General features: G+C 36.3%; 4 protein-coding genes and 3 long non-coding RNA genes across 16 annotated transcripts; 6 read left to right on the top strand and 1 right to left on the bottom strand.

Moving 5' to 3' along the window:
- The first annotated feature begins 22,080 nt into the window (after positions 1–22,080).
- Positions 22,081–24,355, top strand: LOC128128601 (uncharacterized). The gene is made up of 2 exons (XR_008226601.1): positions 22,081–22,344; positions 24,190–24,355. It is a non-coding gene; the product is annotated as an uncharacterized LOC128128601 (long non-coding RNA).
- A 5,911-nt stretch (positions 24,356–30,266) lies between these two features.
- On the top strand, positions 30,267–32,856 carry LOC111885353 (uncharacterized). The gene is made up of 8 exons (XM_023881613.3): positions 30,267–31,283; positions 31,380–31,456; positions 31,526–31,694; positions 31,791–31,879; positions 31,943–32,107; positions 32,190–32,267; positions 32,354–32,457; positions 32,533–32,856. The coding sequence occupies exons 1-8, from the start codon at positions 30,671–30,673 to the stop codon at positions 32,636–32,638; spliced, it is 1,401 nt and encodes a 466-aa protein (XP_023737381.1). The 5' UTR covers positions 30,267–30,670; the 3' UTR covers positions 32,639–32,856.
- A 525-nt stretch (positions 32,857–33,381) lies between these two features.
- LOC111885410 (uncharacterized) lies at positions 33,382–34,393 on the bottom strand. Its single transcript, XM_023881674.2, has 2 exons — positions 33,836–34,393; positions 33,382–33,390 (listed from the first exon to the last, which is right to left on the bottom strand). The coding sequence occupies exons 1-2, from the start codon at positions 34,391–34,393 to the stop codon at positions 33,382–33,384; spliced, it is 567 nt and encodes a 188-aa protein (XP_023737442.2).
- A 2,939-nt stretch (positions 34,394–37,332) lies between these two features.
- On the top strand, positions 37,333–40,354 carry LOC128128542 (uncharacterized). 10 transcript variants are annotated; one of them, XR_008226524.1, is made up of 7 exons: positions 37,335–37,962; positions 38,147–38,365; positions 38,486–38,822; positions 38,967–39,002; positions 39,100–39,144; positions 39,223–39,274; positions 39,998–40,354. It is a non-coding gene; the product is annotated as an uncharacterized LOC128128542 (long non-coding RNA). The 10 variants fall into 10 exon arrangements; XR_008226528.1 differs by having other exon boundaries at positions 37,334–37,962; positions 38,743–38,822; positions 39,100–39,274; XR_008226522.1 differs by having other exon boundaries at positions 39,100–39,274.
- A 4,215-nt stretch (positions 40,355–44,569) lies between these two features.
- On the top strand, positions 44,570–46,044 carry LOC111885376 (uncharacterized). Its single transcript, XR_008226589.1, has 5 exons — positions 44,570–44,980; positions 45,089–45,198; positions 45,419–45,573; positions 45,647–45,715; positions 45,811–46,044. It is a non-coding gene; the product is annotated as an uncharacterized LOC111885376 (long non-coding RNA).
- A 10,154-nt stretch (positions 46,045–56,198) lies between these two features.
- On the top strand, positions 56,199–56,944 carry LOC111885411 (uncharacterized). The gene is made up of 3 exons (XM_023881675.1): positions 56,199–56,342; positions 56,457–56,637; positions 56,706–56,944. Exons 1-3 carry the CDS (start codon positions 56,199–56,201, stop codon positions 56,942–56,944), a joined length of 564 nt encoding a protein of 187 aa, XP_023737443.1.
- A 1,181-nt stretch (positions 56,945–58,125) lies between these two features.
- LOC111885350 (uncharacterized) lies at positions 58,126–60,289 on the top strand. Its single transcript, XM_023881609.3, has 6 exons — positions 58,126–58,450; positions 58,592–59,078; positions 59,181–59,487; positions 59,586–59,684; positions 59,777–59,897; positions 60,014–60,289. The coding sequence occupies exons 1-6, from the start codon at positions 58,267–58,269 to the stop codon at positions 60,226–60,228; spliced, it is 1,413 nt and encodes a 470-aa protein (XP_023737377.1). The 5' UTR covers positions 58,126–58,266; the 3' UTR covers positions 60,229–60,289.
- The last annotated feature ends 11,800 nt before the right edge of the window (positions 60,290–72,089 follow it).

Here is a 72,089-nt window from a genome sequence, read left to right as displayed (position 1 = left end):
TCTTGACTAATATTAATTAAACAATATGATTTCTCTTTTAATATAATATTCTCATAATATTAATAAATCATAATTAATCCTTTCTCTTCATAATTCATCCTATCAAGTTGCTTTGGTGAAGGCAACCCAAAAGGACCATGCACCATCGGGTCAAGTATATACCAAAATAGTTATGGACTTAGACACTAATCCAACAGTCTCCCACTTGGATAAGTCTAATAACTATTCTTCGTATGACTTCAGATCCTGATCTGCAATCGTAGCTTTCTAGAGCCGCTGTCAACTCTGATCTTATCAGATATGCGTGTCCTTTAGATAAGGGATCATATATTCCTTCATTCTAGATATTATCGTATAGACTGACACATGGATCTAAATCATTCTCTATGTCTATGTGTTGTTTCCCGAATTCAGATTTATGACGACTGACAACAGACCACAATTGAACACATCAATTTAGTCCCGGCTTGGCCAAGCGCTTAGGTGTCATCACTAAATCATCGAGGGGCCCACAGATATCGCTTTTACCCTACTTTGGATAAAAGGAATGGATAAACTTTGACTCAATGCTCTCTTGCACTTACTCACCAAATCACACACAACAATATGTTTTATAACACCATGTTATTGGTGCGTTTACATATTACCAATGTGCAACCGACTCGCAAGATACAACTCACACATCTCGGTTTTAAGAATATAAGATGTTATCGTCTCACCAATCACTCGTGATAAAATCCATGAAGTGATCCAAGTGAGTGTGGGTTTAATCCAATGCTCAAATCATATTCATAAGCACTCATGAACGTTGCAGCAAACATTTGCTTATGTCTAATACACTTTAGACAATCCACACACCAATTCAAGACAATCTTCATTCATACCTACTTCCAATATATGAACGACTGTGGCCCGTTCGAATAATTTGACTGTTCTTAACCAATTAAATTATTCAGAAAGTCAAAACATGCAAAGTGAAACACAAGAATAATACTAATCCTATATGGCCTCAAACCTTTGAGTATAAATAAAACACCTTTTATTTATCACCATATCGATTACTCATTATTTGTCGTTTCGGGTAATCAACTTCTTACTTGAGTTATTACCACACTTGTCCCATGCTCTTAGCATGAACACAATGCTTACCTATTGTCCTTACTTTGTGAAATAGATCAAATTAACACATTTCCAATCGCACTCATTTCACAACTCCCAATCCTTATCACAAGTGTAAGAATATCAAATTCTTGCTACTTATGAAATATGTTAGATTCTAACATTTTATGCAATGATTCTTTTGTAATGTCATTGCACTAAGGTCACAATGACTATTGCCAATTAATTACAAAGCTCTCTATCGGAAATTGTTACAAAACAATTCCATAGATGTGATGTCTCTCACTCAAGGTACATTCCTTTGAACATCCTTTTGCATAAAAGTTTCTAATCTAAACATATATTCTCAATATCCAACTCCCAATATGGAAACCTTTCCATACTTACCATATGATAACTCATTCTTAATAGAATCTTTTCTATTCATAATAATGTCGATATGCTCCATCCAATATCATACTTCCAACTACTCACAAGCGACCAATCCTCAGCAAGCTTTGGATCATCCTTTGATAGTTGTTTAATTATCTTAGTCAAAACCAATTCTAGTCCCTTTTCCCTCTAAATGCGCTAGACATTTGGAAAATTTTAGAATGGTCAAATGTTATAGCATTTGCAATCGATCCTATACCCGAAGCGTATTGGACACGATGCATAATGTCTTACATGAAGATTTAATACTTTATCAATCTTTTACCATAATATTTTATGTGCTACGTTCTTATAATTCGAATTATGAAGAGGGATGCCGTAATCATAATCGATATTTTAAGAACTCACTATGTATCCTTTGACTAAATTTATTAAAATTTCTCAATCTAAGTTTTAGATTTTGAAACGAAGTACAATATTCTCTCCCTTAATTATAGCAAAACAACTTTATATCCTTACTACTTTGCAAAGTATAACTCTTGTTTTCTATAATTAATATTGCTAACTTGCAATACTTGCCTTAATAATCATACAATCATAACATTTATGCTCCCACTATCATGATGATTATTATCAATATAAGCACAACATTTATGCTCCCACTAGCTTTGATATGTATTTAGAAAACAGCTTAACTTACAGAAAAAAAAAAAAAAACAATACCTATTGAATTTCTTAAGTTCGTGTTTCTAATACTTAATGCTTTGATAATCCGTTATCAAGGCTTCTTAATCTCATACACCTTTATCCAAGATAGCTCATATGTGTCTTAAACAATTAAGACTAATTGCCAAATCTCACAATTCGAATCATGGAGAGGGATACTGTAACCATAATAAAATTTGAGAATGCAATTTTACAATCGCTATCTTCTTAAAATCTTTCTTAGTGAAAGCATTTCCTCACAGTCATTTTCATGAAGGAGGGAATCTTATGACACTTAGATTTTAATGGTGTATGTGTTCCTATCCATGTGAATTTGTCAAAGTTTACGATAAATTCAAACTCATATGGACCGAACTTTCTTAATCTTGATTTCTTGCCTTATGGTAACACAGCTGCTCACCATGTCTTCCAAGTAGTTAAGCAGTTCACCTTTTTCTTATCAATGTACTTTTCGTTGATCAAGGTCCTTGCCTTTTATGCATTCAAATGAGAACTCATAGGACTTACATGCATAATTAACTCAATTGGAACGACATAGAAGCAAGATAGTGTCAACACGATAGGTTGTAAACCTCAAGTCGTGTGCTAGTGATGATCGATAAGGTTTATTCTTGATTACTTCTTGAAACTTTTCAAGATCATTAAGACTCCCACTGACTCCTTGAGATATAAGATTCTCTTGTCAATAAACATTTCTTGACAAACGAATATTCAAGAGTTAGTGTATCTTTTATCCAGACAAAACACTTCATAAAATTTGGTCCTAGTTGGTCTTTGTCTTATCAAGACACCACAACTTTCCATATTTGATGAATGTTATAAACCTTCCTAATATTTGTCACTCAATGTCACAATCTTAACTCTAAGGCTTGTTTTGGAACGAAGTATGATTGATGATGTGTGCATAATTAGTTAATTATTTAGTATATATTTTTATTCATTTTTAACCTATTATGTGAATAATATGGACAAAAGGTACTTAATATTGTTTAAATTTTGTTTTCAGTCCAAAAGACATGCTTGGGAGTAAAAGGGAAAAAGGGAAAGCAATTGAAGACCAAAGAATGAAGATTGAGGGACAAAAGCTCATCTACTCAGCGAGTACACGAGCCTACTCGGCGAGTCCATCAGAATATTCCAGAGGATAGCCAAAACTCCTGATTTAAGACGGATAACTACGAGTCTACTCGGCGAGTTGGGTCTGCTACTCGCCGAGTACACCCTGTTTTGAGATATCTATAAAAACCGAGCCTTTATCCGATGGGACTACTTTCTGGTGATTTTTTGAAGATCCATCTGCGATTGAGAACCTTGGAAGACGCTGAGGAGTTCTAATCTTCAACCTTTTGATGAATTGAAGCAACTAGGTTAATCATTCCACTTAGCTTTAGGAATTGAGTATGTTTAATCTAGTTAAACTTGTTTTTGTGTTTGTTTTTACTACAACTATGAGCTAATTATGTTTTTGTTTCTGTTTGGGGAATACCAAGGAACTCCTATGGTTTAATTCTTAGCTTTTGATTAATTGTTTATTGGTGATCTATTAAGTTAAGTTTGTTAAAGAACCTTATGCATTAATCACAATTATTTTCTGTTAATTCGAAGACAATTAAGCTGCATGAACGTCTCTTAGTTGTTAACCTCATATATCTATGTGAACACTAACTCATATGCTTAGGAATAATGATTATGAAACTAAGATTAATGAGACAATAATTAGATTAATGTGTGAGCTTGTTTGAGAAACTATCAAACAAGAGGTTAATTGAACCACTAAATTGATTAACCATTACAAATCTTATTTAATCCAAATTGTTAATCTAGGGAATTAATTAGTTTAAACACTTGATCACTGCTTGAATTAATTGATTATCTAAGGGTTAGGAGTAATGAACATGAACCTAACCACTATAATTGGTAGCCAATAACAATTAATCTATCATAAATACAAAATAACCATAGGAGTGAATTGGTTGAACCTAAATAGAAACATCTTTATCAAATTTGGTGAATTAGTTGTTTGTTTAAGTTATTTAGTTAATTAAGTGTTTTACGGTGTGCTTAAGTTTCTAGTCTTGCAAAACTAGAAGAAAAACCTTTTACTTTCATTAATTGTTTTAGTTAAAATTAGTTATTAGTTTAATTTTCCGTTCCCGGAGTTCGATACCTTACTTACTAAACTATACCACTAAAAGATAGGTTCACTGCCTTTGTGTGCTAAATTTATTAATAAAAAGTAGGGATAAAACTAGTTTGTTTTACACACATCAATTGACTTCTTGATTTAACCATTTCTTCAATTCTTGATTCCTCTTCTTATACATACAATTGCACTAAGACTCACTTAGAGGATCAATTGAGATATGGTTCTTAATCATTAAGACATATCATATAATAAAAGGTACTCTCCCTTCTTCATAGAATAGAGAAACTTTTATCTTTCTGCCTACTTGATTCTTCTTTTTCGTTCTGCTGTTGATTTAAACTTTTTCAATCAACTAAGAATTACACTTAATCTCATAAGTGTAATCATATTTACTTAACCTTAGTAAATCATGACGAATATCTTTGTTACTCTTGCGGTGGACTTGATCAACATACAACCTAGTGTACTTGATCTCCTAGTCATTCACTTGACACTTTGTCAACGAATTAGTCTAATTTCCAAATATGAAACTTCTCATTCATCATGCAACACTTGTTATATGATTCCAAGTCTCTATACAAATGGAACTTGGGCGATGAGAAACTTTCCCTATTTGGTAAATTCTTGACCTTTCCACAAATAACACAATTAAGAATCACATCCATTCGTTGTAGAAATATGCAAACATCAATTTTTTTATAACGATTTGATTGCAAGGAAATAAATAAATAAATGAGTCAAACCAAAATTAATTTTATTCATAAAAGCAGCGGAAATCATTTTTGTCCTTACAATGCAAAATCAATTGAAAAAACTATGTAATTGAATATTCCTAACAAATCTATCATAACTTTCTAAGCTCAAAATCTAATCTTCGAATCCATGCGATCGAGATCCATTTCTTCGTGATTAGACTCATCTTGCTTTTCCATCAAGCTTCCTTAAGCTTCCTTTCTTTTCACTGATCATGCAAAGCATTCAAATGCAATCTTATCACATCATGTATTAAGAATCAATGAATAGGAACTTAATAGAGTTAGATAGTGGATTTTACCTGAAGCACAACCACACTCTTTGACTCTCCCATCTTCTGGACTTTTCAGGCTCTTAGGGCATACTTGTGTCCAATGCCATTTCTTTTGGCAGCAAACGTAGGTCGGTTCTCCTAGAACGTCCTCGGAAGCATGGTCGGTTGACCTTCCCAACAAATATGCTCCATTGCTTTGCCAAATCATTTCTGATTCGGCAACAATGAGCATGTAAGTTAGGTCAATGAGGTTTGCATCATGATCCATCATATAATACTTTCTTTTGAACTCATTATATGATTCAGGGAGTGACTGCAAAACCCAGCCTATAGCCAACTCATCAAGGAATGACACACCCAACATTATCAACCTATCGATGTGTGATTTCATTCCTAGAACGTGGGCATACACGGGTTTACCATCTTCATGTTTCATTTCCAATAGGGCTTTAGTGACATTGAACCTTTCAATTCTTTGATCTTGTGGGTTAGGGAGAACAACGGGAGGAGGAGGAGGAAGTGAAGCATGATTTTCTTGTTCCTCGATCGAATCGTGGAATATCATCTTCATGTGGAATGCTTGTTCCACGGGATTTGGGAAGACCAGGATTGTCGTATTTTGACATCTACAAAATGGGAGAAAACAAAGTTCAAGTTAGTTGATTTATTGAGTCCTTAGTAAATCACCCAAATGATATACTAAGGCTAGGACCCAACACAATATGCTACAACCTAGAAAAGGGATGCCGTGATCTAGTTGCAAAATATTTGAAGGTAAGTGAATGACGATTCACTAATTTCCACCATAAAAAAACGAAAAATAGATTAAGTTTTAAATGTATTGAAAACTCCTAGATCCTATGAGATTCATTGAACTTTTCAATGGCATGTTTAAATCTCGATATGTCCCTCTAGTCTGTGACTGGGATGCCGAGGATCACAAAGCGGGTGTGAATAACCATGCAAATTTACATGGTGCCCTCACATGTTACAGTCACCTATTTGATGTGCCGGTAAACCACACACGCTCCACCGAACTATGATAAACATTGAGTCACCCTTTGCTACCTTTGCTTAGAACCATTTAGTGTGCCGGTTAACCACACACGCTCCACTAACGTCTTCGCAAGGGCACAAAGTGTAATTTCATGGAATTGCATCAATTCACTTTTGCCTAAAGTAACTAAGATTGGGAATTTTTTATGAAAAAATTTAGTTACTTGTATACTTCATTATACTTATAACGGAAGGTTTCTGTCCTATCCTACCCGTTCGGCTAACGACCCTCCACTAGTCAAGAGTGCGGTGGGTAAGAGTGGATGCCCATTCAATCGCCATTTTATAGGCAATTTCCTTAAACACCCCTTATAGACCAGCTTCGTGAATGAGGCCTACTAACGGTAAGACTGACTTTTACTCATACATATATATAATGTTAGGCTTTTAATGTTATATATAGTATAGGGTGTATTTTATACTTTTAAAATACTAGGTGTTCAAATTTAATAATTATACTTTTAATTTAATTAAATTGTAAACCAAAACTTTATGGATTTACTAAATCTCTTTTAATTATACACCTTGATTAATTAATAAAACCATAAGGGGGTGATTTGAACTTTTCAAAACAATACTAGTGTTTTAGAATTTAACATTTCAAAATTAAACTTTTAATCAACTTTTAAATTCCAAAACTTGAGGGCAAGTTTTGAAACATTTCAAAACATTAGGGGTTAGAATTTAAATATTTCAAAATCAACCTTTTAATCAAAAATTTAATTTCCAAAACTTGAGGGCAAGTTTTGAAACTATTCAAAACATTAGGGTTTTAACTATTTAAATTTCAAAACAAAACTTTTGAGTTCAAATTTAAACTATAAAACCTAAAGGGGAAAATTTGAAACTTTTCACAAGATAATTCAAATCTAAATTACAAATAATCAAATTTTATCTAATAAAACAAGTGATTATCTAAATTTTGACAATTATCTTCTATTTAGGTAAGGATAATCACCAAATATTGATAAAATTCGGATTTTATAACAAAAATATGTTAATGGTAATTATCCAAAGCTAAAACAGGAAGAAAATCGCGAAAATTAGTTGTGAAACGTTTCGACTCGTCGAGTCTGGACTTGGACTCGTCGAGTACACCTGACTCGGCGAGTGCACTAAGTGACTCGGCGAGTCAAACACTCAGAACCCAAAAAGTTTCGATTTTCAGTGCTGATTTCGATCAAATATGCATCAATACAATAGAAACCAATCTAGGCTCTGATACCACTGATGGGTTTTAGCCAAAAGACATCCTATGTGCTCATGCAAACCCTAAAGCTCGGATCTAGGTTTCTCTATTGTACATGCTTTTAATCCAAGATTTAAAACCCTAGATCTAATCAATATAAAATATGAATAAGGGTTTAGATCATACCTTGATTGTTATATAGTAATAACAATCTCAATTCCTTCTTGTATTGACTTTAGAAAGCTTAGAGTCACAAATGTCACTCCTCTAATGGCTCACAAACACCAAGAGCAAGAGGATGAAGAAGAGAAGAGAAGGAGGCTGCCCAAAACGTGTGGAAACCCTAACCAATTAGTTCACCACGTTTTTGGGGCTTAAGGGTTCCTTAAATAGTGAGGCTATTAGGGTTATCTAACAAGGAAACCCTAATTTGGATGCTTAGGCCCTAAGCAACCCATGTACTCCTTTCTTAAAGGCCATTGGACGATTTCTAATGGGTTTCCCCATAGAATTCGTCCACCCCTTTAATATGGAGTCCATTAGCCTAATTTTCAACTATCACACAATTGACAGTTCTAGTCCCTTAAGTTTAATTAATGTCTTTTAGCCACAAACTTAATTCTTATTAATTCTTGACTAATATTAATTAAACAATATGATTTCTCATTTAATATATTATTCGCATAATATTAATAAATCATAATTAATCCTTTCTCTCCATAATTCATCCTATCAAGTTGCTTTGGTGAAGGCAACCCAAAAGGACCATGCACCATCGGGTCAAGTACATACCAAAATAGTTATGGATTTAGACACTAATCCAACAGTTGCTTGCTTTGTGCTTATAGGGGTTCTAACTAACTTCAGCTAATTAGTGGACAAATACGCCAAGTTACATGTTATACGAATCAAATAATTTAGAAGGTTAGGTTTGGCTCTACTGCGCAACTCTTGTTTAAGTCCAACCGTTTTAAAGTAAGACCTATAATTCGAATAATTATCTAGTTAATTTTCGTAATATGTAACTGTATTCATGCCCTAGTTAAAGGAAGTTTGTGGAAGACATTTTGGCAGCTGAGGGCAGTAAGTGGGTAGAGTTGTGTCCTAGAGGGTGTCTAGGAAGAGATTAGTGCCAGGAGCCTTATCTGGTTTCAATTGTATGTTTGGATAGGAAGTGACCTAGAAGATTCAAAGGAATCCTCGAGGAAAAAACGAATAGATGTGGAAGGTAATATGGGCCCATACTACTAAAAGCAGAGGATCTGTACTCGATCTGGGGAGTGTCACGAGGAAACCAGGAGAGCTTGAAGACTGTGAAATCTCGCAATTTGTATGCATGATCATGATGGTTGTATGGGTTGTTTGAGAATGGTGATGACACGTCAGGGAGCAGGAGGTTATGACTCTGGGTCTGGTTCGGGTTCCGAGTCGTTTGATGATGGTCTGCAGGAGTTCATTGCATCTGAGATTACTAGAGGCATCCTTGACGTGACCCCGATGATTTTCAGGTCGGTCAAGGAGGGTATTATCGAGTTGATGGAGGATCACCTTAGGGCTTTCAGGAGTGATATGACACATGGCCAGTCTTGGACTCGCACTCTCTCCTTCAAGGATTTCTGGGGGTGTAGAGCACCAGAATTCTCCAGGGTGAAAGACTCCATTGTAGCTAGATGGTGGATAGCAGACATCAAGTCGGCTCAGCTGACCAGCTTCTGCCCGGAGGGGTCGAAGGTCAAATTTTTTGCAGGTTGTTTGAGGGAGCGGGCTAGGGACTGGTGGGAGGAGGTTAGTTATGCTTTGGGAGGTCCGCCCATTGAGGCCATGACCTGACATGATTTTATGACCAGATTCCGAGTAGAGTTCACTCCAATAGTGGAGATACAACACTTGGCCATAGAGTTTTTGGACATGAGACTGATGACAGAGACTATGGAGGAGATTACCGCCAAGTTCAGGAAGAGGGCCTTGTTGATGCCCTAGTATGCAGCTGATGAGGAGATGAAGAAAACTCAATATAATGACATGTTGAGAGCATACATCAGGGAGTTTGTTAGTTATTCGACATACCCAACCCTGGATGATACGATTGCCAGGACGCGGGAGCGAGAGATCGATATGGAGCACATTAGGAAGAGAAATACAGAGCCTGGTTAGACTGTTGGGGTTTCAGCAAAGAAACCCAAGGGATTCGACTAGAGGTCGAAGGGCCAGCAGGGCTAGGGCCGCTGTGGGAAATGCGGCAAGCCACATGAGGGAGCTTGTAGGTCAGGGGGCTCAGGCTGCTACAAGTGCGGAAATACTAGACACTTTAGCAGGGATTATACTACCCCTAGTCCCACCAATCGTACATCAAACCTGATTTGCTTTCATTGTAATCAGAGGGTCCACAAGAAGGGCCACTGCCCGAGTCTAACATCAAGAGCATCAGTGATGGAGCCAGCTCCAACAACTCTGCGGATCACAGATGGCCGTCAGGGCAAGATGGATGCTCCAGTGGCGAGGAGTCGAGCCTTTCAATTCACCACCAAGGAAGCATGGGCCGCACCAGATGTGGTAACGGGTATGTTTCTTTCCCTTATCTTTTATTTTATGTCAATTTCGATACTTATATTTTATGTGTTTTGTTCTAGGATCGTTCCATGTGAATGATATTCCTGTTTTGGTGTTGTGCGTCTTGGGGGCCACCTGATCTTTCGTATCTCTCTCACTCAGCAAGAGGTTTGTCGAATGTCTGAGTATGTTCAACTACCCATTAGAGGTTGAGATTACAGATGAGCGGTCCATCCGAGCATTGAGGGTCCATCAAGGTTGTGTTTTAAGGTTGTGTGGAGAGTGTTACTTTATTGACTTGGTTCCATCCATCTGTGTGGGAACAAGGTCATAGTAAGGATGGATTCGTTAAGCCCTAATGGAGGAGTGATTGATTGTGAGCACCAGCTAGTGCGTGTGCGGACCACAAGTGGGGGAGAGTTGGTGGTCCAGGTAGAGGGAGCTCAGCGCGACCCCGTTTTATGTTCAGTTGCTAGGGCTAGACGCTATCTCCATCATCGTTGCTTTGGATTTGTCGCTTACGTTATGGATACTTGGGAGCAAGATAGAGCGACGATTGATGGGTGCCAGTTATTCGAGAGTACCCGGACGTGTTTTCAGAGGATTTACCCGGAGTGCCTTCGGAGAGGCAAGTGGAGTTTCGGATTGTTCTGGTTCCTGGTGCAGCCCCAATAGCCAAGGCACCATATCGATTAGCCCCATCAGAGATGCAGGAGTTGTCTATACAACTACAAGAGCTGTTAGACAAGGGATTTATCCGGCCGAGTAGCTCGCCTTGGGGTGCACCGATCCTATTTGTGAAGAAGAAGGATGGGTCGCACCGGATCTGTATTGACTATCGGGAGTTGAACAAGCTAACAGTGAAGAACTGTTATCCACTCCTAAGGATTGATGACTTATTTGACGTGCTTCAGGGGCCATCTTGGTTTTCCAAGATTGATATGCGCTCGAGATACCACCAGATGAGGGTCTGGTAGGATGATGTGTAGAAGACAGCCTTTCAGACTCGTTATGGTCGTTACGCGTTTGTGGTGATGCCTTTTGGGCTCACCAATGCTCCAGCCGCATTCATGGACCTCATAAACCGCGTGTGTAGGCCGATGTTGGATCGGTTGATGATAGTATTTATCAATGATATCCTGATCTATTCCAAATGTAACACCGTAAATATTCAAACAAAATTTTCATTTTTAAAAATCACATAATTCTCATAAACATAGTTCACAAATCTCCCAAATTTCAATTTATCAAAAACACATGTTCATAAATTGTTTAAACACAATCCAGGATCCTCAAAACATAACTCCGCCTCATGTGTACAATCAAGCTGACACCTTCCCGTGATCCTGAGAAGTACCTGAAACACATAACACATAACATGATAAGCACGAATCTTAGTGAGTTCCCCAAAATACTACACACATCTCATTAGCCTCTCATGGTCATACTCAAATAAGACCCTCCGGTCAATGTGTCTCAGTGGAACCCTCCGGTCCCACAACTCAGGTGGACCCTCCGGTCCTAACTCAATAAGCTCAGAATAATACACAACATAAATCACAAAGACATAATGCAGGATATCACAATACTCAATATAAGCACATAAGACCCTCCGATCACACAAAGATTACCACTCTAGGTAAGTATAATGAGAAGACTCACCTCGTAAGCAAGCAAATAAACCTTGTACACGAATCACTGATCTAACCTCCGCCTAACACATATGATAATTATCTCTAATTAACACTCCATTCACAACTCTAAATAACCAAAGGCTATTCCATCTCTCTCTTTCTTTCTCTCTCTCTCTCTCTAACTCTTGGAATGGGTAAAAGACCATTCTACCCCTCCATGATCTTCGTACTCCCTATCTTGACCAAACCCTAAAGCTAACTGAAGTCAACAATCCATGTTGACCCAACTCGTCGAGTGCATCTATGTGACTCGTCGAGTCCCCTTGTTCCTTCAGAAAAGTAGCGAAAACCCAACTTAACTCGTTGAGTTGTCTCATCAACTCGCCGAGTTTCTCATGTCCAGACTCATCGGGAAAAACCCTAGCCGACTCGTCGAGTCAGCTCATCGACTCGTCGAGTCCCTCCAGACCCTTTTCTCATTCAGACGTTTTAAGGCAGATTAACAACCCCAAACTCTAGATCTAGCCTCCCAAGGCTGATATATCATGTAAAGCTGCAAGCTTTACGTCCATGCATGGCACATAGGGCTTGAAATGCCAAAACAACTTCCATTAAGGGTCTTAATCATGAAAAATCTTCTATTAGTTGGATAAAGCTGGGAACTTTGCACTCCAGGGACCTCACAAGGTCCAAATCTGAAATCTTAATCACTTGATAAGCTCAACACACTTAAAAGCTCAAGGAAAGATGGAATAACCCCTAAAACTCCATGAAAACGAGATCTAATCATAACAATGAGCAAGGTGAAGAATTTTTACCTTCAACAGAAGCTATATATGAAATAACACCAGATCCAACAACCTCTTGTCGTTCCTTGCCTTGATACTCTCCTCTTCACTTCAAAAGGTGAACTAAAATGCCCAAAGATTAGCTCTGTTTCTCTCTTAGCTCAATATAGGCGATTAAGGTTTCACATAGGGGAGTAAGGTGGCTGGTGAGGCGAAAATGAGGGCTTAAGGTCCTTTAAATATGACCCAACCCCAAAGAATTAGGGTTTCCTCTCATAGCGCCAACTCGCCGAGTTGCTCTCTCCGACTCGTCGAGTTGGTTATAAAACCCACATGGTCAATCCGCCTCTACTTGACGAGTTGGGGCATCCAACTCGTCGATTTTCTCAAACAACTCAAAAATAAATGTATAAATGTTATAACTGGGAGTCGGTATATCACACCAAGACCCAGGAGCAGCATGAGGAGCACTTGCGAGATTTGTTGGATATCCTGAGGAGGAAGAGGCTTTACGCGAAGTTCTCCACGTGTGAGTCTTGAGGTATTTGATGGATGAGCCAAATCTGAACATGAGGTAACGTCGATGGTTGGACATGGTGAAGGACTATGATTGTGAGATCTTTTACTACCCAGGGAAGGCCAATGTGGTGGCTGATGCTCTTAGCCGCAAGGCAATCGCGCCTCTGATCAGGGATATCTGTATGTAGATGATAGTGGTGACTTTGCTTCTGGAGCGGATTCGAGAGGCTCAGCTGGAGGCTATGAAGGAGGAGCACCGGAAGAGTGAGCACATCGTGGGTCAGATTTTCACCTTCGATTATGATAGTCGTAGGTTATTGACACTTCACCGTAGATTGTGGTTTCCATACTCAAGCGGCGTACGCCAAATCCTAATGGAGGAGGCGTACAAATCCAGATTTTCCCTCCATCCAGGGGCGACGAAGATGTAAAGAGATCTTTATCCTGATTACTAGTGGCCCTGCATGAAGCGGGATGTAGCTTGTTACGTCGAGAGGTGCTTAACCTGCAGGAAAGTCAAGGCCGAACACCAGAGACCTCACGACAAGATGCAGCAGTTGGACATCCCCGTGTGGAAGTGGGAGGTGATTACCATGGATTTCATCACTAAGTTGTCGTGGACGGTGCGAGAAGTCGATGAAATATGGGTCTGTTGGATATAGTGTCTAAGTCCATAACTTTATTTGGTATGTACTTGACCCGACCCAGCATGGTCCATTTGGGTTGCATGGCATTGTAATACTTGGATAGACTAAATGAGAGAATAAGGCACTTATGATTATTAATATATTATAAGTTCTAATATATTAATAATAATGTTATTTAATTAGTATTGATCAAGTATTAATTTGGTGATCAAAGTGAGACTAATTAAATATATAGGGTTGATTATGACAATCATTAATTCTTTTATGGTGGATTAATGATCCATGGTTTATGGGTTATGGATGTAACCATTTGGAGCTCCATGGATACTCCATGGGAGTTACAAGAAATGAAGAGTCATGACAATTATGGGTCTTCTTAATGAAACCCTAATTGTGACACCACTATAAAAGGGACCCTTTGGCTAGCAAAATCGGTACTAGTGTTACTAGAGAGGGCATAACCGATTTTTGAGTGTAAGAAATATTCTCTCAAGTTATTCCAAGTTTTGTGGTGTTGTGTGAAGCATTTGAGGCACAACATTTGGGGTGCTAGGCTCATAAAGTCTTGAAGGAATCCAAGCAACAACAAGGTATGTGTTTCTACTAGTTTTTATATTTTATTTATTCCCCATGCCATGCTAGTTAGGAAATAACCTTGAAAAAGAAATTTGCATGTATATAGAGAAAACATAGATTCAAGGTTATTAGGGTTGCATGTACACTTAGGAAGTGTTAGAATGCTCAAAACCCATCAATGGTATCAGAGCCTAGGATTGTTTTCTGTGCAAAACTGCTTGAAAATCGAAAATTCTGCTCACTGTCGACTGGACTCGCCGAGTTCATGGGGAGGACTCGCCGAGTCCATGAACAAATTCATCCTACTCGTCGAGTAGGATAATGAACTCGATGAGTAAGAGCGTGTTGGGCAGCTTTTTCGTGTTTTGTTGCTAGAAATGGATTAAAATCATTATCCCAATCTGTTTTGGACTTGTAAAATCTGTTTTTCAAAATGATAATGATTATGTTAACCCATTTTTGCATGACTTTTATCAATTTTCAAGTATTGTATATGTTAATATGATTCTTGAAATTGCTTGACATGAATTTGTGTTCTTATGAGTTTTTAGAAGATCATAGGAATTATGTGTAACCTCCATGTATGTTTAATTCATGATCTTAATGACATTGATGGTGTCCATAACTTGTCCTCAAGTTATGGATAACCAAAAGTCACTTCTTTAAAAGTTGAAATTAAAGAATAGTAGGTTTCATAAAATGAAGAGTCTTCAACTTTATGAACCATTAAAACTCATAAGTTACAAATTGAAGAGACTTGGAATCGTTTCAATTCGTGCCCTCAAGTTTTGGAATTTGTAAAGTCTTACACTTTAATTCCAAATTATTATTTTTTTTTAAAAAAAAATCAAACTTTATGGACTTCATTAAATTAATTAAAGTGTTTAATTAAAAGAGTTAATAATTCCATAAAGACATGATTTAAGTTTAATTAATAGATTAAACCACCAAGTATTTTAAATGTTTAAAATACACCCTTATACTATTATTATAATTTTATTATATAGATATGTATAAGAATAAGTCATTCTTACCGTTAGTAGGCATCATTCACGAAGCAGGTCTATAAGGGGGGTATAAGGTTGTTGCCTATAAAATGGTGACTTAATGGGTTGTCCACTCTCACCCATCGCTTCCTTGATCGGTGGAGGGTCGTTAGCCGAACGGGTAGGATACGACTTTAAATACTCATTAAAAGTATAATGAATTATAAAGTAACTATACATTATAAATTCCCAATCTTAGTTACTTTAGGAAAATGTGAAATTGGTGCTAGCCCATAAAATTACACTTTGTACCTTACCAAGTCGTTAGTGGAGCATGTGTGGTTAACCGGCACACTAACATGGACTAGTAAGAGTGGCAAAGGGTAACTTGACTTTATTATAGATCGGTGGAGCGTGTGTGGTTAACCGGCACATCGATTAGGTAATATTGTTGAGGGTACCAAGTAAATTTGTATGGTTATTCACACCTTGTTTGTGATCCTCGGCATCCCAGTCACAAACTTGAGAGGGCACAATCGAGATTCAAACATGCCATTGAAAGTTCAATGTATCTCAAAAGATCTAGGAGTTTGAAATCCAATTAAAACTTAATTATATTTCGTTTTTCATGGTGGAAATTGGTAAATCGTCATTTACCTACCTTTAACTATTTTATAATTTGGATTACGTCATCCCTCTTCCAATTATAAATAGGTTATTGGGTCCTAGCCTTAATATTTCATATTGGGTGTTATATTAAGGACTTTAAATCAACTAACTTGAATTTCTCCCATTATAGATGTCTAGTTTAGACAGTTATGGTCTTCCCAAATCCTTAGTAAGAAGCTTCCTAATGAAGATGATATCCCAAATGGCAATCAAGGTGAAAGATCAATCCCTTTGTTGTGCATTAGTGAGACTGAAAATCATACTTCACTTCCTTCAACTACTCCAATAAATATCCCTATCCCACAAGTTTCAAGACATGATAAGTTCTAAGTCACTCAATCCCTATTGGCAAACAAAGTCTATATGTGCTTAGGTCTTGGAGATTAAGTCACATATTGACAAGCCGGGAGAGTCGTGTGTCGAAGTCTCAAGGTAGCTGGCTGTTGACTTGGTCACTCCTTGATGACTGATCACGACATGACCCTTAATGATCTTACCTATTTGCTTGATGATGCTGAATCAGCAATGATTTGGAGCATTGGTAAAGCAAAATTTAATTGGAAGATCAACTTCCCACACTTCCATGGACATTGACAATGGTAACACTGGAAGTCCAGAAAAACTTTCTCTTCCCACTTGAAAGGGATTGGTCATAGTTAACTCGGTTGACCAAATGGTAAAGAGAAAGGCTAAGTCTGTGATAGTCCCGTGTACCGTTTCCAAAGAGTCCATATGTTTCTGTTACCAAAGGAAGGGCATTGGTTGCGAAGCTGCCTAATTTACCTAAAAGTCCATAAGGATAGTAAAGTCAAATGTTTGACTCTACTTCAGGTAAAGTCCATCGTCTAACTCTATTAAGTTTCTACTATGAGATTTTATTGCATGATGTGACTAGGTCACATGTTGATGTTTTAAGTATCAAAGAAGAGTGAAGAAACTTAAAGGAAGTATATGCTGATTTTGGTCGTGAAGATGGATTTCGATCGCATGGTTCGGTGATCAGAATTTTGAGTTGTTACTTAAGAGTTATGATATATTGCTTAGGAATAGATAACAACAAGTTTTCCATATGGATTGTAAGGATAAGTTTTCCGCAAAGTTTTAAAATAAAAGAAAATGGTTTTGATTTTATTTATTTTAAGTATCCTTACAATGGCATTTGTGAAAAAGGTTGTTGCTTATATGTTTCCATTGATAAGCAATATGGGTAAATGGATTTGATTCTTTCATAAGTGGTAGTGTCATAATTTACCAAATAAGGAAAGATTCTCATCACCCAAGTTTCAGTTGGATAGAAACTTGGAATCATGCAACTTGTATTGTATAATGAATGTGAAGTTTTCATCTTTGGTAAATTAAGACTAATTCCTTGTTCACATTCGCATGTGAGTCAAGCGAAGGACTAAGAGATTGGGTACACTTGGTTGTGTGCTGGTCAGGTCCACCACAAAGGTTGATAAGATCATTCATTATGATTTACTAAAGTTTAGTAAATATGGTTATGCTTACGAGTTTAAGTGTATATCTGAAACATTGGAAAAGTTTCAATGTATGGTAGAATGAATAAGAAGAATCAAATATGGCAGAAAGATAAAAGTTTCTCCAATCTAAAGAGATGGGAGAGTACTTGTATATTTTGTTTTATGATTATCTTAGTGATTATGGAACCATATCACAATTGATCCTCTAAGGACATCTTAGTGTGTTTGTTGCCTGAGGAGAGGAATCGTGAATTGTTGAAATGGTTAAAGCAAAAATAATTCATACTTCGTGCCAAAAACAAATCCTGGAGTTATACTCCAAGATTATAACTTGAGTGACATAGTCTTTAGAAAGTTCATAACACTTATCAAATATAGAGTAAGATGTGTCCTACTCTTGTACATTTGAGGTTGGTTAGTTGTGATGTTTTGGATAAAACAAAGACCAACTAAGTCCAATTATGGGAAGTGTTTAACTTGATAAGAATCTGCACTAGCTCTTGAATATTTGTATTGTCAAGGAATGGTTCTTGACAAGAGAAGTCTTATATGTCAAGAGGATAGTGGGAAGGATATAGCCTGATCAACTATATTTGTCCGAGAGCCGACTAACGTGTGCCGAGGAGTGTCTGCAGTGGACAACAAATTTAAAACTTACCAACAAACTATACAAAGAAAACTTTAACATACAAATTTAAAATACTATAGCAGTATTTTGCGTTACAATAGAACCACACACTTAGATTCTTCATATGCTTCTTACCCCTACTCTCGCATAGGCATATCAGCTAGACTTCATCTCCACATAGACCCCTACTAACCTGCCACCGAAGCCAATAGATGGATCAAGAAGGATCCAGAAGAAGATTTCGAAGAGTACCAATAGATGAAATACGAGGAAGAAGATTTCTGAGAAGGGACCAGGTGGAGAAAGAAGTTCGGGAGATACCATCAATAAACCTTACCCTATCAAGAGGAGTGTGAGAACCTCCACCTCTCATTTCAGGAAGCAACCCGCAATTAACAACCTAGCCACACATATAGATTGGAGAGGACAACCGATGATCCATAACCGACATAAACTCACTACACCATACTTCGGGCCATAGCACCCATAGACCGGCAAGCCGATCAAGAGAACATTACGGATCACCTACACTCCTTAGAAAAGGAGATAGTCGTTATAGGACAAAGAACCCTTACAGCTACAACCTGGACAGTCATCACAGAACTGAGAGCAGAGGAGACCACTCGCAAAATAGAATCATGCTGACACATGAAGGTAATCAGCATACTGGTGCAACACTAGTTCTATAAATAGACCCTATAACATTTCAAATTGCGGTAACAGCCGCCGTGACAGCAGTCATGGCACACCTCGGCGCTAACAACACAAACAAAAGCGGGAACAGCGCCGAAAGTTCCAATCGTAATAACAACCAGGGACACCTCGAGTATGTTCCTGCCACGACGCCCCAAATCAAGGACCTACCAAAAGACAACAAATAGTGAAATTCCATACCACCACCATCCCTACTACCTCAGTGCCGACAAGACCATATGTTGGAAACCTGCCAAAATGCACCAAGTGTAGCTTTCATCACAAAGGAAAGTGCAGGGAAATGCACTGCAAGAACTGTAATGAAAAGGGGCATACCACAAATTTATGTAGGGTGCCGGCTCAACAGACCGCCCAGAACACAAAAGCTGGGATGACTCGGACTTGCTACAGATGTGGAGAAGTAGGACATTTCATAAAGGAGTTCCCGAAGACTAAAAACAAAGACGTCAGGAGCGTCGGAAGTGTTTTAGCAACAGAGCGTGGGAAAGAAGTAATAGACCCCGCTGAGATTCCGGTACGTTCATTCCCGATAGCACATATGCATGGATATTATATAATAGCAACGCGGAGAGGAGTATTGTGAGTCGTAGATTTAATCAATTTCTCAACCAAAAACCTCAAAAACTTAAACGAAATATTTATAGCAGAATTGGAATAATCAAAAGCACTAGAGGCGCGTACATAGGGTGCACTCTAACACTAAATCAACCAATTCGTTCAAATCATCCTAACACCGGTCACAATAAAATTTACAACATTTTCATTTTAACAACGTATTAGTTAGTTTCCTCACCATACCGATATCATATATTAAGAAAAGGCCATTTGCCTAAACCCATCGAGTAATAGAACCCTCGTTGTCTATGGCGACAAACCGGACACAAACCCCCGACTCACCTTTTACAACAAGGCTCAGAAGTACTTACACAGGAGGTACCACGCCGTCCTAGCCCGTGCTGTGGATAAGAAACAAGAAGAGAAAAACATCATGGATGTTGAAAAAGCCCGTAACCTTCTCGATATATTCCGAGAAGATCTCCTGGGAATATCATCCGTACGACAACCCGAGTTCAAAAATCAACCTAAGTGCAGTAGTTGTGGAAAAGGGTTGTTGTAAATGCCATCTCACCCAAGTTAATCACCCCACTCAAGTAGAGACTATGGACCCATACTAGTGAATCTATGATTACTAAGTGTATATATTGGAGCCCTATATAATTAAGATTCTACGGACTTAGGGTTGGTAATTTCGCTTTAAATCCTTTTCCTTGTTTGGATGTGGGTTTAGAATAGAATCACCGATTCGACTGTCTTTTCATTCTTAATTATATATGACTTATAAATACAAAGAGATGATAGATGAATCAGTTATGAGTCATACCATGAACTCCATGACAAGTTACCCAAGACAGCGGATGGACACGCTACCACTTGAGCGAGCGTAGACAAATCAAACAAACCCACACACTTTCTACCAACCAAGGCTACAAAGAAAAATAGAAAAGCTGATAGGAGCATATCACAAGAAGATTGCGAGACTGCATAGTATACCACTATCTATCATTTTGGATAAGAGACAGGCGATTCGCATCGTGTTTTCAATAGTCATTAAAGAAGTCCTTAATATCACCCTCAAACTGATAGACAAAACGGAAGAACCATTCATCTAATCCTTATACAACAACTATTACATTAACATCAAAGTCGCGTCATTCGAAGCTCTCTACAGAAGCAAGTGTAGATCACCTCTGTGTTGGGCTGAGGTAGGTAATACGCAACTCGCTAAGGGACAAGTTCCTAACAACACTCTCACCAGCCCCCAGATCATACGAGAAACTACAGAGAAGATTATTCAAACCCGTGAACGATTTAATGCATCCCAGGATCAGAAGAAGAGCTTATCTGATGAGACTCTTGTTATTCCACCGGATGAAATTGAAATCAACGGGAGTCTAAACTTCATCTAAGAACCGGTGGAAATCATGGATCAGAAGGTCAAAAGGACAAAACAAAGTCGCATGCCCATAGTGAAGGCTCGTTGGAACGCCAAGCGAGGACCGAAATTCACTAAGAAGTGCGAGGATAAAAAAAAAAAACCCAATTGTTTAGTGATATCCCGTCTACAAGTTGAATTTCGGGGCGAAATTCTTTTAACGGGGGGAGAATGTAACAATTGGTAAAAATAGGAACGATCGTACGATGCTATGTTTTGATTATTACGCAATATGAGTATTTCATCAAGAATGGTTGAAGGAATTTAACCTCTTTTATTTAAATAAGTTATTGTGAAATATAAAACAAGTAGCTATTGATAAATTTCGTTATGATGTATGGCTACGAACCATCACCGGTTTGTGAAATTAGCATATAACATCATTTGAACGCAACAAACTTAATTTTTGTAATAACATGTATCTAGTCGATAATTAAGTTAGGTTCTATGTAAAACGTGTGCTTAATAGTTGTGTAGGATCTAAATTCGACAAATATACGAACCAAAGTGACAAAAAGTGTTTAACGATATGGTTAACCGGTTAAATGTCACGAAATTATACATTGGTCAATAAATTTTATATTTAAATAAATTAAAATATAAAATGAATTATTATAAGGTATAATTAAAATGTATCCAAGTGTTTTTGAATAAAAAGAATAAAACATAAACATTAAAGTTCAAATACACAAAAACTACATTGTTATTTTATACTAAGTATACATGTATGCATTTGTACATATGTATTATTATCTAGTGAATGACTAGTTATGGGTCATTACCTAAAGTGATTTCATGTAAGGAATATGATTTCTAAATCAGTTAAGATAAGAGAATTGGTGGAGATAAGTGCCAACTTAACTAATAAGTGCTTAATCACTTAAGACATTTTACTAAGAATGCTTCTTAATCCCTCTTCTAATTTTCAAGATTAAGACCTTCCCTCTCCTTACCTAGAACTCCTAACTAACTAAATATCTAGTAGTTAGTTAGTTAACTAACTCTATCTCTAAGCAACCACCCAAGCAAGTGGCTAGACAATATCACATCACTTAAACTCACATCCCATCACAAGCTAGTCTAGGTTTTGTCCCCTTATCCTCTTCCACTCTTTCCTCCTTCATATCCACGAAATTTACTCTTCATTTTACCCTCATTTGACCAGCCAATACTCCATGGAATTACTCTCAACCTTCATCTCATTTTCAAGAACAAGAACTTCCTTCCAAAGCCATCAAAACCATGAACAAAAGGGTTGTTGTCCCTTTTGTGTTTCAGCCACCATTTCACCCATCTACACCTTCCTTTTTGCTTGATATTTTACCACAAAATACCCCTGGAAGTTACTTGTTATGATACTCAAAATTATTGATTCAAAACAGTGAGTAAACTACCCTTTTTCTTGCTCTTTTGCTGTGAAATTTTCGTGACAGCAACATAGCCAAAAGAGTGGCTGTTTTGGAGCATCAAACCAACAACCAAAAGTTCATCTTCAACCTTCCATTCTTCAAGTATTCACATAAGGTGAGTTCATACCCCTACATTTTCATGTTTTATTCAAGTTTTAAGGGGGGGAATACAAGTTAGAACACTAAACATAACTTAAATTTATATGACAGCTTTCTACAGAAAAGTTGAGTCCTGTTCACGGACTGTTTTGACCATCTTAAACATAATATCATTCAAAACTGTACAATATGCAAATAGTTCAAGTTTATACCTTTCTAATGACTACTCGCATGCGTTCATACGATTTTTCTACAATTTATGGCGATTTTTATAAAACTGCCTGTCATTTCAGAAGTGATTTCGGACCAGTCTGTGAATATGTTCATTTTCACACTAGTTTGAGACCACTAAAAATCATAATAAAAATTGGGAACAAAGTAGACTCATTTTATAAACTCTCAGTGGTGACGGATTCAGTTTTTGACTTACGATGATTTTTCTATGAGTTTTCTAAAAACAGGGACAGTAAAGGGTAAAACTGTCAAAAGTGGTTTATAGATTTATTAACACCTTCTAACATTTTTGAGCAATGTTTATACATTAAGGAAGTTAAAACACAATCATTTAAATATGTTTAATTACCATTTTTACAAAAGTGATAAGTACAAAAAGGTCTTTAGTATCAAACTTAAGGATTATTTCATGCAAAGTTTCTAATAAAAACGTAAGAATATGAACAACAATTACGAAACATACCAAATCATCTTTTAAAACTTATACATATATATATATATATATATATATATATATATATATATATATATATATATATATATATAACACCATATACATATATATATGTTTTGTTTACAAACTTGTCTTCTACATCAAAAATTTCACTTTACTCGTTTTTATCAAATGAATCACTTGTGATTTATTACTACTATGTGAAAACTCTTGTCATACTTTGCATGCACTAGATTTATACAAAGTATTTAGAAATTCCAAAGTATCCTTCGTTGTTAAACCGTTTTAATGCATTTTAAAAACTTATGATTTATGCATTGTCAAAACATTGTGAGAAAGGATGATCTTTGCATACAAAACTATTACTTTAATACAGACTTAGTTGAGAATCCATGAGACATGTACATCTTCAAACACTGCCTTTTTGATAAAAGGTATCGCTACAAGTCCTGTCTATAACCAGAGTCTCCCGTTCGGAGAACGTGTCGAATGTGTATAGATCTATACGGAAAGTCATGATCCCGCGCCCTGACTGTTAGCTACAGTCCGTCTTTTGGGGTGACAGTTGTCATAACGCTACGACGCCTGAAGAACGTCGCTACAGGCATATTATGTTTAGTATGGTTATAAAACTCATCGGATATACAATTATTATGGTATTATGCTTTTATGAACGAGTAGCTATTAAAACTATTCTTCATCTAACAAGTGCGATCTTCGTATAGCTTTATTATATAAAACTATGCCACAACTTTTAAGCACGTCGGTTGCTTGCGATTTTCGGTCTTAGAGACTGCCAGTTATGTTAGGAAAATAAGGGTTTTTCCTGCATCTAAAACAAACAACTAATAGGAAAATAAGGGATTTTCTTGGTGCAACTATTTACAACTTATAACACGAACATTCATATGCATTTCATACTTTTATAAGAAAATAAGGGTTTTTCTTGGAAAGCACAACAAATCATATCTCAACTATTAGGGAAAATATGAGATTTTCTGGATCTAATACATTCATTTTCAACCCAATGAATCATAACTCTTTTCATTTGAAAATACCGCGTTGGAAAACATACATGAACTTTCGAATGACGTACATTTTCTCAAAACACTACTTATGAACTCACCAACTTAATTGTTGACACTTTTTCTTTGAAATAACTTGTATTCTCAGGGAACCGCTAAGCAGGTTTGGAAATCAACTTTTGAGGATTAACGTGCTGACGTTAATTACTTCTTTTGAAAGATGTTTATGTATTTATCTTTTGAACATGTAACGAATACAATTATGTAAACATTTTGGAAACCTTAATATGTATGGTGGTGTGTACTTTCCTTTCTATGAACTGTTATGATACTGAATATGACGTCCTCCGCCCCCGAACGTTTCCGCCGTTCTGGTTTGGGGGTGTGACAGATAGTTTGAGGTTTACCAAAGATTGGTTACTCATGGAAAATTGGAAGTATAGAGTTAGGACCATATTGACATATTTTGAAAATAGGCAACTCTTGTTCAAAAGTGATGGTCAAAATGGGAATATGGAAATGTTTCCATAGGTGGAAGTTACTCTTTGAATCTGTGTAAGATTAGAGAACTTAATGCAAGAAGGATGTTCAAAGGAATGTACTTTGAATTTGAGACTTCATTTCCATGGAATTGTTTTCCATTGGAATACTTTGAAATGTCTATTGCCAAGTCTTTGTGACTTCTGTGCATAGTCATTACAAGGGGATCATTGCATATAAGTTTAGAATCTAACAGATTACAGTAAATGGCAAGAGTTTGGTATTCTTGCAGTTACAACAAGGATTGGAATTGTGAAATGAGCATCATTGGAATATTGTCAATTGATCTATTTCACAAAGAGAGGACCATATGTAAACATAGTATGCATACTTGGAGTATGGCATAATTGTTGTTTGGAAAACCATAGTGTACATGCTTGGAGCATGGGACAACTAATGTTTTAATTCAAGCATAAAGTTGATTAATCGAAACATAAATAATGAGTAATCAATATAGTGCTTAAATAAAAGGTGTTTTATTTACACTCAAAGTGTTGGGGCCATATAAGATTAGTATTATTCTTGTATTTCACTTTGCATGTTTTGACTTCCAGAATAATTATGCTATGGTATATATCATATTATTCAAACCATCCACAGTCAGTCATATGTTGGAAGTAGATATGAATCAAGACTGTCATGAATTTGGCTTGTATGATTTGTCTAAAGTGCTTTAGACAATGCAATGGTTGCTACAACATTTATGAGTACTCATAAGGGCTGAGTATTGGATTCAACCCACGCTCACTTGCATCACTTCATGGAATTTATCTCGAGTGATCGTGAGACGGTAATATCATATAAATCTTCAAACCTAGAGATATGAGTTGTTGACTATGAGTTGGTTATTCATTGATTGTACGAAAACGCATTGGTAACTCGATGTTATAAAACGTGCCTTTGTGAGTAATTCAGCGAGTACTTAGTACAAGCATATCAGTCGAAGTTTATCTGTTCCTTCTAGAAATAGAAGCAATATCTGGGCCCCTCGATGATTTGGTTTTGTCCTATGTACCGGGCCCGGTCAGAACCTAATTGATATGTTCAATTTAGTTCTATGTCGAAACAAATCAGAGATCGAGAAACAAATGCTGGACAATAAGTAAGACCATGTTCCATGTGTTTGTCCGGATGATATCATGAGAACAGAGGATTATATGATCACTTATCTTAAATGGCGTATCATCATCATCTCAGTTCCGAGAGACTTTGAAAGAGCTACGATTGCTAGTCGGATTTTGAAGTCATATTTGCAAATATAGTTATTAGACTTATCCAAGTGTGAGACTGTTGGATATAGTGTCTAAGTCCATAACTTTATTTGGTATGTACTTGACCCGACCCAGCATGGTCCATTTGGGTTGCATGGCATTGTAATACTTGGATAGACTAAATGAGAGAATAAGGCACTTATGATTATTAATATATTATAAGTTCTAATATATTAATAATAGTGTTATTTAATTAGTATTGATCAAGTATTAATCTAGTATTAATTTGGTGATCAAAGTGAGACTAATTAAATATATAGGGTTGATTATGACAATCATCAATTCTTTTATGGTGGATTAATGATCCATGGTTTATGGGTTATGGATGTAACCATTTGGAGCTCCATGGATAGTCCATGGGAGTTACAAGAAATGAAGAGTCATGACAATTATGGGTCTTCTTAATGAAACCCTAATTGTGACACCACTATAAAAGGGACCCTTTGGCTAGCAAAATCGGTACTAGTGTTACTAGATAAGGCATAACCGATTTTTGAGTGTAAGAAATATTCTCTCAAGTTATTCCAAGTTTTGTGGTGTTGTGTGAAGCATTTGAGGCACAACATTTGGGGTGCTAGGCTCATAAAGTCTTGAAGGAATCCAAGCAACAACAAGGTATGTATTTCTACTAGTTTTTATATTTTATTTATTCCCCATGCCATGCTAGTTAGGAAATAACCTTGAAAAAGAAATTTGCATGTATATAGAGAAAACATAGATTCAAGGTTATTAAGGTTGCATGTACACTTAGGAAGTGTTAGAATGCTCAAAACCCATCAGGTTCATCGTGGATCGATTGACCAAGAGTGCCAATTTCATTTCGATACAAGAGGGTATTTCTGCCGAGAAGCTGGCAGATATCTATATCAGGGATGTTGTGACTGGGCACAGGGTGTCGGTTTCTGTGATTTCCGATAAAGACGTGTGGTTCACTTCCAGATTTTGGAAGAAATTTTATGATGAGTTGGGTACTCGTCTGCACTTCAGCATGACCTTCCACCCGCAGACGGATAGTCAGTGCGAGCGGGCCGTCCAGACATTGGGGGATATGATGCGGGTGTGCGTTCTGGATTTCGGTGGTAGCTGGGATACATACCTTATGTTGGTTAAGTTTTCTTATAACAATAGCTACCACACCAATATCGACCGGCCTCCCTTTGAGATGCTTTATGGGAGAAACTGCAAAACCCCGATATGGTGGGTTAAGGTTGGTCAGCGAGTCATAGGGAGTACCTAGGTGGTACTCAAGACGACAAAGTTGACTCAATAGGTATGGAGTAGACTCTAGACAGCTCAGAGTCGGCAGAAGAGCTACACCGATAGGCGCCGATCGGACCTAGAGTTCCAGGTCGAGGATATGGTTCTCCTGAAGGTGTCACCTTGTAAAGGTGTCATTCGCTTCAAGAATCGGGGAAAGTTGGTCCCCGGGTATATCGGACCCTTCAGGATTATAGCCCGAGTAGGCAAGGTGGTGCACCGACTAGACCTTCCATAGGATCTCAGGTATATCCACAACATTTTTCATGCCTCGCAGCTGCGGAAGTGCTTAGTTGATGATTCTGCGGTGATTCCTTTGGAGGACATTTAGGTGGATGACCACCTGAACTACATAGAGAGGTCAGTAGCAATTCTCGACAGGAAGACGAAGGATCTGAGGAACAAAAGGTTCAAGCTGGTAAAGGTGCAGTGGTAGCACCGTAAGGGATCAAAATGGACGTGGAATCCAGAGGACGAGATGAGGGAGCATCACCCGAAGCCATTTCCAGCAGCAACAACAGACTTCGAGGAAGAAGTCTAATTCAAGTAGGGGAGATTTGTAATGCTTGAGTTTCCAGTTATTTTCTTTTGCTACTTATTCAAATAATAATAATATTATGAATATGGGAAGGGGTCGTACATTGGGCGTACATAGTGTATGCACGACGTACATTGGAGAGGCGCGAATAGGGGGAAGACCCTGCATATGATGGGCATAGGCTGGCCAGATGTAAACCCTAAATTTTAGGGTTTGCACTTTATTTAAATATCTTAAGTCCCTCCCAATCCTTATTCTCTCAGCCTCTAATGTCCCTAAAGTGTTAAACTCGAACCTTAAGCCTCTTGCATACATTTTGAGCTTACCTTGCGCATTTTTGGTGATATTTGGTGATTTTGAAGAAGAAGGAGTTTAAAGAAGGAGTAAGGATGTGAAGAAGGCTTGTAGATCTAGAAGTTTGGCGTCATTTCTGACTTATTTGAGGTATAAAGCTTTAAACTTGACCATTGCATGCTTAGATCTAGTTTTTGGGTGTTTTATGTTATATTTTGGTCCCATAGTTGAGATCCCTTGACTTTTAGAAGTTCTTGTCCATATGAGCTATCCTTTTACACTCTTGGAGGTGTTTGGAGCCATAAAAATCGAACCTTGATGGTTTAGCCTCAACCATGTAGGTGCTAGATAGCAACTACGTGAGCTTATGGACTTAATTTATGTCTTAATCCCCATCCATGCATGCAAAAGCATAAGGTTTATAACGTTATGGTTTAGGACGTCTTTAGGGGTCTGGATCTATGTGTTGGATGTTAGGGCTTAACGGATTAAGTCACAAGGAAGTTCTTAAGATGGTTGGCTAGTACGTTAGGCGTACCCCTTGGTACGCTACGCGTACTGGGTCAATCTTTCGTATCTGATCAAGGCCAGCGTATGTGTCTTGTGTACGCATGCAGTGGATCAAAAGTGGTTTTTGGGCTTTAGGATTTTAGGCCTGGAATTATTGGGCCTCAAGCCCACCTGTGGACTAAGGCCTTTGGGCCTAGGCCTAAGATTTATGGTATTAGGCCTTATTGGGCCTTAAAGCTTAGTTGGTTGGACTTAAACATTTTATTTTGAAAGTTGGGCCTTGGGAGGAAGAGGCCCAATAGGGCAAAGATTAGGGAACCTTTGCCTTATGTTATGAATCAGGGTTTAGACCTTAGGGTCAGGTTTAGATCCAATATCTAATTAGGAAGTTTGTTGTGCTATAGGGAGAGGGGTCCTGAGTCATCCAAGGAGTACGATTTGACATTCACAGTTGAGGTGAGTCTCCATTCGAGAAAGTTACGAGTTGAAGGCACCAAAGTCGTCCCTTTATTTATTGCATAATATGATGGTTGTTTGTGTGATAATTATCATCGTTTATGTATTGTTTGATGATTATGTGATTTATGTGTGTTATTATGTGGTAGGGGTAGGGGCGAAATAGACCCCGTAACCGGTTGAAATAAACCGGAAGGTAGGTCGGACACCTATATATGCCTGATAGGGTAGGTCGAGCACCCAGATATGCTCGGCAGGGTAGATCGAGCACCCAGATATGCTCGACAGGGTAGGTCGGGCGCCCAGGTATGTCTGACAGTATGTTGGTGTTGTATGTGGTATGGTGGGGGAAACTCACTAAGTTTTGTGCTTACTGTCTCAGATTGTGTTTCAGGTACTTCCAGCTCGAAGGGGAAGGGGCTGACTTGATCGCGTCGCATCACACTATGATTTTCCGCAATAGAGATTTTGGGACTTATGCTATGATAATGTTTTTCTACGGATTGTCTTGATTATACACTATAAGTATCTTGTGTTTTTCATGGTTTTGGAATCAATGATGTTTTGTGTTTGTGAATTTGATAAACTTAGAAATCAAAATTTTGAGTCGTACTTTTGGGATGTTACAAGATGTGTGACCACTAAGTGCAACATGTGTGTCACACTAGACGTTAACCCAAGTACTAATGCAGACAAGGTATATGGCTGTAGCATCAAGGGGAAAACTCACTTGATTGACAATACATGGAGTCAAAAATCGAGAAAAGGGACCGACATGATGTTGGTTGTCATTCTAAGCAGAGACAAAGTTGTCATCATCAATTTTGGGATACAATGAAGTCTCTAATCTTATTCTTCTTAATAAGGATATTTCGTCAACCCCAACTGGTACCACTCTTAATTAGGACATCCCGTAAGTTACAATCGATGAGTTTGTAAGAGAATATCCATTTGACCCAAAAAGAATCCTTATTAGTAAGGTTCATCTAGATATAGTAGACCATACACATAATATTCCGGATAGTCAGAATTTTTAAGCCAAACCTGCCTTGGGTCTTAAGGAGACACATGATTTTCCAAAAGATTTTCACTTAAATTTACAATCAAACATAATCAATTCATCGTCTTGACAGGAAAAATTTAAGATAAATAATCACAAATTTAGCTTTAACTTTACAAAATTTCAAAACAAATAAACTGAAGTCCAGAAACCAAAATACGAAATTAAGTTATGAAGTGTATGTTAATAGAAGTATTTATGGGCGATTGCTCTTATTAAATAACTAAAGTTCTAAAATATTAATTAAAAAGTATATTCATTAATGTTTTTATAAGTATTGGTTTAAAAAAAGAAGAATGTCAAAAGATAGGTTGTTCCGTGGCTGTCGCCGTATATGTTCAAGATGCTTTTTCTCTTGCCGTCTCGTCTTTCATACACGGTCTCCTCTGCCCGCTTCACTATTTCAATCTCATTGATCGACCATCCTTTTCAATATCTGTAATTTAATTCCACTTCATAATCTCAAATCGCAACAAAGAACCCTAAACTTCTCCCTTCTCCTAATAATCATCAAACAATTCATCATTATTCAAACCTTTGACTTTTTATTTTTTCCATATATCATCGCAATCATGTCCTTTTCGGTGTAAATTTCTTCAGTATTTCGATCAATTTGAGGAATTTGTAGCTCTAAGATCGTTGAACGTGTGCAGGAAGAAAATATTAAATTTGACGATTAGGGTTTTACTTTTATACACGATTGATGGAAACAGTGGGTGTTGGTGTTGCCACGACGAATTCTGATAGCTATACTGGTAATATTTCAAACTCAGTCTCATCAGATTCTTCATCTCCGACGACTAGGGGCGCCGGTGGTGGCATCAGTTCTTCCCGAAGGTCGACGTCGTCTTCTGCGTTTCCTATAGTCCGCTTCTTACAAGCTCCTGTAACTACTTTATTTGAATATTCGGGTTTTCTACGACCTAGGTCAAGCAACGATAATCATGAATCCGAGAGCTTGATTCCACACCATCATAATCATAGTTCGAGTGATTCCAGTACGGCTTCTAGTAGCGATGGTAGTAATAACGAAGGGGAGGTTTCAATTCGGATAATGGGTGACGGAGAGCAAGAAGAGGGGCATGGTGACGACGGTGGAGAATCCGCTGTCATAGGCGGAGATGGTGGTGGTAGAGAGAGGGAGATGGCCGATTCTAGTGATGTGGATGTCAGGAGTGGAGCTAATGGGAGTAATAATAACAGTGATTCATCAAATCAACAAAGGTATGACTTGCAGCAAGTTTCGAGGTGGATTGAGCAGATTCTTCCGTTCTCCTTACTCTTAATTGTCGTGTTCATTCGTCAACACTTGCAAGGTACTCAAAGCTGAAACTAACCATATACTTTTCTACTTTGATTATCTCTTCTTTTCCAAATACCATTACTGATTATTCATTCATAATTGATTTTAGGTTTCTTTGTAACAATCTATGTAACTGCTTTCATGTACAAGTCAAATGACATTCTTCGAAAGCAAACAGCTTTAAAGGTATGAATACCACCAACACTAAACGATCACAAAACACCCATTAAGCTTAATAATCGATGAATTTTACAGGGGGAGAGAAAACTTTCTGTTCTCATAGGCTATGGTATAATCTTTACGCTTCATGTAATTGGAGTATACTGGTGGTATCAAAACGATGATCTTAGTTCCCCATTGTTAATGGTTCCCCCAAAATCAATCCCACCATTCTGGCATGCCATTTTCATAATAATCGTAAATGGTATGAAATTCATTCCATTATTGCATCTTTAATAAAGATTTTATGATGTGTAAAATGAGTATCTGATGATTCTTGATGAAAATTTATTCCCTTTAGATACAATGGTGCGACAAGCAGCAATGACTTTAAAATTAGTACTCCTTATGTACTATAAAAATGGCAGGGGTCATAATTTTCGTAGACAGGTAACTTAATATACCTTCAATTCAAGTTTTGAAAACTTTCTAATGGCATTTTTGGTATTTTAGGGTCAAATGTTGACTTTGGTCGAATATGCCCTTCTGTTATACCGTGCGTTTTTACCTGCTCCAGTTTGGTACAGATTCTTTTTAAACAAAGAATACGGGAGCTTGTTTTCTTCTTTGATCACAGGGCTATATTTGACTTTTAAGCTTACATCAATAGTGGAGAAGGTATTATTGTCAATAATTATCAATCATCTGTCTTTTAGTGAAAATGGGTATTATTAATGTATTTCCTGTTTTGCCCCTGTAGGTTGGTTCCTTCTATGCTGCAATGAAGGCTTTATCACGAAAAGAAATGCATTATGGATCATATGCAACATCAGAACAGGTGTCACTTTACAAAATCATTCATTTATTAAATTAAAAATAGAAAAGTATGTTTTTTGTTTTGATATTTTTAAGGTTTCTTACTAGGTAAGTGAGGCAGGAGACATGTGTGCTATTTGCCAAGAAAAAATGCAAGCTCCAATATTGCTGTGTTGTAACCATATTTTCTGTGAAGACTGTGTTTCAGAATGGTTAGATATACCTTTTTATATATACATACATACATGCATATATACATAGATGTTGATGAGTTGTGATGTATGTAGGTTTGAAAGAGAGAGGACGTGTCCTTTATGCAGAGCTTTAGTAAGACCAGCTGATATACGATCATTTGGTGATGGGTCAACGAGTCTTTTCTTTCGATTGTTTTAAATGTTGTTCATCAACATACAAAATGATCATGAAATGGGTTTCTTGTTAATTCTTTTTTGGGAATTTTTTTTTTTTCATTTAAAGTTGTACAGATGAGGGTTTTAATGTTATTTACTGAAAAATATATATGTTGTGATGGGATAATATGCAAGGGGATTCTTTAATGCCCTTTTACTTGCATTTTGTTAATATTTTATTTTATTTTGTATCTTGGAATACCTTTTGTTTGTGTTTCGTAAGTACAATAATTTCTTACATATTAAGCATATCATACCACAATGAAGAAAAAAAAAAAAGAGTGGTTGGTTAATGGGTAAAGGTAAAATAATTAGCTATCTATGAATACACAAATAATGGAATGGAAGCATATAATCGAATTAAATTCATTTATTTGTTTGTAACATACATACATTCTTACATCGTCATATTGAGTCCAAACATATTCCTTGCTAATGTCAACTTGTCTACACTAAGACCATCCGTTGTACCCACCACATACCACATATGTGGTGGGTGCGACATCAGCACCACATTCCACTACCATTAACATGGGATACCTACCACTAACACACTACTCCACATCATTATTTTTATTTTTTTAATTCAAAAATACAATAAAATTACTTTTTTTAATTCAAAAATTACAATAAAATTACATTTTTTATAATTAAAAAGCATTCATTTTTTTAAAACTATTTTTTCATTAATTATAAAAATAAAATAACAACTTTAAACTACATTACTTAGTTAATCTAGAAAAAAAAAAAAAAAAAACATTACATTAATAAGAAAACGAACAAACGTACATATAAAAATCATAATCGTCGTTCATGCTATGTTGGTACAAATGTTCCGCGACATCTTCTCGAAGATTGAAACACGTTTCACTGTTATGAGTTTCAACAACTCGCTCTAAAAAAACATTCGTTCCGGGTACGAACTCCTCAATTGGAACGACAACGTCGTTCGGATCATACGTGCAAATCGTTTGACCTTCATCTTCAATAATCATATTATGCATTATAATACATGCTAGGACCATTCGTTTAATTTTTTCTTTATCCCAGAGTTGTGTAGCATATTTCACTACATGCTATGTTTGCTTAAGGACTCCAAATGCTCTCTCGATATCCTTTCTCGCCGATTCCTTTTTTTTGTAAAAAATTTTGCTTTTTCACTTCGAGGAACCGAGTATGCCTTCATCAATGTAGAATAATCCGGGTATATCCCATCACCAAGGTAGTAACCGTATTTGTACGCGTGCCCGTTTACCGTGAACGTCATATCAGGTGCTTTGCCGGTCCAAATATCGTTGAAAAGTGGAGACTGACCAAGAACATTAAGGTCGTTGTTAGACCCCGCTACTCCAAAAAAGGCATACCATATCCACAAATCTTGAGATGCAACAGCTTCTAGGATGATAGTTGGTTCACCAATATCTCCTCGAGTGAACTGACCACGCCATGCAGTTGGACATTTTTCCCAAGCCACATGCGTACAATCTAGACTGCCAAGCATACCAGGAAATCCATGCCTCTCTTCATGAGCCGAATATAATCTCTCAATATCACGTTGAGTAGGTTTACGCAAATATTCTTCGTGAAAAACCTCATAAACACATGCAGAAAACCAATCTACGCATTCAACTGCGGTCCTCTCGGATACTTTCAAGTATTCGTTAGATGCATCAAATGCTATACCGTATCCCAAATACCTAAGAGCAGCCGCACATTTTTGTATACTACTAACACCCATTCTTCCTCTAGCGTCGGGTTTTTGTTTGAAAAAATCATAACGAGATTCTAAAGCATTACTAATACATAAAAATATAGTCTTATTCAGACGGAAACGACGTTCGAACGAGTCGTCATTATAAAGACAATTATCGGCAAAGTAATCACGTACCAATAAGTCGTGTGCGGCTTGGCGATCACGATTGACGACCGCCCTTGTACGCGCTGCATTCGAACTTTCTTCGGCGTGAACGTGTTGCACAACATTGAAAACTCCATATGTATTGTGGGATCCATGTGTATGTGTTTTGTGGTTTTAGAGAATAGAATGGGGTGTAAATTTTGGTATAATAGAAGTGTTATTTATAATTAGTAAATTGTGTTTGAAAAAAAACGGCCAAAATAGCCGTTCAACGGCCAAAAAATCGAACACCAATCAGTTTTCTCGTTTGAATCCGTTGTCGGGAACACGAAGAACCATGACCACGCCCGACCACGGAACGTCGGGGTGGTGTGCACGATCCGTGCTCGTTGCCACATAGACCACGAGTGCCTTCGTGGTATGTATACCACAAGGCCTAAGTCAATCCAACATATCTCAATCTTGTTAATTCATATTTTCATTTTTGTAATAAAAAAAATAATCCCCTACTTTTTGTTTCTACTTATATATAATAATGATATTTGAAATCCATTAATTCACTCTCTTAATCAATTCTCTTGATTTTGATACTTTGTCTTGATCTAATGAGTAAGAAGATGAATATTAACAAAAGATAGGAAGATATTTGATTTCCCATTTGTAATTTGATAGTGGTTCATGGAGCTTTTTCTTGTACATTTAAATGTGTAATCCTTAATAAGCCGTAAGCATCTTCCAAAATCCATAATTGTAGCTGTCAAACTTGTCAAACATGTCAATCTCCACTTTTCCTTCTCTGATCATAACTTTAATATCAATTGTTATCATTAAAATTGGCGCGCACACAAACAAATTAAGATGTGAGGAAATAAAGGAACGCAAATTAGTGTGATTCACACGATTAGGCACACGATTAGGCGATTGTGTTACGTATAGAACTAGGGGATGCACACCCCACACGTTGTTGTGGAAAGTTTATGTATATAACAATGCATTTTTGGTTTGTGAGAACGAAGATGTAAAATAAATATATATGTTTTTACAACCCTACATGCATGAAAACGAATTTATAAAAAAAATTGAAAAAATGTTACCACTAACCAACGAAAACAAAGAAATTCATGGTTTTCGGCCAGAACCCTATTTCGCCCAAATTGTTTTAGAAACCGAAAAAAGAATATGTTTAAAAAAAACGCACATGGTTCCACATGTATTTGGTTGAAAAAACATCAAATAAGTTGTACTTCTTACATCTTTAGGATACAATGGACCAAGAATTATATGGGCAAATATTGATTTACTTTAGCTGACCGTAGAAAAAACTTCTTATTTTTAAGAATTGGAAATATCTTTTTTCCTTTTTTGGTGTGTTCCTCATAGAAAGTTGCAAAAAAGATGTAAAAAGTTGTTCAAAAAATATAAAAGATAAGTTTTAAAAACATAAAATTCAAAGTTGTAGAAAATGAGAAAATTTGTAAAAAATGGTTTGGACGAATTCATAAAAAAAAAAGATGTAAAAAAAAAGTCAAAAGAATGTAAGTTTTAAAATAATAGAAAAAGATAAACTAATATAGAAAAACTTGTGGAAATTTTGTATCCTATAAATTGTTTTTAACCAAATTGTAAACATGATTTAACATTGGGCTAAAATTGTAGAAGTAGTAAACCAAGTTCGTAAAAATAATTAAATGTTAAACGAAACTGTAACAAAAAAAAAAAAGGACTAAAAGTGTAAAAAAAGTTAGAGAACTATAAATGGGTCCGGAACTAGGTGAGTCTAGGGATGGCAAAAAAATCCGAACCCGACGGGGAAACCCGAAACCCGATCATTTCGGGTCGGGTAACGGGTCGTTATTGAGTTTTTTATCGGGTTCGGGGCAGAGAGTGGGTTATCCTCGCCCTGACCCGCCCCGTCCCGATTATATATATATGTTCAAAAAACTTTGCTGTTAATTGTACACGTTCAAATATAAAATACTTATCGAGGACAATTTTTTTAGTTATTAACAATCTGGTGTTAATGATCATTTTTATGTGTTTTGACGTATTAAAAAAAACTTAAATCAAATAATTTTTAATATAACGTCCAGTTTATTTTATTAAAATGATGCATCATGTTTTTAATTTAAAAGAGTTGCTAGAACATGTATATTTTATAAGACATTGGGGTACCCTAAAAGAGAATAAAGATTTCGTTATCAGTTGTTGTAAACCCGATAAGATACCCGGAACCCCACGGGGAAACCCGAAACTCAATGGGGCGCCCCGATAAGATACCCGAAAGTTATCGGGGCGGGTTTGGGAATCCATGCCCCGCCCCGTTGCCATTCCTAGGTGAGTCTAGTTGGGTGGGTTCGACCGGGTTGATGGGTTCGAATAAACCCGGTTTTTTTTACCCGCGTCTAAAAAAAGAAAATGTAATCTTGCAACTTGCAAGGGATCAAAGTATCAAACCATTGTCCCCTTGTCTTAGGGGTGATGTTCTTAACTAATTCCATTTTAAAATTAGCACAAAAAATGATATAAACAAATGTCGGAAATACTTTGCAAATTGTAAGAGTTATATAATGTGATTCACATGATTAGAGTGATAGTGTTATGGAATTATGTCTACAACGGAACTAGAGTGAGATTCCATTCTATTATTATATATATATATATATATATATATATATATATATATATATATATATATTAAATTTATTGTATCTTAACTACAGTAAAATTCATTCATATGCTTTTCTCATGTTTCCCCCTTTTATTTATTTCTTCTGTTTAATTAGTCCTTCTAATAGTAAGTTGTTTACTTTACTAACATCAGTGTTGCGTCTCCTGCATGTACCGGCTGTGCCCTCCCATGGCTTATTTTTTATATTTTTTTGTTTCCTTCGTAATCGTTTATAGATGCAACGTGTTTGTCACCGCCTCTATCGGCCAATATCTATCTTCCATTTGTTCCTCCACCTCTTCACCGCTTCTTTGTATGGATTTTTCATCTCTTTTGTCATGTGGTTACTGCAGACGCTCTCCACTCATGGACCTCAGTTCTTCTTCACCGACTTTAGACGTCTGAAAATGCACACGGTATTGCCTTCGGTTTCTTTCTTCCTATCATATGTCGTCTCTATGACTTCTCTCATGCGGATTGTAGATGGACTAGGTCCGAAATTTCCTTCATTTGTTATTTTCGTTTCTCAATTTGGTCACCACTCACTCGATGCTTTGTCGGTGACGATTGTTGAAGGAATGATTGGGGGTCAGCTAGGTCGACGACTTTGGAAGTGTCGGATGATTCTTTCAGAGCATAAGAAGGATTTCAAAGCTAGAAGGTGCATTTCATACGATAAACTTGATTACAACCCTAATTTCGCCTCTTCCTTATTCAATTCTCATATACGAGCAATGAAAATCATCGTTGGGTTAAGCAGAAGATAAAGGATCGAGCGAAGGTATGATTTCGACCTCGATTTTTTTTGTTTTTGTTGATTTTTTACACAATTTTTCCAAGTTTACAATTGGGAATTTGTTGTTTCTTTTGAAAGTTGCTCAAACTAAAGAGAAAACGAATGAGACTTTGCCAAAACAAGTTGTTAACATCGCTTACCGACTGGCTTTGATTTCTATATGTTTCAGTTACTTTCAGTCGGCAAGAGCAGATGTCGGACTTATATTGAATCTATAGTTTGAATTGGTTGGCAGTTGAAACCGAAGAGGGTTTCAGTTTCACCACCACCGCCCACCACCCTATACGATGCAACACCCTGCAATAGTAATAAATTAAAAACCATGATTACACTATACTTAAAGGATCAAACAAAACTCAGAGGTACATAGAAGGAAAATAGACAACACGTAAGTCTCTCTCGCACTACCGCCATCAAAATCTCTTGCTCTCTCCATCATCTCCGACAATATATATATATATATATATATATATATATATATATATATATATATGTATGTATCCCCTAGGAAGGATTAAATGGTAGATAAACAGAAGCTTTGGCATGAAGAAGACAACCATGAAGCTTTGGCAGAAGCTTTGTTGAAATGGGTCACCAGAAATGACAGTTGGTTTGGTAGAAATCACATGTTATTGCTAATTTCAGATTGTGCAGTGTTTCTGGCTATTTGATTTCACTTATTCTCTTCATTCTATATTCATATATACATTTGTTATCTGTGATGAGGTTTTTGATTAGTTTTGAATATCATTATGATTTGGGCAGTGCAGTAGGAAGACTAAATTGGTGGAGATTCATGCGACACATCCTAGATTTCATGTTATATTTAACTTCCTTTATAACAGGTAAGAGTGGTCGCTCCTTTTTGATGATTTTCGATTACCAAAAGTTATAATAGCTTATACCATTTTAGGTTCATTTTTTAAAATAAGTTTTAGAGATCAAGTTTGAAATTTATGACTGGTTGTGTGTTTTGTGTTTATGAGCAGAAATGGAGTAGTTCATTCCATATTAACAAACAAAAGGTTTTCCACATTCCACATTTGTAATCCAATACAATACAAAATTTGATAACTTTCACTAACTTAATGGATCGATAAAGATTTTTCAATATAATGACAGGTAAATGTTTCGAAGTAGCACGTTGTAGTCGGACACAATTTAACAGTAAGATGATATAGGAAAAATGTACATGAAAGTATATTGCTATTTTCTGGACAACTTATCACTTGAAAGTTTCTACAGGTCTTAACAAAGTTATCCTGCATAGAAGGATGGAAGTGGCATTCTTTACGAGGTGTGTTTGATTGAAATTTTGGATCTTTCCTAATTTACCCCTATGTTTTATATCATACTGCTTCTATTACAGAAAAATAAAATCCGTTTAATACACTAATTTTTTATCCTTTCCTAAGTTACCCCTGTCTTTAGTATCCTACTGCTTACATTTGGTTCACTGTGTGATAATTTATTTATTTTTTGTATTGGAATTTACTGTTGTGATTCTCTTGAAAAAGTTTACTATTTGAAGGATTGGCCATCCTGTTATTGGTATTTCAACAATCCTACTGATTTCTTTTTTCGTAATTTTTTAATCATTTACTACAGATTAAACTTTCCATATATACCCCTCTCATAAAATAAGCTGCAGGATACTCTCATGCCATGGATTTATGCTTTTTAAACATTTCCTACTTTACTATTGTCTCTAATTTAAATATGAAATTATTACTGCTAAGCCTATTGAAGAAAATTTTAAAACAGTTAACGCAAATAGCAATGTAGAGATAACAACCATTATGTTTAATAAATATATATATATATTTTTTTTCATTTCTAGCTTTAGCTTTAATAAATTAAAAAAATTCTGATTTGTGTTTTAATGTCTTAGAAGAAGGCATAGCCTATTGTTAACAAAAACATGCATAGTCATAGGCTTTACTCTATTCAGTTGATGACTGATTACAACACGAAATATGCTTTTTTTACAGTTTTTTTTGATAGATTGTTATTGTTTCAGTTCTTTGAGCATGGAATGCATGGACAAAGGAGAGAATTGACTGGAAAGCTATTGGGACATATTTTGACACTTACTCCTCAAATGTATGGCTGTTAAGTTATTTAAAAGGTAAAGTTTGGTATGTGGGAATCACATAAGGGATGGAATAGGACATTCCGTTTCCATTACAGAATTTTGGTTATTTTTTGTTTAGTAGTTGCTTCTTAATTTCCGTGACTCGGACCTGGTGTCCCCCTATTCTTCACATGATTTTTTCCCTTAATTGTAGTATGTTTGTATAGTAATATGCCAACTATCTGTAGTTTTATTTTATTTATATATATGATGTCGTTCAAAAAATAATTGATATTATCTTTATTTGTAATTGTGTATATATATTAAAGTTTAAACACAACAAATTTCCAGTCTTAAAATCAGTTTTTTTTTTTTTTTTTTTTTTTTCTGCATTTTTTGCTGACCATTTTTAATTTGGGTAGTTTATTGCATTTTCTCGATTTTTTATGGACACGCGTTCATCAAAAGGAAACAACATTGAAAGCTTCTGGTCCCGCCGTAGCGGGGGTAACCTTTCTAGTTGGTTATTATTAGAATCCACCACTCAGCCATATACATACATTATGGGAACGAATACTTTTAGTATATTGATAACTTATACTTTTTACATGTTTTTTTCATTTATATCAGTTGGATGGTAGGGATCAACACACAACATGATCATTTTTTATTCATACTATCAATGAACTTTCCCACAACCACTTATATATATATATATATATATATATATATATATATATATATATATATATATATATATATATATATATATATATATATATATATATATATATATATATATAGGGTTGAGTTCATGTGAGACAATGATATTTTGTGAGACGTGGGGACAAAATCAGAACCACTAATCTATAATAATCTATGGGTAGAATTAACTCAAATTAAAACAATAGAGGCGGTGTCAATTTTGCAATTTGATCAAACTTCAGGATTAGAGGAAGGACACGGAGGGGTATTTTTGACAATATACCTTTTATCCGTCAAAATAATCCACCGTCATTCAATATATCTTCATGTTACATCTTGCTTCCTCCAAAAAACCCTCTTCATAGAAGAACTCAAATTTAATCTCGATTCAGATTTGTGTATTCAAAACCCTAGAAACTGATTCATAAATCTTTCATCTCTTTCTAAATTCAACAATTTGTTTTTGATTTTAATATGGTTTGTACTTCACCATGATAAACACATTGAAACAATCAGGGAAATGCCTCATTCTACATAAGCATATTAAGATTATACACTACTTCACTTCGCAAAACAGGTATTAATTCAAACCTGTGGAGTTCAGATTGTGTAATTAACGTGCTGAATAATTCTTGCTCTACATATTCTAATTTGGAAAACCCTAGTCGGTCAAATCAAAACCCTAGATCGTATCCACATTTTTAGCCATTCTCCAAATCAACTCAATGTTTCTCAAAAAGAGTTAATTTCGCTAAGTTTGTGTCTTCTCCTTCACTGTTTTAATTTATTTTGAGGATTAAATCATATATATGTTATTTTTATTCATCGATCAAATGAGTTATGTTTTTTTATGTGGGAATCTATCTTTTGTTTGATTATTTCATGTTAAAATAGAATACATAGGCTTTAATCATCGAAAATGGCTACATCAACACGTGATTCAAAATCTACACCATAAGATCATCTTGAGGACATTATTACCAAACCATGTCAAGATATTACAGGTATTTCAGCTATAACTTCATATCAAATTTATGTTTTTGTTAAAACCTAATTGTTTTGTGTTTTGGGGACTTGAACTTTCTTGTTTTTCTAAAACCAAATCTGTTATTTTGTTTGATTAATTACATGATTTGGCAAAACATTTAGTAAAATAGTTTTTGATAACTTGATATTCTAGGTATTCTGATTTTATAAGTCAAATGTTAATTTCTAATTTAGTTTCAGATGTTACTTTGTTGGAATAATTATATGATATTGTAAAAAAGAATTTAGTAAATTATTCACCAAATCTGTAGAGATATTCTTGGAATTTGAATTATAATTTGATTCAATATCTTAGTTTGTTTGGTTTATCTTATTAGTTTCATACTTCTAGTGTCAATTAGGTGTTTGGTAAATTTAGTGATCGCCCGCTAGGTGTTCGACATAATGCACTCTGTATTGATTTCATATTTTCTGCAATAAAATTGTTATTGAAAATGATAGAATATTATGCAAACATAACTTGCTTCATATATTGATTTTATATGTTATTTTGTTTGAGTAATTGGATTATCTAGTAAATATTTAGTGAAATGTTGTTTGATAATTTGATATTATAAGTATTCTAGTTTGATAAGTAATATGGTACTTCTTATTTGATTCAGATGTTACTTTGTTTGATAAGTTAGATGATCCAGTAAAAATATTAGTAAAATAGTCTTTGGTAACTTAATATTCTAGGTATTATGATTTGTAAAGTTATGTGTTACTTCATAAATTTGATTTAAGATGTTATTTTATCAATTAACCAGATGTTACTGTTTACTCTGATAAGTCAAAACTAAAATACATTTTGAGAATTTGTTATTCTATCCTGACATAATTGAATTCATCTATTTATGTTTTAGTTTGATAATATTAGATTCAGATTTAGATTCTAAATAATGTAGATTCTAAATCATCTCTTGTAATAGGCTTTAGGAAGTTGTTAAACAATTTATTCTAATTTAGGAATTACTTTTCTGAAATTTATATTGTAGCTATGGTTAGTGTTTAATGCAGATTCACTATAGCTTGGGCTAGAAATGAACTTCTTTATTGTAGTTTCGGTTAAATACTTTTGAAATTATTTACTGTAGCTAGGATTAGTGTTTGATACACATTGAAATCTAATGAAATTTATTTTGATGTGTTCTTAATGCGATTCCGATGTGTGCTTAATGCGACAGATGGAAATTTATTCTAGAACAGCAAGTGGAAATGTGAAATAATGACTTGGGTAAAGAAGGTTTTCTGCAAAATAAGAAGCATACAAAATAGTTATGCTTTGACCAATCAGATTCCAATTCCATAAGAAAGTAAATGACGAAGCAAAGGAATAGGGAAGGGTTGATAAGGATGGTCACTAAAAATGATGAAGGAATGGATCGATGCAAGAAACATACTGGAAGGACATGAATAATTTTTTTAGAATATTTGAAAGTCTTAGATTATGAATGACATGGTAGCGTTTTATTCGTTTAAATATTGGTTATCTTTTTTTAGTTTTGAACAATAGTTATGGTTGTTTCAATGGCCAGTGAATGTTTCACAAAGTAATAGTCCTGGTTAAAAAAATAGTTATGCTTTGACCAATCTGAAATATCATACTTTTTATGATCAAATATTCATTTTTTGTTATAGTTCATGTACAATATTCTAATAGAGTAATGTTATAGGTTTTCTATACATTTATAATATTATATTAGAACAATGTTAAATGTTGATTTTACATTACAATAATATTTTAAAATTTATAGATATATGTAATGTTAATAAAACTTACTTACTGTGTATATGAGGAATATTCTAATAGAATAATTTTATAGGTTGTATTTTCATGTATAATAATTTTATTTAAATAATGTTCTATGTTTTAGAATATTAGAATATTACATATATTATATTTTTATGAACACTGAAATATTATAATATTTTACTAGAGAAAAGTGGTCACATGGTCTTACTGTCTCAAAAAAATTGACATTTCGAACATTCTATTAGAATAGTGTTAAATTTTGTTGGTTTTTATAGATTTATATGTAATGACCTTTTTACAAAAAAAAAATGATATTATAATTTATAGATATATGTAATGTTAATAAGACTTAATTATTATGTATATGTAGAATATTCTGATAGAATAATTTTATAGGTTGTATGTTCATGTATAATAATTTTTTTGGAATATTGTTCATGTATAATAATTCTTTTGGAGTTTGAAAAATGTGATCAAGCAAAACATCTTGGAGCAAAAAGGGAAGAAATGGAATGACGACTATTGAATTGATAAAATATTTAGAAGTGTTTAATGGTTAATAAATATAGATTATCCTTTTTTTGTTGAATTGCAACTATGTTTTCTATATTTTGAACAACATGAACAGTTGAATCTTTGCTAAACAGTAGTTATGATTTAAAGGTTTAAAGATTGGTGAATGTTTAATAAAATTATCACTACAAGAAAATAGCCCTTTAATGACGCACAAACAATGACACTCGCTGATAGACGATGCGCATTTTTAAGTGCCCTAAAAGATAATGTCAGTTTTGCAAAATTTGAAGGATAGAGGGCACACATTTGTGTGCGCCCTAAAATTAGTGTCAGAAAAGAAAAAAAAAGAAATGCGAAGGACGCCTTTCATAAAATTTGCGTCATGTAAATGTGTCGCTTTATAATTTTTAAGTGAAACACGCGTTTTAGGCGGGAAATAAAATCGACGAAAATTACCCCCGCCTATTGAATCCTAAAAATTAATCCCTCGCATCTTCTACTTAGCAAGAAAAAGCCCTAGGTCCTTCATCTTCATCTTCAGTATCATCAAACATCTACTCGATCTCCTTCTTATAAGTATCATCAAACATCTCGTTCACCGCCTCCGCCCTATCTGTAACAAATCTCTCTCTATCTCTCTCTCTCTTCCGTTTAACCACAACAAATGGTTTTTCGAACACAAGTCAGGGAAAACCTAGGTCGATTCAAAGTCATCTTATAAAATCAACATTCCCTTAATTTCAATTTGATGCAGGTAATACATGACCAACTACAAGTCTCTCTCTCTTTATCTATCTATCTCTCTCTCTCTACCCCTTACTGTTCGACAACAACCTAGGCACCCACCACCCCTCGTCTTCTCTCTGGTTCACCACCACCACCAATAAAGCCCCATTATACCACAAGATTAAAGAACAAAACATTGGGTTTGTGTTTTTGAATCCCAGATCCATGAAACATAGTCCTATATGTTGCTCCGTTTTGCTGCATCCTGTGTAATCCAATAAACTGTGTAATCCGTTTTGCTGCATCAGGTCTTAAGCTAAAAACTTGTACTTGGAGTACTTGGAGTCCTGCTCAGTATGAAGATCTCCTTAAAGGAGGTGAACAGGTTACCTCTGTTCTTGAAGAGATGGCTAACCTTGTAAGACATGCTTTAACTCCAACTTCAAATTCCTTACTTTATTGAATTTCTCTCGTTGTGGCATTTCATCAGTCATTTGGTGGGCACATGAAAAAAATATACTTATACTTCGATTTTACCCAAATCGTCAAGCATTTGACTTCGTAGAATTGATTTGGAGACCATTTCATTTCATAACCATCGTAATTGCAATTCAACCCAATGTGTATTTATACAACAGTTGGAAGATGACCAAATGGATGAAGAATTTGAGGAGTTAGGGTGCTGTTGGCTGCACAAGGCGTGATTGGAAAACGAGTTGATCAGATGGAATCAGGCTTCATGATGACATTAGATTATATGATCAATCTTGCAGAAAAGGACCAAGACGATAAGGTATTTATTCACATCAAATCAAAGCAATCAACCTTCTTCTCTACCCAAATAACGATCGTCTACATAATTTCAGCGCAAGTCTCTGTTGGAGGTAATCAAGGAAACAATATTATCCCATCTTACCAAAAAAGGCCCCCCGCATGTAAGCAAATTTACATCTTTTACCAGTTTACACTCACTGATTTCTACTACTTATCTCATAAAATTATAACTTTCTTGTTTTCTTTTTCTTTTTAGGTTTAAGTTGTTGGGTTGCTAAGCAGAACCCCTCGGAAGAAAGCAGACATGATCACATATGCATTGTATCTTTATTTATATCTTTTTTTTCCCATAACCAAATTATACTTTTTCTTGTATATCCAGGGAGAAAATCTAGTTATGGCAGTTGATGATGATGGCTGCTTTATAGAAAAAGTTACCGATTTCATTGGTCGATATGTCAAAGAGGCAGATAAAGATATCATTAAAGCAGTGAAGGCAAGAATAGTTGAATGTTATATAATTATCAACAGGGGCATTTATGTAAAATGATTATTCCTTACCTTTTGTTATGGATGTCTGCAGGATAAGGGCAGACTGGTCAAATCTGGAAGCTTTACACATTCATATCATTTTTGTTGGAGATCTGATACCCCTCTCATCTACAAAGCAGTTCCCAGCTGGTACATCTTTTTACTTGTCTTTTCTGCAAAAGACATGAATGCCCTTCTCATCTTTATTATCTTTAGTGGGATAACGTGGTATCATGATTAGTTTATTCATGTTTCTTGGTCAAGGTTTGTTGCAGTGGAGAAGTTGAAAGATCAATTACTTGAAAACAATGAGAAAACAAAATGGGTTCCTGCTTTTGTTAAGGTAGGTCATTTATAGTGTTAGGTATGATTTAGTCAACAAAGGAATGGAATGACTCATTCCATTACCATTTCCATGTCCACTCCGTTCATTTACAATTCCATTCCATCTAGGAAAAACAGTCTCACAATTGGCTGGAAAATGCAAGAGATTGGGCCATTAGTAGAAGTAGATTTTTGGGCACTCCTCTTCCAATTTCGATCAGTGAAGATGGTGTAGATATTGAAGTTATTGGTTCAGTTGAAGAACTTGAAAGACTTTCAGGGGTGAAAGTAAGTATAAATCCAACATGTAATTACAATGTACTTTAATGGTTGTTTTAAAATATATAATATTCTTTCTTAACACAGGTTACTGATTTACATCGCCACAAAATTGATCACATCACAATTCCTAGCCCACGTGGTGAAAAGTTTGGTGTGCTTCATCGTGTAGAAGATGTAAGAAAATCATATTTCATTCTCACAATAAAGAGCAATATCATTTTCTTGATTGATGAATTAATATTATTTGTTGCATGATTTCGAGTATTTGATTGTTGGTTTGAAAGTGGGTCAATGCCATATGCATATATTCACTACCCTTTTGAAAATCAGGAATTCTTTCAAAAGAATTTCCCTGGACATTTTGTTGCAGAGGGCTTAGATCAAACTCGTGGATGGTTTTTTCTCTTCTCTTTCATCTAGTTTCATTGTGATATAAATTCACAATATGAGCAAAAGAATTTCCCTGGACATTTTGATCATTATTTTATTTAAATAGGGTTTAGGAAGTCTTTAATAATTGATGATGTATTATTGTTTAATGGACTTGACCCATGCTCAGGAGTCATGCCTTGCAAGTGAAATAATAATATAATGTTGGGGTTTTTTGTTATCATAATGAAACTAATCATATTTTACTTACTATTATGAAGGTTGGGCTACTAACCAATCGGTATATAAGGGCATAATTGTAATTTTCTATATTTTGTAAATGTATGTGTCTGATATGCAATAATACTTTGTTTCTTTTTTCTTCACATTAACAGTTGAGGCAAAAAAGCACTTGCGGATTTACTATAGATGCAATCAGTTCATGTAAGTTAAAATTCTAAATTTACTGTAGAGTTATTAGATAATTATTATTATCTAGTTAGTTAGGAATTGTTTCCTGATGCTTCACTTCCCCCTGTTGTAGATGGTCTTCTATGGTTCATAAATGAACTAGGCATACAAGTGATGGATTGGAAAAACATTGTTACCTGTTGTAGATGGTCTTCTTATGGTTTATTTATTTATGATATAATGGGGATGATCATGATAGGAGCGGGGTCTTCTTGGACATCTGGAGTGAGACGAAGCAGCGTAATTAAAAGGAGGCCTTTGGAATATTGGAAAGGAGAAACTCTTATATGCTCGAGTCCATAACAGTAAGGGCACATTGCACTTCGTTTTTAACATATCTTATTTCTTATCACTTGACATAAAAAATTGAAGTGTATATATATATATATATATATATATATATATATATATATATATATATATATATATATATATATTAGTAATTATGGAACGAGGTCGCTATTTTATGTGAAAAAAATGTGGATGGGTTGGTTGCAGGCCTGCCTTACTACTTGTTGGCTTTGTAACCAGCAAGCAATCATGGATTAGGGTTTCGTGAATAGAAACTGGGAAAAATAGGCATGCAAAAATGTTGGTTTTGATGGTATGCACTCACATTCCACTTTTAATTTCTTGCTTTTCACAATGATTATATATATATATATATATATATATATATATATATATATATATATATATTATAGTTTACAAACTGTAGAATGTGTTCAGTAGTGAATCTCATAGGGACAAAATGGTAAATCTGCAGGTGGTTCAATCAATGTCATTTAGTAATATTTGGAATTACAGCCTCTGTAAGTTTGACTAAAACCTTCTGATTTTGTTTACTTTTTAACTTTGTTTTTGGTTTCGTTTAGTAATAAAGTATCAAATATCAACAATTATGTGGTAGTAATCATTCTGAGGGGGTGTTTGCAAGGCTGCTTCTTTCAATGTCATTAACAACAGTAGTAAGTAAAATCTTACTATTATGAAAATCTTTTGCTTAAACCTACCTTATTGACCTATAGCTGATTAAACATTAATATAATTATATAGGTTTTGAATTTTTTTGATGGAAAAGATTTGTTTTAATACTCTTCATAGAAAGTATGTTGGTAATTTAGGAAATTTGGCTAATAATTTAGTTAATTATATAAAAAATGTTGAAATGTTACATTTGTCTACTATTGGAATGATTATTTGATGTATTACATCTGTCTGCTATTGGAATGATTATTTGTATGCCATTAACTTTTGTGAAATGTATTGTATTTTTTGTATTATGAGACATGAAACGCAAATTTAATTTGAAAATCAGTAAATCTATAAATAATTCTGTTTAAAAAAATTTAAAATTACGACACGCAAAAATGTGTGCAGTTTTCATTTATGACATGACCTTTCTTGACAAGGGCTTTCTTGATACGCATTGCGTGTCATTAACACGCGTGTCGTAAGGTTACGACACGCGAGTGTGTGTCGTCTTCCTTTATGACAGGGCCTTCCTTGACACGCATTGCGTGTCATAAACGCGCGTCATAATTGCGCGTCGTAAATGAGTGTCGTAAATGCGCGTCGTCTCTCTTTATGACAGGGCCTTCCTTGACGCGCATTTGCGCGTCGTCTGAGCCTTTTACAACGCGCAATGAGCGTCGTAAAAGGCTGTTTTTCTAGTAGTGTATATTATGGTTCAAGAACGGTTATGCTATAAATAATAATACATGAAATTTGTAGTTGATGTCGTATAATGTTGGTAATATCTTTCACATACTAGATAAGCTTAAAATTAAAGTCTGTATGTACAATATTATAGTAAAATAATATTATATGTGTGTCATTATAAAAAGGAGATGTATGTTATTCTAATAGAATAATGTTATGTGTTATTTGCTATCAAAAATTATAGGCTAACTGCAAATATATATAAAATTAGAATATTCTAAAAGAATAAAATATGTTGTATGTACATATAGAATATTTTTACAAAATAATGTTATAGTTTGATCGGTAACAATGCACCAAAAACCATAAAAAATATTACATGTTTGTGACATATAAAATCTATTACATATTTATTAATCTTGACTCTTCTAGTTGAAAACTTATAGCTTGAAATATTCAAGTTCCTTTCAAGTTGAGCTTCATCAGTTTACAACTATCTGCAACCATAAATAAAATAATTGTTAGAATCAAGTATGGATACAATCAAAGATCTGAAAATGAAGTCTATGAGTGATTATACATCATAATAATGTATTATGTAATGTAATTGATCATACAAGACACAATGTAAACACTGACAAAAAATACTCTGAATTTAATAATCTTTCTTAGTACATCCCCTTACTGCACATTAATAAGAATAATAAACATTGCTAAAAGAGACATCCAACCTTTTGTGTTTGATGGAAAAAAAAATTAAAAAAAAACTATAATAATGATCATATTCTAAAAACATCTGATGTATATCATGCACCTGAATTTACATATGGTAAATTTAAGAGCATATAGTCTTTTCTTTAGCACAATCCTTTTCTACAACTTAAGAAGAGCATATTCAAACCAAACTATGTTGAAAAGACATCTCCAGTATTTTTATGTTTGACAAAAAAAAACATGTTTTAACATAACTATGGTAAATATAATAAAAGTAGTTAACATTACATTGTTTTATACCAATTGTGACTCATATTTTAAGAAGTATACTCCAATTCTTAAAGAAGACATTAGTCGTGGGAAAGAGGAATGATACATCAAACTTTTTGTTCATTCTGGATTTTCATCAAATACATAGAATGCATGTATAGTTTAAGAGAATTTGCTAGAGAACAGTAACTGTTTTGTACATACATTATTAGATTGAAAATTTAAGATCTAGGAGTAAAAATCAAAGCTTGAAGGGGCTGAAAATCGATCTCGATCTGATGACGATGATGATGAATATTTGAAAGAGCTTACCAGGAAGCAAAATCGAAGCTTGAAAATATTGAAAGCGATATGAATCTTATGATCAATTGCTAACATCGGTTTATGTAACTTGATGAAAGCGTATTTTGGTGAAAAATCAATTTCAATCTAGCTCTGAAGTTGAAAATCATCAAATGAAGGGGATAAGATCTAATTCCGATGAAACCTCCAATTGCTGAAAACGATCTCAATCGAAGATATCAATTGATGATCAGTCGCCCGTGAAAGCTTGAAATCGATGCGAACTACTGATTAATTGTTGAAATCTCTTTCAATAAGCCTGTAAAATCACAAATCATCGCAGCGTGAGTGACAATTAACGTACAAAACTCAAGTTTTTTGCTTCTCATTCAATCAACATATTGTTGAGATTGAGAAAACCATATGAGGAAATCAACGGATGAAAGAGCGAATCTGATTTTGTTACGTTGATTAAGGAAAGATCATGTAAATCAGGGGATTTCATTATATGATTAAAAGCTGACTAATCTACCCTTGAGTGTTTAATTAAGCGCTTTAATCAGGGTTTTTTTGAACCACAAGATCAAATTTGATCAATGATTAAGATTTGGTCTCTATGTCTCACAAAATATAGGTGGTCTCAAATGAACCTCTACCTTTATATATATGGAAAAGTTCAATAGAGAACCATTATTATTCAAGTAACCAAAGAACCAATCCAAAGCATCGGAATTTAAAGTGATCAACGGCAAAAGGAAGGGTTGTAAATTTTTATAATGGACGGACATGTACCGGATTATAACAAAACTCACTTCCTTTTTTTCATTTAAAATTTTTTTAGGCCAAGGTTTTTATCGAAAAAAAATCCGAATATACCGTTGTTCATGATGAGCTTCTCCTAGCCATGCATGAGAGTAAATTTGGAAACTTTACGTGACCTTGCAGCCTTTAAGGACCAGATCTGCATTTTGGGGCTTTGTATTGACGAATAAGTGATTATTGATTAAGCCTTAACGTTTTAAGCTTAGGGTTTGGGTTCCAAACCCATTAGGATGGTTCTTACGGGTAAAGTTGTAAAATTTACCATTCTAGACGTTATTTCAGTTAAGATCAGAGTGGTGGACCTTTTAGTTTTGAGAATGGTAACTTAATAGATTAAGAGGTGTGTTTCCTGAAAAACTTGGCAAGTTCATGGGTGAACTCGGCGATTTGGATCGACTTTTCTTGATTCTGGTGACTAAAGGGGAAACTCAGCTAGTTCATGGGTGAACTCGGCGAGTTAGATCGACTTTTCACAATTCCGTTGATTGGGGGAACTCGGCGAGTTGAGTCAACTTAGGCCGTTGACTTTGACTTTGACTTTAGCCTTTGACCAAGTTTGACTTATTAGGGGTTTAGGGGCATTTTGAGCGGTGTCTAAGGAATTGTTCTGTTTAAGGGCTGAATAGAGCTGATCTTCGGAGTCAGGATCCATTCAACTACCTTTCTGTATTCGAGGTGAGTTTTCGTCACTAGTTTAGCGAGTCTAAGGCACTAAGGCCGACCCTCGTTGATTATGTTAGTATACTTGTTGTCTGTGTGATACTTGTATGGAATTGTATATTTATGTTTGTTGGGTGGGGCCTGTTATACGAGTGTAGGCAGGGCCAGTATCTCAATTCTATCCGAGTGTGGGTGGAGCCCTATAACATCTATAAAAATCATGCCAAATTTAAACTTTTCAAAACATTTCAAAACCATTAATTATTACAAAACTTGTTTTCAAAATAGTATAATATCAGAGTATCCCATTAAGAAATTATAAACATGAGGAGTTGTACGATCACACTTTTTCCTTCCCGCGATCATTTGATGTACCTAAAACAAATACTGAAATTGTAATCTCAAAGCTTAGTGAGTTTCCCCTAAAATAACAATACATAACAACAATACACATAATAACAACATGTAATGGGTCCAAAAATCTACATACTGGATTACCCCCTGTGCCCACAGTGTGAGTCTGGCTTGCCTTTCGGGCCCACAGCTCACATCTGGCCTGCCTCCGAGCCCACAACATAAGTCTGGTTTGCTTCCAATCCCACAACTTATGACTGGCTTGCCTCCTGCAGTCCTAAGACTGAAACATAACTGATCTACCCTTAGTATGAGTCTGGCATACCACTTGGTCCTCAGCTTGTATTTGGCATGCTAATGAGTCTGGTATGCCTTCCCGACCCTCAACTCATATTTGGCATACTCCAGGGCTTGTTGGTCACTGCACGAGGCAGTGCAACCTCAACCCTACCCACACAAACATGTCTACATATACAACTAATTGCGCATACAAATAATCAAACGGTAACACAGGTAGTCCTACAAATCTACCTAACTGGCATGGAAAACTAGCATGTATAACTATCTCATACTCAACACATCATCAAACAACTGAGATATCAAATCCAATGGGCTGGCCTTGGTGCCTTAGACCCCTTAGTATAGTGAGGATAACTCACCTCTCAACTGTCGAATCGATGTGATAAATCAAACTCTCGAACCACGGCCACGCACTCCAACACCTATAATTACCATAAGACCCTTTCCATAAATTCCAATTTACCAAAATACCCTAGAATTCAACTAGTCAACCCTTGGTCAAAGTCCAAGTCAATGGTCAAGGTCAATAATCCATGTTGAACCGACTCGTCGAGTACAATTCACTGACTCGTTGAGTCCTTCCTGAACTCGAGAAGTCATGAAATTCCCAGTTGACTCGACGATTTTCCCTGAAATTCGCGAGTTCATGCATGTCCATATGTCGGGGAAACCCTAGCTGAGTCGCCGAGTCACCCTACTGACTCGTCGAGTCCATGCAGAAGTCCTTGCACACCAATCTTCATTGGACTCACCGAGTTAGACATGCAACTCTTCGATTCCCTTCAGTCCTTTCTCCATCCAGATGATTTTAAGCCATTCTAAAGCTCCATAATGCAGATCTGACCTCCTAAGGCATACTTCTTACGTAAAGTTCAAAAACTTTACGTACAAGCAAGGTGATAATGACTTAAATCAAGCTAAAGAAGAGATTCTAGGCAAGGGAAATGCTTTAGCATGCTAAAGGATGAAACTTTGTGATTATAAGGACCAAGATGAGCCTAGATCTAAAGTTGCAATCTCAGATCTTGGTTCATCACTCGAAATGGAACACCAACATGCTAAAATGGCCACTAAAACCCAAATATAGAAGGATCTAGCTAGAAGGAGATCAAGGTAACAACTTGATACCTTCAAATGATGCTAAAATGGGGTAGACTTCCGATCCTCACACGTTTCTTGAGTCAAACTTCTTGATATTCAAGCTCCTCTCACCAAGATCCACCTTTCAAGCTTAAAACACACAAATATGGAGAGAAAACATGATTTAGGGTTTCTGGACTCACAAGGGGTTGTAAGGGAGGCTAAGGGAGGTTAATGACCCTTTAAATAGGGTGCAAAACCCCAAAAATTAGGGTTTCATTCTCCAGCTCCAACTCGTCGAGTCATGTCCCCAACTCGAAGAGTTGGTCATTTAAAACACGTGGCCCCAAAAGTTCCTACTCGACGAGTCAGGGCATCAACTCGTTGAGTAGACCTTCCAATACGAAAATAAAGTTGTAAAAATTAATACCTAGGATTCGGGGCGTTGCAGGCCCGTATCTCACTATCATCCGAGTGTAGGCGGGGCTCGTATCTCATTCGGCAGGGCCCGTTATCCGAGTGTGGGTGGGGCCCGTATCTCACTATTATTCGAGTGTGGGCGGGGCCCGTATCTCATTATTGCATGATATGTATGGTATGTGGTATTTTAGGGAAACTCACTAAGCTTGGTGCTTACAGTTTTTAGTTTATGTTTCAGGTACTTCTGGTTCAAAGAGAAAGAGCTCGAGATCACTGCATCGCACACACCATTTGGATTCCGCACATGATGTTTTACTCTGATTTTATGATAATTGATACATTGGATTTATTTGAGATGATTGGATGATATTGGAATTATTGTTTTATCTATTATTAAAAAAACAAAATTTATGTGACCACATTTCGGATGTTTCAAGTTGGTATCAGAGCCTTGGTTTGAGGGATTCAAGCACACTCTCGAGTGTGTCTGAACTCAAACTAAGGATTTGGTAGAATTTTCAAAAGAAAAACATTTTTATAAAAAGGATTTCTAAAAGAGAAAAGGGTGTGGTGCGTTTAGCCGAGCTCAAGTAAGTCATCCCAAAATACCCATACATGTTTATTTATGATATGAATTGTGAAATTGTGAATCACATGCTAGATTAGGGCTAAGGATATGGGAGAGATGCCTTTGTATACCTATTATATGAGCTTATAGATTTGCATGCTAGTACTGATCGGTCAATGATATGATGGTCTGATTAGGTTATGCTCAGTTCTGATTACATGATGCTTGAATGTTGCTTGCTTTGTGCTTTTAGGAGTTTCTACTAATATCAGCTAGTTAATAAGCGAATATGCTAAGCTACATATTATGAAAACTAAATAATTTCAGATGGTTAGGTTTAGATCTATTGCGCAGCTCTTGTTTGAGCTCAACCATTGTAGGGAGAGACCGCTCATTCGAAGAACTATATAGTCTTTATAACATGTAATTGTATTCGTGAGCTAGTTAGAGAAGGTTAGTATGAGTTCCCTCTGCAGCTGATGGCAGATAGTGGTGTGAAGTTTTCCCTAGGAAAGCCTGGGATGAGATTTAGTGTTAGAAGCCTTATCTATGAGGAAATTATCGGTTTAGGGTGACTTGGATGAGTTAAGGAACTTCTTGAGGAAAGTAAGGATAGATGTGGAAGGGAGTATGGGCCCGTACTACTGGAAGCAGAGGATCCGTACTCGATTCAAGGAGAGCTGCAATGAAGCTAGGGAGCTTGTGTAGTTATGTTTTCCCCGATGCATGTTTTGATGCTTATTCTGATAGTTTTATGGTCTACTTTCAGTATGGTGGTATTGTGAGGTAGGCCAGTAGGCAGTTCTAGTGTCGGAGAGGGTTCAGGCTCAGGTTTTGGAGCCGGGCAGCTTGATGACCAGACGAGGGAGTTTATCTCGTCTGAGATTACGTGTAGTATCCTTGATCAGACTCCTGTGATTTTTGGTACAGTTAAGGAGGGTATTCTGGAGATTCTTGATGAGAGGTTGAGCGCCCTTCGCGTTGAGATGGTATCATTGATCGAGGCGTGCTCCCTGACCTTCAGGGAGTTTCGGGTATGTGGAGCATTAGACTATCATGGGGCTTAGGATCCCATTGCAAGCAGCATATGGTTGGCAGATGTTGCCAACGCTTTTCGTACCAGTCATTTCCCTGAGGGGGACAAGGTCAGACTCACTTCCTACCTCCTGAAAGACAGGGCTCATGATTGGTGGGAGGAGGTAGGGCATGCTATAGGAGATGATGTTATTGATTCGATGATTTGGAGTGATTTCTCGACCAGGTTCTGAGTTGAGTTTGCGTTAGTGATCGAGGTTCAATAGCTAACGTGAGAGTTCCAGGATCTCCACCAGACTACTGAGACGGTGACTGAGATCACCGCTATGTTCCAGGAGAGGGCACTTCTAGTTCCGTGGTATGTGGTGGATGAGGAGATGAAGAAGGCCCGATACCATGAGATGCTAAGGAGCGATATTCAGCAGTTTGTGAGCCGATCCACCTGCAAGACATTGGAGGATATGATAGCGAGGGCTAGAGAGAGGGGGATTGATCTGGAGATGGAAAGGAAAAGGAAGCCAAATTATGTGTCCAATGTTGAGATTTCAGGCAAGAGGCCCAAGGTGGCGGATTCGAGAGGGAAGGGCCAACAAGGTCGAGGCCGTTGCGGCAAGTGCAGCAGGTCGCACGAGGGGACGTGCAGGGTGGGTGGTTTTGGTTGCTTCAAGTGCGGTCGGACTGGTCATGTCAGCAGGGATTGTATTGCTACCACCACCATCACCCCGATATCTGATCTAATTTGCTTTCAATGCAATCAGAGGTGCCGCAAGAGGGCCCAATGTCTAAGTTTGGCTGCAGCAGGACCAGTATCAGCTCCTGCTTTTGCGACATTGAGGAATACTGACAGACGTCTAGGTCGGGAAGATGCGCCAACGGCGAAGAGCAGGGCATTCCAGCTGACCGTAGAGGAGGCGCGTGCAGCTCCTGATGTTGTGTCGGGTATGTATCTTCTCCTTATCTCTTTATCCATAGTTAATTGTTGCTTGTGTTTATGTGTTTTATTTTAGGATCGTTCCTTGTGAGCGGTATCTCTGCTTTGGTATTGTTTGATTCGGGGGCTACACGATCTTTTGTATTGCTTGCGCTTAGCAAAAGATTTGTTGGAGCTCCTAGCGAGCTGGATCGTCCTCTTGATGTGGAGATTGCTGATGATAGGACGATCAGGGTTGTGAGGATTTATCGAGATTGTACCCTTCAGTTATTCAGTGAGCGGTATCGGGTTGATCTGGTAAACAACATGAAGTGATCAAGTAAACAACATAAAATACTCAAAATTACAGCTTCTAAATGTGAAGAAACGAAATGATACCATGTCATACAATAATAAATTTTCACATGAACACCACAATAAAAAAAATCGTACCGATGAACATAAAAAATCGCACCATATGTTTGATTCAGTTTAAAACTGACACCGAACCGGTACAAACTGAAACCGCATTCGAAAACCGCAAAACCGAACCATTGAAAAACTTCACCCAACGGTTTTTAGAATTCAAAAACCGCACATTGTGGTTTGCGGTTCGGTTTGGCCCTAAAACCGCACCAAACTGCACCATGCTCACCCCTAGATAAAAACCCACAATATTTGCCTGGGTTTCCCTTGGGCCTAAAAGTCGGGCTTGTTTCGGGAAATTTTATTTTTGGTTTTTCATTTGTTTTAATTTGTTTAAGTGTGATTGTAGTTGGTTAACTTATATATCATTTTACTCTAATTTCTATAATGTATAAATAAATAAAACACAAGTAAGTGAGAATATAATGCACAAATAGTTGAACATATGTTTGCTGTTACGATACAAATAAACCATCTTCCGATTACTTTTTTATACAAAAACCATTCCAACTTTCCAAGCCTTTTACTTAGGACATTATTGTACAAATAAACCATCTAATGTTACCTTTTCTATACAAATTAAAACAAACAATCTATTAGCCTTATCCATATAATATATAATGCTTAGGCACACCTATAAAAACCCAATATGTTTGAAGAATTGTAGCCGGTATGTCTATCTTGATTGACTTGGTGATGGTCATAACCCGTTCGCCCACACGTCGAGTCCGGCTTCTATGGGGTTATTTACAGAAAAATCTCAAATTTTTTTCAAAGTTTCAATAAATTCTAAAGGTTTTTTTTTTAAACAGAAAAGTCTCAATATATTGAAAAAAATCATATAATCCATCATTTGCTGTTCAAATATAAAAAAAAAAAAAAAAAAAAAAAAAAAAAAAAAAAAAATTCGTTAATTTAGGTAAAACACCAAAATATTAGGACTTTTCTATTAAAAAAAAATTACAATTTTATTGAAACTTTTGAAAAAAAAAATTTAAGATTTTTCCGTAGATAATTGGATTTTGTGCACTTTGTGCGCTTTATGGTATTAAGTCCAAGTATGAAAACGACGTCATTTAGGCGAAGAATACCGTGGAGTACTAAACGGCCTTATAAACCAAATCTTGGACGCAGAAGAAGCAGCATCGGTGGTAGGTTCCCGCCGAATTGTACTCAGACTCTTGATTTTGGTTGTTGATGCAATATCGTTTGAAGAATAGATTCAGTTCCCAATGATTGCGAGCGTATCTGTATTATATAATCAGCTCGTGTTCCCGGGCCAGCCGGCGCATCTAAAGTTCCCGATAATTAAACTGAAACCATCGGCGTTGCAGTGCGGACTTCACAGAAAACGTCATTCAACTATCATAACTGCAGCATCTTCTTCATTCGTTGGCTCCGGCGCTGAATATTCTGGTAATTTCTGCTCCCTCAATCTCCATAAATGAGTTTTTTGCTCAAATTTTGAAAATTAGGGATATCTTTACTTCGTGGAGACGTAAATTGCTTCAAATCGATATAATGTTAATTAATCCATTACAAATTAGTCGTTTCCAGAGCCATTTCCCACAACACAGAAGAAGAAAGCAAGGAGAATAGTTGGCATAGACCAGGATGAATTAGTGGACCCCAAACTTTTGGCTGATTCAGACAGTTGTTTTTGCGAGTTTGAAGGATTACAACTACACCATAAGATATGCGATCCAGAATCCGAATCACAAGACTCATTACATGATGATGCAACTTCTGATTCATCTCTCCTTAAGGAAAAACTTAAGTTCCCATTGATATTATTACATGGATTTGGAGCCTCTTTGTTCTCTTGGAAGACAGTTATGAAACGTTTAGCAAAGGTTTCTGGATCAAAAGTTTTATCATTTGATAGACCAGCATTTGGGTTGACATCAAGAATAGATAACCCTTCAAATCATACACCTTCTAGCAAAGATGCAAAGCCACTTAATCCATATTCCATGGCATTCTCTATACTTGCAACTTTGTATTTCATTGACTTCCTGACTTCTGAGAAAGCAATTCTTGTCGGGTAATTATACACAGTTTCTTTGACTTTCTCTATTAAGCTGTACTTTCCGTATTAAGTTAAAAAGAAACAACACCTAACTTTAACAATGGCAATGAAATGCAGTCATTCTGCTGGCTGTCTTGTAGCAGCTGAAACATATTTTAAAGCGCCTGAACGTGTTGCTGCAATGATTCTTGTTGCCCCTGCAATTATAGCTCCATCAACTTCCTCCAAGAAAGTCAAAGCAAATAACCAACAAGAAAGTTCAAATTCAGATAATCCCAAAACTCCATTTTCCAATCTGTTAAATATTGTTTCAAACTTCTCCAGATTCATACTGAATCTGTTCAAAGGAATGGTCAATATGGTCAACTCCCTGTACAAGAAAGCTTTATCTGCTTTCCTTCGATCCCATATTGCAGTAATGTTGGTAATGAGAATGAGACTACTCTAACACATTAAATCTCATCTTAAATTGCAAATCTTTATGGTTGACCTTGACCATGTGATTTGTTTGACTTTTTTTAGGTAAGGATGGTTATTGACAAATTTGGGATATCTGCCATTAAAAATGCTTGGTATGATGCAAGCAAAGTTACTGACAGTGTTCTTGAGGCTTATACAAGAGTAAGCATGTTTATTTTTCCCCAAAAAACAAAAAAGAAAAAAAGAAAAACATTTTGCATTTTGTGTTTGATTTATTTGTGATTATTTTGTAGCCATTGAGAACAAAGGGTTGGGATAGGGCTCTTGTGGAATTCACTGCAGAGATGCTTAATACTTCAGTGTCTGAATCAACTCCACCGTTAACAGAAAGATTGAATGAAATATCATGTCCAGGTTTCAATACTTTCCTTATCTTTTTCATTTGATGTTTTTTTCTATATTTTTCTTTTCTTAAATATAAAATAAATTTATGTAAATTATTAAGGCTTAATGATTTATTATTGAAACAGTTTTGATCATAACGGGTGATAGCGACCGTCTAGTACCTTCTTGGAACGCGGTGAGGCTTTCACAAGCGATTCCCGGATCTCGTCTTGAAGTAATAAAGAATTGTGGGCATTTGCCTCATGAGGAAAAGCCACATGAGTTTTTGACAATTGTTGATAACTTCTTGACAATTGCTTTTCGTAGAATAGAATCACAACCATTGCAACAAGCAATATAAAATTTACTTATAAAATGTATATGCTAGATTTTATTATTTAATGACGTTATATTGATGTGTATTTATTTATTTATTTATATTGTTAGAGTCTCGTATCAGCTAAACAAAGTCTCATTCACTCGAATATATGTTGGAATCTACCATGTCTTCTAAAAGGAAATGTTGGAAAGAAAATCAAGGACACGACATACCTTTTATCAATCTAACTAATTTGGTATGAACCAGTGTTCTAAAAGGCACGCCATGGCGTGAGGCGTGGTTCCGCTGTTACGAAAAGCCTCATAACGTTGCTGTTAGGCGTGGCGCGTGGCAAGGCGTGATATGGCGCGCCATGGCGCGTTATGGCGTGTTATGGCGCGTGTTTTTTCGTTTGAGACACGGTTTTTTGCTCTTTGTCATGTCTTTTTTCTAATCGGAGATACAAGTATTGTGGTTTTTGTTAAATTTTTGTTACTAATTATTGATCTAACACTTCTAAAAAGTAGTTATATTTAATATAATTTTATATTTATTTGGTAATATAATTTTAAATTAATACAAAATCTCCGCCTTACATCACGCCTTCAAAAACGCCATGGCTCGTTAAGCTTGAGGCTTGACCTTGCCGCCACGCCGCGCCTCACACCATTTAGAACCTTGGCATGAACACATCGACTCTAATCTCATCGGGCCTCGGTCTAAGGAGGCATGTTAGAATCCCACATTGGCCACACATGGACTTGCTTATGTTGAATTGTGGAGAAAATGAGTGCTTCTTGACTTTATCGTTGCTATTGCAACCTTCTGTGCGTCTTAATACATAATATAATTCTTTTGTGCATCTTAATACATTATTATGATAAATAAATTAGATAGTTATGTACGATAACAAATAAGAGAGAAAAAGACTAATAAGACTAATTTTAATTACCGTTTTCCAATAAAAAGTCGAATAAGGCTAGAGGGTGTGGCCGCGGTTTGTGCCACCTCAGCCACGCACACTGCCCCCAGACTACGGTTTTGGCCGCACTACGGCTCGAGAGGACCGCGACTCGTGATTGGTTGTTGAATCTTTGACCATTGAACGGTCCTCTTTGTGCATTAATTTTTTTTTCTTTCTTTTTTTCTTTCTTTCCAATATATACACAAACATTTCATTTATTTTCAAACAATAAAAACCCTTCTCTCTCAATTTTTTTTAAAAAAATTACCAATCTCTCTAAAAAAATGTCATCTTCTTCATCTTCTGAAGAATTTCAGACTATTTTTTATGTCACTGTAGCGTGTGCTCAAATGGCGGAACAAACATACGATGCTTTATGCAATAACGCAACTGCAAGTTCTCAACGGAGAACACGAAGATATATTTTTAGAAATCGTGAAGAAGCCAACCAACGTTTGGTACAAGACTATTTTCAAGAGAATGCCACTTATCAATGTATTATTTTCGTAGGCGCTTTAGAATGTTCAAAGGTTTATACGAACGTATAGTTGAAGATGTAACAAGGGAGTGCAGTTTTTTTCAACAAGGCTATGATGCTAGAGGTACACCCGGTTTCACTCCCTTACAAAAATGCGCAAACACACTTCGTCAGTTAACATATGACATTCTGCCTGATGCGTTAGACGAAAGTTTTAGGATGTCTGCTAGGACTGCACGAGACAGTCTCCACTATTTCTGCAAAACTGTGATTCGGTTTTATGGTCCTAAATATTTACGTAAGCCTACACGTAATGACATCTTGCAATTGCAAGCTCATCATGCTAGTGTGCATGGGTTTCCTAGAATGCTAGGAAGCTTAGATTGTCTCCATTGGGCATGGGAAAATTGACCTATGTCATATCATGGGCAATTTACCCGAGGTGATCATGGTCACCCAACGGTAGTACTTGAAGCAATTGCATCACAAGATCTGTGGATTTGACATGCTTTTTTTGGTTCTCCTGGTTCGATTAACGACATCAACGTTCTTAATCGTTCACCTATATTTAACAACATATACGATGGATCTGCACCAGATTCTTCTTTTGAAGTGCGTGGAACGCCATATAAGTATGGTTATTATCTGGTCGATGGAATCTATCCTGAGTATGTTGTGTTTGTTAAATCATTTACGTGTCCACATGGTTCTAGACGAAAAAAATTCAAGAGAGCTCCGAGTTAGGAAGGATGTTGAGCATGCTTTTGGAGCTTTGAAGAAACGGTGGTTCATATTGAAAAAACCAGTAGTTAATTTAGGTGAGGAAATACTTCAAGAAATCATGTATACATGTCTCATATTACATAACATGATTATTGAAGACGATGGAAGAGCGATATGTGTGTTTGACGAGGAAGAAACCATACCAGAGACACAACCAATAGAAATTAGTGGCGAAGAGTATATGAACATGAGAGCAGAGATACATTGCACTGAAACATTTCACAATCTTTACAATGACTTGGTGGAACACATTTACGAGGTTTAAAACATTAACCTTAATTTGGATCCACCGGATGACTTCGAAGACGAGTTCTCGGAGAACGACTTTATGTAGTTTGCTTTAGTTATTTTATTTGTGTTTTTTTTAAGTTTCTAGAATTATTTTAATGTCATGTGTGTGTTTCTTCGGTTTTTTTGTGATGTAATGTAATGTTTTTTGAATTTTCAATGTAATGTTTTATTTTATTTTTTTTTTATTTTCAAGTAATGAAAAATTATGTTTTTTTTATTAAAAAAGAAGTTTTAAGTAAAATAGCTAAAAAAACAAAAAATAACAAGGAAAATAAAAGTGTGGCACCACTCCCTTAGTGTAGCAAGAAACCACACTTGTGTGGTAAAAAAAGACATGAAGCTTATGTGGCGAGGTTTCGGTGGCACCATTCCCTCCAACCTAATGGACAAATAGCAAAATAGTCACCATTCCATAGATGTCTTGTATGATTTCATCAAATGGGCTTAAAATCATCAATGAGTTGAGAAAAAATCATATTGAGTTTTGAAAAAACGTTATTGGGTTGCGAAGTGGATCACATAAAAGACATTTTGATTTCATATTTCTTTATTTTTATCATTCTTTTGGAAAAAACTGTAAAAATGGTTACTGTGATATGTATTTTTTTTGGGTTTAGTCTAAGCCTCAATTTTTTTGGTTTTATGGTCTTTTTAAGGTAGTTTGTTTGTGATTTTGGTCCATCGCTAAACTGAAATGACTGTAATGCCTTTCTGATATATTTTTTTTTATGTTTTTTTATTTAATTTAAATAAAAAAGAAAATAATTAATTAAGTTGGGCCTCTCTCTCTCTCCCACTGAATGAGGTTTAATTTTTTTATTGTAAGCTTTTCACCTAAAAAAGCACCTTCTCTAAAAAGACGTACTTCATCATGTTCAACATCACTGTTATAAAAAGGAACCCAAGTGTTCATCTGACTTTCTGTAACGCCCGTAGATCAGGGCTAGTCAATTTAGAGACGATAAACGTCAAAAAAGAATTTTTAACAGAATATTATTTAGAATGAATAATCTTAACTAAGTTGTAGTATATGTTATAAGGATTCCGTATATAAAGAACATTGCAATCCGAGTTATAACGAAGAAGTTATAACCTGTCGAAGTTTCGCGATAGAACCGACACGACGTTGAATGACATAAAATATGAATTTAAGGTAGAGCGATATCTAGCCTTAGTGATCTAAACGAAAGTCGTAGAATATGTTAAGCCGAGAGCGTGCATAAAAAGAACGCCCAAATCTAACTTCGTATGAGGAAGTTATGATTTTATGAAGTTTCGACTTAGCGGTATGCAACCCGAATACTCGAATATGAGATCGAATGATTTTTAGCCGAAACAATCTAAACGATAATTGAAGATCTCGTCGATAGTAGTCCAACGGTAAAAAGACAGACGAAAACGGACATCGGATGAAGAAGTTATGAATTTCTAATGGAGTTTTCCCTTTCCCGGCCTACTAAAAATAATATAAAAGTAATATATTTATAATATATTAAAAATGAAGTCAAAATTAACCAACAGATTCTAAATGAGAGTTGTAGAGCATATTCTCACCTACGTGTCGATATAAAGAACGTCGAAAACGGATTTCGTATGCGAAAGTTATGATTTTCTGAAGTTCGGGCGTGAACTCCAAAGCTGTGTCAGTGGCCACGATGTGGAAACAGTGCCCACGACGTGGCATGTTTTCTGACGCCTCCTGGAGTCTGCCACACCCAACTTGCGATGACGCATGCAGTGACGACCAAGCCCACGACGTGGAAGATGAGAAATTTGCCCTATAAATAGATTTGAAGGGGCAGCCGGCCAAGGTTGCTAATTCACCATTCTCTCACCCATATTACCTCGATTTACGTGCAAAGAAGTACCCCCGAAGCCCCGGTATCATCCCGAGACCTGAAGCAAGTCCCAAAGCCTGAAGATCCCGAGAAGAAAAGAGTTTTCGAGCAGAAGCTCTGCCTGCAAGAAGTCCGGTGTGTGAAGATATCCCGGTTTCACCGAAGAATACTACTCTTAGAGCTGTAGTGCTGTCCGAGCATCGTCTAACCAAGTGAGTGTGTGGTTACTTTCTTCTAACACATAGATATGAAGTATTTGCTATGAAATACGTTTTATGTGTTTATACATTATTTGTTTACTTGAGATGGATGTTGAATAAATGTTTTATACGAGTTTTTAAATAGTTTTAAACTATATATGTAATTTATATCTACAAATATGTTGGCTAGAACATGGGTGGATGAAATAGTTGGTGTGTGATGAAATAATGTGATAAGAGATAGGTGAGGATATAATGGTGATGTTAATTAGGTGATGATAGATAGGTAATGAATTACGAGTCCAAGCGATGTTGTGGCTGCGTATTCATGCGATGATAGTCTAACCCTTATTATGAATTACGAGTCCAGACGATGTTGTGGCTGCGTATTCATGCGATGATAGTCTAACCCTTATTATGATTTACGAGTCCAGGCGATGTTGTGGCTGCATAATCATGCGATGATACCCTAATCCTTACTAGACACATATTGAGGGAGTGATCCCCGAATTAGTATTGTTTATGCGATGTAGGCGATGATCTTTAGGAAAAGTTCTTAGGAACAAACATATAAGGAAATAAGATGTAAGGAGATGAGAGGTAAATATGATATAGGAGATGACCCTTAGGATAATATCTGTGACAACCCGAAATTTTCTATTGCTTTGAATGCTCGGTCAGTCAACTCAACTCAGTTTCAGACTCATTCCTGCTATCATTTAGCACAATTTAGAGTCTGTTTGAGCGTTCTGAGCCTAGTAAACTTAAGGGATAAGTGTTGGGGTTTATCTGCTGAAGCTATAGTACAATGATCAAGCCTAAATCACCAGGACCATGAGTTCACGGCCACCACACTGGAGTTTACGGCCGTAAACTCCATGTGGGCCGTAAACTCACCCTATATATTCAAGTGTTGGCCATTTCTTTCATTTCTTTCCTTCCTTGGCCAATTTTCCCTCATTCTCTCTCAACTATCATCCCGATCTTCACCTTAGATCTTCAAAACTAGTAAGTATTCTTCTTTCATCCATAAAAATCATGTTTTCATAGATCTTCAAGTTTCACCAAGAACACACACTAGTGTTCTTGGCCAAAATCGGCCATTTCAAGCTTCTATATCGTAAGTCCTCCTCCCTACACTTCATATCTAGTTAAGACTCATGCTTAGAACCTTGAAAACATCAAGGATGCAATACCAAAAGGAGTTTACGGCCAAGGATCTCCCAAGGCCGTAAACCCCTATAAAGGTGCCATTTGAGCCCTAAACCCTTCCTAAGGCTTGGATTTAGATCTAGATCTGACATTTTCCGATGGTTTAGAGAGAAAAAGTAGAAGTTGATGAAGTGGTTTGACGGTGTTCACGGAGATATGAAGTAAAATAGAAGCAAAGGAGGTTGACGTTGCTGGTGGTGGTTTGATGTCACCTGAGAGGATTCACAGAATCAACGGTGGAGGCGAGAAATCGGAGGTTCTAGATCTGCAATTTCGACAACAGATGTAAGTGTTATCTCCGATGATACGAGGATGCGACAGACAATGGACAAGGAAAGTGACGGTGGTGGGCCGGTCGTCGGTGGTGGAGAGGTTGCCATCAGTGGTGGTGGTATTCATAAGAGGCTGTTGAAATAAATGAGAGGATATTATTTTGTGTTTTGAAAAATTGTAAGAGAATAACATTAGATCTAAACTAATAGATCGTAACTTATGGAATGTGTTTTAAAAAAAGACCATTATGCCCTTTTACCATTTTTTCATTTATAAAAACTTTTAAAAAATAAAAATATTTGAAAAAGAAAAAAAAAAGCTTAAAGAGGGTGGTTCTTAGGATTCTTAATCTTTAGATGGTCTCATCTGATCTTTACATATATATATATATATATATATATATATATATATATATATATATATATATATATATATATATATATAGAGAGAGAGAGAGAGAGAGAGAGAGATAGGTTCAAGTATTCTTACTAATTATTGTGTGGATGTAGAAATGAATATGGACCAATCAATTTCTAACAAATATTAAATAATTAACAAATTGTTTAAAGGGTATAATAGTAATGTTTAGTTTATTTAATTTTAGTAAATATCGAAAACATTTAATATCTCCTTTTAATCAAGGAATTTAGTTTAAAACCCTACAATCAACATCGACACAATCTCCATCCCCGCCTGCCTCATCCCTCACAATCATCTCGCTACATCCACTAATCCCATCATTATTCGATGCCCGAACAGTGCTCAAATAATCGACATTGCCACCACTCCACCACCACTCCGTCACCGCCTCCACTGGCCACCACCAATCGTCGACTTGTTGGTGTCGGTTGTATCCTCCATGTCGTAGCAAGGCAACGACACAGAACCCTATTTTTGGGATTAAAACCCTAATTGTGATTTGATGAACAAGATGCGGAAAATAAGAACAAACACAAATATGAAGATATGTCGAATGATCACACGATCTATTCAATTACGAAGAAGATATTACACTTTAAGGAATAAGAATCTTACTCTGCAAGAAACCTCACAACGTGGCGACAATATTTTGCCTCACTCTTAACCCTAATTATGAATAATACATGACTATTTATAGGGAAAAGACAAGTCTTAGGCTTTTAACCTACACATCATCAAGGGGGCCCATTGCCATAATCAATGGAGTACTTTGAAACCCTACAATCTCCCCCTCAAAGTATGGAATGGATGACAATGCTTCAACTTCCAAAGCAAGCATCTAGCAAATAAGAAATGATCTCGCGATGAGGAATATCTGAAGCAATCCACAAATCTTGATTCTTCAATAGTCTTCAAAAATGGGTTGTAGGATATATGAACTAAGCACTGAAGTAATGTCTTTGAACTTCATTTTCTAATGTAATCCCAAAGATTTTCAAGAAAGCCAAACTCGCCATAAAAACCCATTTCAGAATTACGAAACCGAATCACTTCTGGTCTTTGAAGAACTCCCCCTCCAAGTCACAATGATCTTCAAATAAGCTAATGATATAAGCCATCAAAAAATATCATGTAACAACCCAAATTTTAAGATTCGTAATGCCACTTAATCGAGAAAATACTAGAAGTCGGAGATATAACAAGTCCTTAGAAGAGCTCAATGAAGAACTGTTACTGTAAATGATACTTCTCTGTAAAAGCTTTAGAAAAGCTCGATGAAGAACTACTACTGTAAAAGCTACCTTCATAATTCTACCACAAGCTTTATCAAAAATCTTCAAATTTGAAAAGTCACAAATCCAATTTCGAATAGCCATACCAAATTCTCCCCCGATTTATAATCAAAAACATGATTATAAAGCCTTCAAATGGTCATGAGAATGATCTTGAATGGATAAAAAATTACTATGCTCCCCCACGACAAAATGATATAAACGATGAAGTTTAAAATCCGAAATAACTAAAAAAATTTGACATCATTGCGAAAAACGACTTTCCGAACCGCCAAGACTTGATGGAATCCTTAATTTTCTATTCACGAAAAAACTATGTGCATTAAAGAACTCAAAACTGTTCACCAGCCCTCAAATTTGTAAACTTTTCAAAAAATGGGCTGAAATTGTCACTTTTCAGACATTCAGGGGACAAAATTAATAATTATGCACCATATTCCCCTTTATTTGTAACAAAATCTGGAAATGGTCCAAAAATGCCAAACTGTGAAAATAACAAGGACCAAAAGTGCCAATTCGTTGGAGTTATAGGGACCAAAAATGTAACATTGTTATCTTCTTCCCCAATATCTGATAAACGAATACAGTGACTCAAACGAACGTGAAACCTCTAAAATCAACACCCACTTTCGTATCATGAGAAGGTGTTTGGCTTAGCTTTTCAAACCCCAAAAGTACTTTTTGGAAAAGTTATAAGAAGTCAGGATTTCCTGACTTTTCCAAAAAGTTCATTTTCCTTATGTAAAAACTTCAAAAGTAGCTTTTAAAACTAGTTTTGCCAAACATCTTTTGCTTTTTTTTCTTTTCCAAAAAGGACTTTTGGCTGTGAAAAGCTAAGCCAAACACCCCCTGAATACAAGAACACAAATCCAAACCAAGACTGATTTGCACTGTCGCTCCAAGCACAAGGTTCGTTTTCAGTCATTCGTGTCTATGGGACTCCGAATCCGAGTTTAGTGCCACCGTTCGTTCCAAGTTCGTTGATTGTACACCCAAAGCGAATCTCCCCAAAAACAAATCCAATCACAGGTTCGTTGCCCTCACTGTCAACAAAAGTTCGCAGGCAAGCGTTCGTTCATAGTTCATCCCGTATCACAGTCAATTTAACTTTTCAATTGACTCACAAGAACATCTGCTCATTCCGAATTCAGGTCCAGATTTACTGTGCGATCCCAAATGATCGTTCGCAGGTAAGATCGTTCGTACCATGAGATACATAATTTTAATTTTGACTATCAGGTTGACCCACAAATGACCCCAATCCCAATTTCTTTTCTGATTCTGAATGATTCTTCTAACGAAATGCCAGTATGGATTCTGATACCTGCACTTCAATTCCAAAATTAACTATCAATGGTGAACAAGGATTCTGTTCGGAACATCAAACACACAGATCACAGTCATTTCGATAAAGCATTCGTTTCCGAACAAATTCGCATGTGAGACCATCCTTTACAATCTTGACCATAAAAATCGGAACCCAGTTCAGTTCATTGTTCTTCATCCATTCTTTATCGATCTGTAACGACCAAAATTTTCAAAACAATTAAAACTTTTCAGAAACAACCCTTTTTAATACCGATGTTACAAAAAGGTTTTAATACATTATTCAACAGAGTATTTCCCAGGTCCATTTCATAAAACACCAACGCGAGGAACGGTACGATCAAGCCTTTGCCTTGCCACAGTCTCCTGAGAACCTGAAAACATAAAACCACAACTGTAAGCCCGAAAGCTTAGTGAGATACCCCAAAAATACCAACCACATATACGCCCTTCCAGGCCACGACCTTCCGGTCCAAAACATATTGCCTTCCGGCCCATAACATATTGCCTTCCGGCCCATAACATATCGCCTTCCGGCCCATAACATATCGCCTTCCGGCCCATAACATATTGCCATCCGGCCCATAACATATTGCCTTCCGGCCCATAACATAAAATGCCTACATAACATAACAGATCATAGAACAGCCATGCATATCGGGTCAAACCCCAGACCAAGCAACCGTGCACATCACATATAATCATATAACAGTTCACAGTCAGCAAATCGATCAACAGATCACATAGCATATCATTACCCTAACCAAGATACCAACCTAGCCAATCACTAGCATAACTTCACCCTACGTCTCAGCCCAAATACTACTTACGCACATATGCCTTTCCAGGCCATGACCTTCCGGTCCACATAATATATAATGCCTTCCGACCCATATCATAATGCCTTTCGGCCCATATCGTAATGCCTTCCGGCCCATATCAAGCAATACCATAACAGACAACTATCCGGATTTCCATCCGATAAAGGGTCGGCCTTGGTGCCGTAGACCCTGTCGATATAGTGATGATAACTCACCTCGTGATTGCCGACACTCTGAACCGAAGAAGCAGACTCTCGAACCACCAACTCACCGCAAATCCCAAACTAACCAACATAACAAGCATAAGCATTAGGTCAACATACTTCCACTTATCAGGCCAAGACCAAAAGTCCCAATCTCACACAAAGTCCAACATTGGCCCAATTTACCAAATTGGGCCCACCTCACCAAATGGGCCTAGATCCAATATTCATAATATTAATTGGACCCAAAATACTCTATTCATAATTTCCAAACTTGGCCCAAACACCAACAACCCACAAATGGCCCAACACAAAGGCCCAAAAGGAAGTCCACAGGAGGAGTACGCGGGGCGTACTCTCCTTGGTACGCGGCGCGTACAGCAATGACTCGCAAGGGAAACGGAACATCGGCCCGTTACGTGGGGCGTACTACACAGTTACGCGGGGCGTAACTGCCAAAACTATTAACTCCTTCTTACAGCTTAATGGCTTAAGCTCTTAAGCCCAAACTATAGATCCATGTGCCAAATATGATTAGAAATCATAAAGTCTCAGGCTTTATCACTGGGGACGTCCTTAAGCTCTTAATCCATTAAGACCCACATAACTCATACATAGAATAACTACAGCCCTTGGGACCTCATTTTTATCACTCAAGACCTCTCCAAAGGTCTGAAAGGACAGATACATTTGATCAAATCGGACTATGCAACAAGATGAAGACTTTTGGGACAAGAATGATAACAAAATTTCAAAATACATAGATCTATGCAATATGAAGGTCAAGCAAGAAGCTTTATACCTTAAACCTGCTCCAAAGGGTGGTATTTCTTCAGATCCACAAGTTCCACACGTTCTTCTTCTTCTTTGACAACTTCCCTTTTCTCCTTCAAGCCCTTCTTTTGCCAATACAAGCTTCTCAAGGTCAAACACACTCAAATATGGAGGGAATACAAGATTAGGGTTTCTCTGAGGTTGAAGATGAGTGTAAGGAGGCTGAGGGGTGAACCATCTTATTCCTTATATAGCGGCTGACCCTAAAAATAGGGTTTGGGATCCCTGTGAGTACGCGGGGCATACCTCCCTGGTACGCGGGGCGTACTCACCCGGCCAACGCGCATCACTCATACACTTACTCTGGGCATACGTCCAGCTTACGCTGGGCATTCCCAGCCACCTTTCAACCAACTTCATGCATGCATGCCATGCATGCATGGGACCATCTCCTTCTCATTACACAGAGGGCTATGAACAACGTTCAACTTCAAAACACCTCAACTCCTCTAATCTAAACCCGCTCCCAAATAACTTCACATTCATGCGAAGGCAACGAGAAGCCCCAATACTTCTAACACATACACTCGCCCGAAACCTTCTCGGATGAAACTCCTTTCTCGAAAAGGACCAGAATTACCTTTCTCTTAAACTTCAGGGACTTATAATTGAACACTCGAAGAACGGGGTGTTACACGATCCTTCAAACAATCAGTTCATCAATAAGAATACTCAATAAACATCGAATCTCTAAATCATATTTATCTTCTCACATCAATACAATCAAGAAACAAAATCGATTTTGGAACATGATAGATTAGATCGACTTAGGGCATGTTTGGGTTAACTTTTTTTTTTTTTAGCATAAAAGTGATTTTTAAGAAAAGTGCTTATTAGCTTATAACTTTTAGGAAAAGCTAGTTTTAAAAAGTGTTTGGATAAGAAAAAAAGCTTTTTAATAGTAAAATGCTTAAAAAGCTAGGATTTTCCATCTTTTTGAAAGCTTTACTTTTTCTTATCCAAAAAAC

The sequence above is a fragment of the Lactuca sativa genome, chromosome 9, assembly GCF_002870075.4.
Source record: "Lactuca sativa cultivar Salinas chromosome 9, Lsat_Salinas_v11, whole genome shotgun sequence".
NCBI lineage: Eukaryota > Viridiplantae > Streptophyta > Magnoliopsida > Asterales > Asteraceae > Lactuca > Lactuca sativa.
The sequence above is the reverse complement of the archived record's forward strand: the minus strand, read 5'-3'. Positions and strand labels throughout refer to the sequence as shown.

Excerpts from the sequence above, each read along its gene's own strand:
- LOC111885353 (XM_023881613.3), top strand. The coding sequence starts at position 30,671 with ATGGAAACAGTGGGTGTTGGTGTTGCCACGACGAATTCTGATAGCTAT. Across the intron at positions 31,284-31,379 it reads CATTCGTCAACACTTGCAAG|GTTTCTTTGTAACAATCTAT; the intron begins GTACTCAAAGCT and ends AATTGATTTTAG. Across the intron at positions 32,108-32,189 it reads TTACATCAATAGTGGAGAAG|GTTGGTTCCTTCTATGCTGC; the intron begins GTATTATTGTCA and ends TTGCCCCTGTAG.
- LOC111885410 (XM_023881674.2), bottom strand. The coding sequence starts at position 34,393 with ATGGGTGTTAGTAGTATACAAAAATGTGCGGCTGCTCTTAGGTATTTG.
- LOC111885411 (XM_023881675.1), top strand. The coding sequence starts at position 56,199 with ATGGAAAGGAAAAGGAAGCCAAATTATGTGTCCAATGTTGAGATTTCA. Across the intron at positions 56,343-56,456 it reads CGCACGAGGGGACGTGCAGG|AGGTGCCGCAAGAGGGCCCA; the intron begins GTGGGTGGTTTT and ends CAATGCAATCAG. Across the intron at positions 56,638-56,705 it reads AGCTCCTGATGTTGTGTCGG|GATCGTTCCTTGTGAGCGGT; the intron begins GTATGTATCTTC and ends GTTTTATTTTAG.
- LOC111885350 (XM_023881609.3), top strand. The coding sequence starts at position 58,267 with ATGATTGCGAGCGTATCTGTATTATATAATCAGCTCGTGTTCCCGGGC. Across the intron at positions 59,079-59,180 it reads GAGAAAGCAATTCTTGTCGG|TCATTCTGCTGGCTGTCTTG; the intron begins GTAATTATACAC and ends AATGAAATGCAG. Across the intron at positions 59,488-59,585 it reads CCCATATTGCAGTAATGTTG|GTAAGGATGGTTATTGACAA; the intron begins GTAATGAGAATG and ends GACTTTTTTTAG.